This window comes from Coregonus lavaretus (genome assembly GCF_964263955.1).
Source record: "Coregonus lavaretus genome assembly, contig: HAP1_SCAFFOLD_4235, whole genome shotgun sequence".
Taxonomy (NCBI): domain Eukaryota; kingdom Metazoa; phylum Chordata; class Actinopteri; order Salmoniformes; family Salmonidae; genus Coregonus; species Coregonus lavaretus.
The window spans coordinates 1-52,521 of NW_028166130.1; the positions used below are offsets into that span (position 1 = coordinate 1).

The following is a 52,521-nucleotide window of genomic DNA, read 5'->3' on the forward strand; positions in this document are numbered from 1 at the left end:
TATGTATCTCTCTCTCTCTCTGTATCTCTCTCTGTATCTCTCTGTATCTTTCTCTGTATCTCTCTTTCTGTCTCTCTCTCTCTCTCTCTCTCTCATCTCTCTCTCTCTCTCTCTCTCTCTCTCTCTCTCTCTCTCTCTCTTGCTCTTTGTATCTCTCTCTCTCTATATATACACTACCGGTCAAATGTTTTAGAACACCTAGAGTTTTTCTTTATTTTTACTATTTTCTACATTGTAGAATAATAGTGAAGACATCAACACTATGAAATAACATGTAGTATCATGTTAATCATGTAGTAAACAAAGAAGTGTTAAACAAATCAAAATATATTTTATATTTGAGATTCTTTAAATAGCCACCCTTTGCCTTGATGACAGCTTTGCACACTCTTGGTATTCTCTCAACCAGCTTCATGAGGTAGTCACCTGAAATGCACTTCAATTAACAGGTGTGCCTGCTTAAAAGTTAATTTGTGGAATTTCTTTCCTTCAAAGTGTGTTTGAGCCAATCAGTTGTGTTGTGACAAGGTATACAAAAGATAGCCCTATTTGGTAAAAGACCAAGTCCATATTATGGCAAGAACCGCTCAAATAAGCAAAGAGAAATGACAGTCCATCATTACTTCAAGACATGAAGGTCAGTCAATACGGACAATTTCAAGAACTTTGAAAGTTTCTTCAAGTGCAGTCGCAAAAACCATCAAGCGCTATGATGAAACTGGCTCTCATGAGGACCGCCACAGGAATGGAAGACCCAGAGTTACCTCTGCTGCAGAGGATAAGTTCATTAGAGTTACCAGCCTCAGAAATTGCAGCCCAAATAAATGCTTCACAGAGTTCAAGTAACAGACACATCTCAATATCAACTTTTTAGAGGAGACTGTGTGAATCAAGCCTTCATGGTCGAATTGCTGCAAAGAAACCACTACTAAAGGACACCAATAAGAAGAAGAGACCTGCTTGGGCCAAGAAACACAAGCAATGGACATTAGACCAGTGGAAATGTGTCCTTTGGTCTGGAGTCCAAACTGGAGATTTTTGGTTCCAACCACCGTGTCTTTGTGAGACGCGGTGTGGTGAACGGATGATCTCCGCATGTGTATTTCCCACCGTAAAGCATGGAGGAGGAAGTGTTATGGTGAGGGGGTGCTTTGCTGGTGACACTGTCTGCGATCTATTTAGAATTCAAAGCACACTTAACCAGCATGACTTCCACAGCATTCTGCAGCGATACGTCATCCCATCTGGTTTGGGCTTAGTGGGACTATAAGTTGTTTTTCAACAGGACAATGACCCAACACACCTCCAGGCTGTGTAAGGGCTATTTGACCAAGAAAGAGAGTGATGGAGTGCTGCATCAGATGACCTGGCCTCCAAAATCCCCCGACCTCAACCAAATTGAGATGGTTTGGGATGAGTTGGACTCAAATATAAATGTATTTTGATTTGTTTAACACTTTTTTTGGTTACTACATGATTCCATGTGTGTTATTTCATAGTTTTGATGTCTTCACTATTATTCTACAATGTAGAAAATAGTAAAAATAAAGAAAAACCCTTGAATGAGTAGGTGTTCTAAAACGTTTGTGTGTACATATCTCTCTCTCTCTCTCTCTGTATCTCTCTCTTCAATGTGAACGGCTGATCCTACAGGGTATTGATATGAAATCCCTAAACTATGAGAGTAAGCCGTTTGAAATGTGGTAAGTAGAGTCTACAGTTTTACACACACACTTTATCCCATTCTCCTCAAAGTAAACATTTACTCATATAAATGTTGCTCAGCCCGCCTAAGGAACTGACTCCCTAACTCATAAAAAGTGACTTACGTGGAGTTAAAATTCAACCTGGCCATTCTATTGGTCATTACAAGTTACACAGCAGGAAGTACAAGACCATTTGTTGTTTACAGCCCAGAAGAGACAGGAGAGGACAGGGAACACTAGTTATTAGGATCTATGTTCTGTTGCCGGGTGATCATATGGACCAATCCCTATCCAGCGGCACCGTCTTTGCATTGACATGATAGGGCAGAGCTGGGCAGGGCAGGGTAGGGTTGGTAGGGCAGGGCAGAGCTGGGCAGGGCAGGGTAGGGTTGGTAGGGCAGGGCAGGGCAGGGTAGGGTAGGGTTGGTAGAGCAGGGCAGGGTAGGGCAGGGTAGGGTTGGTAGGGTAGGGTAGGGTAGGGTAGGGTAGGGCAGGGCAGGGCAGGGCAGGGCAGGGCAGGGTAGGGTTGGTAGGGTAGGGTAGGGTAGGGTAGGGTAGGGTAGGGTAGGGTAGGGTAGGGCAGGGCAGGGCAGGGTAGGGTTGGTAGGGCAGGGCAGAGCTGGGCAGGGCAGGGCAGGGTAGGGTTGGTAGGGCAGGGCAGGGCAGGGCAGGGCAGGGTAGGGTAGGGTTGGTAGAGCAGGGCAGGGTAGGGCAGGGTAGGGTTGGTAGGGTAGGGTAGGGTAGGTAGGGTTGGTAGGGCAGGGTAGAGTAGGGTAGGGCAGGGCAGAGCTGGGCAGGGCAGGGCAGGGTAGGGTTGGTAGGGCAGGGCAGGGCAGGGCAGGGTAGGGTAGGGTTGGTAGAGCAGGGCAGGGTAGGGCAGGGTAGGGTTGGTAGGGTAGGGTAGGGTAGGTAGGGTTGGTAGGGCAGGGTAGAGTAGGGTAGGGCAGGGTAGGGCTGGTCAGCAGGGTAGGACAGGGTAGGGCAGGGTAGGACAGGGTAGGGTTGAGTAGAGTAGGGTTGGTAGGGAAGGGCAGGGTAGGGCTGGTCGGGCAGGGTAGGACAGGGTAGGGCAGGGTAGGGTTGGTAGATAGGGCAGGGCAGGGCTGGGTAGGGTTGGTAGGGTAGGGCAGGGTAGGGTAGGGTAGGGTTGGTAGGGTAGGGTAGGGCAGGGTAGGGTTGGTAGGGTAGGGTAGGGCAGGGTAGGGCTGGTCGGGCAGGGTAGGACAGGGTAGGGCAGGGTAGGGTAGGGTTGGTAGGGCAGGGTAGGGTAGGGTTGGGTAGGGTAGGGTTGATAGGGTAGGGAAGGGTGGGGCAGGGCAGGGTAGGGTTGGTAGGGTAGGACAGGGTAGGGTTGGTAGGGTAGGACAGGGTAGGGTTGGTAGGGCAGGGTAGGGCAGGGCAGGGTGGGGCAGGGCAGGGTAGGGTTGGTAGGGTAGGACAGGGTAGTGTTGGTAGGGCAGGGTAGGGTTGGGTAGGGTAGGTTGGTAGGGTAGGTCAGGGTAGAAATGGGTAGGGTAGGGCAGGGCAGGGCAGGGCAGGGCAGGGCAGGGCAGGGTTGGGTAGGGTAGGGCAGGGTTGGGTAGGGTTGGTAGGGTTGGGTAGGGTTGGTAGGGTAGGGTTGGGTAGGGTTGGTAGGGTAGGGTTGGGTAGGGTTGGTAGGGTAGGGCAGGGTTGGGTAGGGTTGATAGGGCAGGGTAGGGTTGGGGTAGGGTTGATAGGGCAGGTCAGGGTAGGGTTGGTAGGGTAGGGTTGGGTAGGGTTGGTAGGGTAGGTAGGGTAGGGTTGGTAGGGTAGGTAGGGTTGGGTAGGGTTGGTAGGGTAGGGCAGGGTTGGGTAGGGTTGATAGGGCAGGTCAGGGTAGGGTTGGTAGGGTTGGTAGGGCAGGGAAGGGGAGGCTAGGGCATGGTAGGGTAGATCAGGGTAGGACAGGGTAGATCAGGGTAGGACAGGGTAGGGCAGGGTAGGTTAGAGAAGGGTAGAGTAGAGTAGGGTGGTCAGTGCTCTCAGTTGCAAGACTCAGTGGAAGGAAACAGCAGAGAAATATATGAATGACTGAAGAGACAAACAGAGAATGGAGACAATTAGACGATAGAGAACAACCAATCAGAGGTTGTTTCTCTCCTCCCCCACCCCTCCCTGACTCCCCCTCAGCCAATCAGAGCAGCCTCCTCTCCTCCCCATACGGCTCCCTGCCTCACCCATGCTAGTTGTTACCATGTCAGTGTGCTGCCTCTAGCCTAGCAGTAATCTGTTTCATTGGGTCAGTGTGTCTCTCGCTCGACGACGCCTGACTGGCTGCCTGGGCCAACGTGGTTGCTAGGGAGCTCGGCCAATCAGAACGAGGTGGGAGCTGGTTGGTGGTTTCTAGGCAGGATTCAAGTGCTGAGGATATTTTGGCGGGAGAGCGAGGCATAGAGCGGAGGGTGGGAGGAGGGGTGGCTTCGGGGTGAAGTGGAGCATGTGATTGTGTGTGTGTGTGTGTGTGTGTGTGTGTGTGTGTGTGTGTGTGTGTGTGTGTGTGTGCGCACACATTTATGTGTGCGTGTGCATGTATGCCCATGTGCAGGTGTGTGTGTGTGCCCTACTGCCCCAGTGCACGTGTGTGTGTATGCCTGTGTGTGTGTGTGTGTGTGTGTGTGTGTGTGTGTGTGTGTGTGTGTGTGTGTGTGTGTGTGTGTGTGTGTGTGTGTGCGTGCGTGCGTGCGTGCGTGTGTGTATGTGTGTGTGTGTGTTGCAACCTGCCTCTCAGCTTTCTGATGCAACTTCTGAATTGTGGCTACTAGGGGGACTTTGTTATGTTTTTTTTCTTTCTGTCCTCGGCAGGAAACGAGAACCAATTGCTGCGCTGTTGCCATCGGAGGCGGGGAGGTTTGTTTTGCTTCCACTCTCATCCTGGGTACCTCCCCATCCTCAGTTACCGTAGAAACAGAGCAACTCAGACTCTATTTCCATCCTTTCTCGTTCTCTCATTTTCTTTCTTCAATGATTTTATCCACACTTTTATTTTTCTAATCCAGCAGCACTTCACACCAACCACATCTCAGCAGCCAATAGCAGCAGGAGTTCAGGAACTAAATGACAACACACAAAGCTGCAGAAGATAGCTATATATAAGAAGCCTATAGCTGATTTTTACTGGTTAGTGAGCGAGGGGTTTGAGTGCAGATTCAGAGTAGAGATGTAGGGTTAGTGTTAGTGAATGAGGGATTTGACTGCAGATTCAGTTTAGAGATGTATGGCTGATTGAATGCTTTACATTGTGGAGCTGCAGATGCATTCCACTCAGTCAGATCTCAGAGTATTTGAAGATTACCAGATAACAAGATTAACTCCTGGCTACCTCATACTTACCCAAAACCCAGTCCCTCGAAAGTACCCCTTCCCCCTCTATCACCACCGCCCTGACATCATCAATCCACCCAGACATACCCCGAACCCCCTTCACGCCCCCTTCCCCCAAACATCCACCCCCTCCCCACCGACCCCCCCTTCACACCCCTGTCCCCCCAACATCCCCCACCACACCGACCCCCCCTTCACGCCCCCTTCCCCCCAACATCCACCCCCTCCCCACCGACCCACCTTCACGCCCCCTTCCCCCCAACATCCACCCCCACCACACCGACCCCCCTCCCACCTATCTCATACTTAACTAAATACACCAATCCCCCCCCCCCCCCCCCCAAAAAAAAAAAACCCATCCCACCTCTCCCTTAACCCCGTCCCCACACTGCCCACTCTCCAAGCCCCTCCCTCGCCAGCATCGCCCAACCCTCACCCACTTCAGTGAAGTTCAGGTTAGGGTTAGGAATGAGGGTTAGGTTAAGGTTGAAGTTAGGCATCGTTTCAGTGAAGTTAAGGTTCGGGTTAGTTAGTGTTAGTGATAGTTAGGGTTAGTGATAGTTAGGGTTCGTTATAGTTAGGGTTAGTGATAGTTAGGGTTAGTGATAGTTAGGGTTAGTGTACCACAGGTAGAATATAATATACACTGCTACTACATTGTGATCCCATGTGGTCCCCATAGCAATGGAACAACATTGACGTTATTACACCATAACCTCTCACACCTGAGGGGGTAAAGACACCTGTAAATTGGATTAAGTGAGATAACTTTCCCTCTATGGCACAAACACACACAAACACACACACACACACAGAGACACACACAGACACAGACAAACACACACGTTAACAGGCTGTCAGTCTGTTTATTTACATTCCAGTCTCACACACACACACACACACACACACACACACACACACACACACACACACACATACACACACACACACACACACACACACACACACACACACACACACACACACACACACACACACACACACACACACACACACACACACACATAGAGAGACATACACATAGTAATGCTGCTGCAGCTTGAGGTCATTTTATTAAGGGATTATCTAGATTCCTTCACAGCTGGAGACCCATAGAGACCACGCTGTGTGGAGGCCTGGAGTCCAGCTGGAGACCCATAGAGACCACGCTGTGTGGAGGCCTGGAGTCCAGCTGGAGACCCATAGAGACCACGCTGTGTGAAGGCCAGGAGTCCAGCTGGAGACCCATAGAGACCACGCTGTGTGAAGGCCAGGAGTCCAGCTGGAGACCCATAGAGACCACGCTGTGTGAAGACCAGGAGTCCAGCTGGAGACCCATAGAGACCACGCTGTGTGAAGGCCAGGAGTCCAGCTGGAGACCCATAGAGACCACGCTGTGTGAAGACCAGGAGTCCAGCTGGAGACCCATAGAGACCACGCTGTGTGGAGACCTGGAGTCCAGCTGGAGACCCATAGAGACCACGCTGTGTGAAGACCAGGAGTCCAGCTGGAGACCCATAGAGACCACGCTGTGTGAAGGCCATTAGTCCAGCTGGAGACCCATAGAGACCACGCTGTGTGGAGACCAGGAGTCCAGCTGGAGACCCATAGAGACCACGCTGTGTGAAGACCAGGAGTCCAGCTGGAGACCCATAGAGACTTGGCTCATTGCACTCTAGCGACTCCTTGTGGCGGGCCGAGCGCCTGCAGGCTGACTTCGGTCGTCAGTAGAACTGTGTTTCTTCCAGCTGGCTTCCGGATTAAGCGGGCGGATGTTAGAAGCGCGGTTTGGTGGGTCGTGTTTCGGAGGACACATGACTCGACCTTCGCCTCTCCCGAGCCCGTTGGGGAGTTGCAGCGATGAGACAAGATCGTAATTGGATTGCAATTGGATATTACGAAATTGGGGAGAAAAAGGGGGTAAATTACAAAGAAAATAAAAAATAGCTTATTTACATACACTACCAGTCAAAAGTTTGGACACACCTACTCATTCAAGGGTTTTTCTTTATTTTTACTATTTTTTACATTGAATAATAATAGTGAAGACATCAAAACTATGAAATAACACATATGGAATCATGTAGTAACCAAAAAGTGTTAAACAAATCAACATTTATTATATATTTGAGATTCTTCAAATAGCCATCCTTTGCCTTGATGACAGCTTAATGCGTTTGAGCCAATCAGTTGTGTTGTGACAAGGTAGGGGTGGTATACAGAAGATAGCCCTATTTGGTAAAAGACCAAGTCCATAATATGGCAAGAACAGCTCAAATAAGCAAAGAGAAATGACAGTCCATCATTACTTTAAGACATGAAGGTCAGTCAATCTGGAAAATTTCAATTACTTTGAAAGTTTCTTCAAGTGCAGTTGCAAAAAACATCAAACATTATGATGAAACTGGCTCTCATGAAGACCACCACAGGAATGGAAGACCCAGAGTTACCTCTGCTGCAGAGAATAAGTTCATTAGTGTTACCAGCCTCAGAAATTGCAGCCCAAATAAATGCTTCACAGAGTTCAAATAACAGACACATCTCAACATCAACTGTTCAGAGGAGACTGTGTGAATCAGGCCTTCATGGTCGAATTGCTGCAAAGAAACCACTATTAAAGGACACCAATAATAAGAAGAGACTTGCTTGGGCCAAGAAACACGAGCAATGGACATTAGACCGGTGGAAATTTGTCCTTTGGTCTGGAGTCCAAATTTGAGATTTTTGGTTCCAACCGCCGTGTCTTTGTGAGACGCGGTGTGGGTGAACGGATGATATCTGCATGTGTATTTCACACCGTAAAGCATGGAGGAGGAGGTGTTATGGTGTGGGGGTGCTTTGCTGGTGACACTGTCTGTGATTTATTTAGAATTCAAGGCACACTTAACCAGCATGGCTTCCACAGCATTCTGCAGCGATACGCCATCCCATCTGGTTTGGGCTTACATTTTACATTTTAGTCATTTAGCAGACGCAAAAAAAAACTTGAATGATTAGGTGTCTCCAAACCTTTGACTGGTACTGTAAGTATTCAGACCCATTGCTATGTTTCCATTGATCATACTTGAGATTTGAGTTGATTGGAGTCTACCTGTGGTAAATTCAATTGATTGCACATGATTTGGAAAGGCTCACACCTGTCTATATAAGGTCCCACAGTTGACAGTGCATGTCAGAGCAAAAACCAAGCAATGAGGTCGAAGGAATTGTCCTTAGAGCTCCGAGACAGGATTGTGTCTAGGCACAGATCTGGGGAAGGGTACCAAACAAATTATTCAGCATTGAAGGTCCCCAAGAACACTATGGCCTCCATCATTCTAAAATGGAAGAAGTTATGAACCACCAATATTCTTCCTAGAGCTCGCCGCCCGGCCAAACTGAGCAACCGGGGGAGAAGGGCCTTGGTCAGGGAGGTGACCAAGAACCAGATGGTCACTCTGACAGAGCTCCAGAGTTCCTCTGTGGAGATGGGAGAACCTTCCAGAAGGACAACCATCTCTGCAGCACTCCACCAATCAGGCCTTTATGGTACAGTGGCCAGATGGAAGCCACTCCTCAGTAAAAGGCACATGACAGCCCGCTTGGAGTTTGCCAAAAGGCACCTAAAGGACTCTCAGACCATGACAAACAAGATTATCCGGTCTGATGAAACCAAGATTGAACTCTTTGGCCTGAATTCCAAGCGTCACATCTGGAGGAAACCTGGCACCATCCCTACGGTGAAGCATGGTGGTGGCAGCATCATGCTGTGGGGATGTTTTTCAGCGGCAGGGACTGGGAGACTAGTCAGGATCGAGGGAAAGATTAACAAAACAATGTACAAAGATATCCTTGATGAAAACCTACTCCAGAGCGCTCAGGACCTCAGACTGGCGCAAAGTTTCACCTACCAACAGGACAACGACCCTAAGCACACAGCCAAGACAACGCAGGAGTGGCTTCGGGACAAGTCTCTGAATGTCCTTGAGTGGCCCAGCCAGAGCCCGGACTTGAACCCGATCTAACATCTCTGGAGAGACCTGAAAATAGCTGAGCAGCGACGCTCCCCATCCAACCTGACAGAGCTTGAGAAGATCTGCAGAGAAGAATGGGATAAACTCCCCAAATGCAGGTGTGCCAAGCTTGTAGCGTCATACCCAAGAACACTCAAGGCTATAATCGCTGCCAAAGGTACTTCAACAAAGTACTGAGTAAAGGGTCTGAATACTTATGTAAATGTAATATTTCAGGGTTTTTGCTTTGTCATTATCGGGTATCGTGTGTAGATTGACGAGAGGGAAAAAACAATTTAATCCATTTTAGAATAAGGCTGTAACATAACAAAATGTGGAAAAAGTCAAGGGGTCTGAATACTTTTTGAATGCACTGTATATACAAGGGGTACCAGTACTGAGTTGATGTGCAGGGGTACGAGATAGTTGAGGTAGATATGTACATATAACTAGGAATAAAGGGACAGATAATAAACAGTAGCAGCAGCGTATGTGATGAGTCAAAAAGGTGAGTTCAAAAAGGGTCAATGCAGATAGTAGCTATTCAATCCCTCTTTGAATGTCAAATAAAAACGTATTTACAAAGTAAACAAACATTTCAACAGGTTACATTTAATGTAGACTTTGAATGAAATACAAGCCTGATTAACATAAGAGATCACTTCATTTGTCAATTGCACACAAGGTCCAACCGAAATTTGACTTCCGCTTTTAACCCAACCCCCCCCGAAAGACACACATACACATCCATTATAACAGTTAAACAGTGTATCTAGACTGCTAAGATATCTATATTTGCTAGACTTTTGCGAAAATGTTACGGTTGTGCAGGTGGTGGAAGGAAGGAAGGAAGGAAGGAAGGAAGGAAGGAAGGAAGGAAGGAAGGAAGGAAGGAAGGAAGGAAGGGAGGAAGGAAAGAAGGAAGGAAGGAAATAAGGAAGGAAGGAAGGAAGGAAGGAAGGAAGGAAGGAAGGAAGGAAGGAAGGAAGGAAGGAAGGAAGGAAGGAAGGAAGGAAGGAAGGAAGGAAGGAAGGAAGGAAGGAACTACTGGTCTTTGACCCAATCCAATACAGCCTATTGACTGACTATGGCATGGGGGTGGGGTTGGCTGAGGGGAGAAAGAGCAGAGCAAAAACAACCACCTAACCTGCTCTCCCAAATTAGGGTGGGGTCTTGGAGGATGGGAAAGGGGTGGGGGAGGGGTGCTAGCTAAATAACAGGAGTCAAACAAGGATGAGGGGCTAGGGAGGGTTGTTTGCTTGCCTTGTTGTCTCCCACATAGTGCCTGTTGTGAACCATGTTCCAGAATTTTACGAAAAGTTCAGAAAATCACTCTTCACACATCAGCAGATGTGGGGGGGGGGGGGGGGGGGGGTTAGGGTTAGGGTGGGGGGGGGGGGGGGGGGGGGGGGGGGGGGGGGAATTGACCGAGTGGTGAGGGATTTGACTGAGGGGTGAGGGGTTTGATTGAGGGGTGAGGGGTTTGACTGAGGGGGGAGGGGTTTGATTGAGGGGTGAGGGGTTTGACTGAGGGGGGAGGGGTTTGATTGAGGGGTGAGGGGTTTGACTGAGGGGGGAGGGGTTTGATTGAGGGGTGAGGGGTTTGATTGAGGGGTGAGGGGTTTGACTGAGGGGTGAGGGGTTTGACTGAGGGGTGAGGGGTTTGATTGAGGGGTGAGGGGTTTGACTACTACTGTGGAACAGGGATACCCTTCCAATTAATGATTTAATTGTGCAGTTGACTACTTACACCGTTTCCCATCTGTTGAGCCTGTATCTGTCTGTTGAGCCTGTATCTGTCTCACAATGACACATTTTCACTTGTGTCCACCCACACTGCAGATCAGTCAGCGATACAATGGTAGAATTAGACTTGTCCCATTTGGAATGATGCCATGACATCTACACTACGATGCACACACACAGACACACACAGACACACACAGACACACACAGACACACACTGCGACCCTCCACCCTGCAGCTATCCAGGGTCACCAGGCAGGGTTGTTGTTTGTGTCACTGTCATTGCAGATCCATCAGAAACGGGGACACACAGTGAACAGGGCTCAGGGCAGGGACTGTAAAATGGTACAGGGCTCTGCCACTGTGTTTTTGCCACAGCAGCGGATCTCAAAATATACTGTTTATATCTGGCAGGATAACCCCACAGGCAGGGCAGCATCTGATGGCGAATGACTCATGTTGTTGGTACCAGGAGAAGATACTGTGTTTAGGTCTCTGTTTGGTTTGGTACTGTAGTGTGAGGCTGGTGCACACACACACGTAAGCATTTCACTTGAAACACACACAAAACACATGTTGGTATATAGGCTGCTACATTATCACATGTTGGTATATAGGCTGCTACATTATCACATGTTGGTATATAGGCTGCTACATTATCACATGTTGGTATATAGGCTGCTACATTATCACATGTTGGTATATAGGCTGCTACATTATCACATGTTGGTATATAGTCTGCTACATTATCACATGTTGGTATATTGGCTGCTACATTATCACATGTTGGTATATAGTCTGCTACATTATCACGTTGGTATATAGGCTGCTACATTATCACGTTGGTATATAGGCTGCTACATTATCACATGTTGGTATATTGGCTGCTACATTATCACGTTGGTATATAGGCTGCTACATTATCACGTTGGTATATAGGCTGCTACATTATCACATGTTGGTATATTGGCTGCTACATTATCACGTTGGTATATAGGCTGCTACATTATCACATGTTGGTATATTGGCTGCTACATTATCACATGTTGGTATATAGTCTGCTACATTATCACATGTTGGTATATAGGCTGCTACATTATCACGTTGGTATATAGGCTGCTACATTATCACATGTTGGTATATAGTCTGCTACATTATCACATGTTGGTATATAGTCTGCTACATTATCACATGTTGGTATATAGGCTGCTACATTATCACGTTGGTATATAGGCTGCTACATTATCACATGTTGGTATATTGGCTGCTACATTATCACGTTGGTATATAGGCTGCTACATTATCACATGTTGGTATATTGGCTGCTACATTATCACATGTTGGTATATAGTCTGCTACATTATCACATGTTGGTATATAGGCTGCTACATTATCACATGTTGGTATATTGGCTGCTACATTATCACATGTTGGTATATAGGCTGCTACATTATCACATGTTGGTATATAGGCTGCTACATTATCACATGTTGGTATATAGGCTGCTACATTATCACGTTGGTATATAGGCTGCTACATTATCACATGTTGGTATATTGGCTGCTACATTATCACATGTTGGTATATAGGCTGCTACATTATCACATGTTGGTATATTGGCTGCTACATTATCACATGTTGGTATATAGGCTGCTACATTATCACATGTTGGTATATAGGCTGCCACATTATCACATGTTGGTATATAGGCTGCTACATTATCACGTTGGTATATAGGCTGCTACATTATCACATGTTGGTATATAGGCTGCTACATTATTAATTCTGTACACCTCCTGTATCTAATGTGTGCATAACATCACATCACATCATTGGGTTTTGCCAAGTAGAGGTTAGATCAGCTGAGGGACAACAGTCACATGTCTAATACAGAAACTATGGGGGAGATGTATTTTTTCCCTCCTACACATGTAAAGATAGGCGAAGCAGGAGGCGGGACCATAACATAGCATCTGATTGGCCGGTTATGCGTCACCAGTTCAACTCCATAAGAGGATGAATGATCTCTTAAAGGGGACATGCAGTATACAATATGGATTCACCAAAACAAACCTCGAAAATGAATATCTTTGACAGGTTGACTGGTGAATGACTCATAGTGGATCAACAACAGGGTTACTAGTGAATGACTCATAGTGGATCAACAACAGGGTTACTAGTGAATGACTCATAGTGGATCAACAACAGGGTTACTAGTTAATGACTCATAGTGGATCAACAACAGGGTTACTAGTGAATGACTCATAGTGGATCAACAACAGAGTTACTAGTGAATGACTCATAGTGGATCAACAACAGGGTTACTAGTGAATGACTCATAGTGGATCAACAACAGGGTTACCAGTGAATGACTCATAGTGGATCAACAACATAAAAGTTTGTATAATAATACAACTATAGTTATTGTACCAACACACATTTTGTATAGTTTAAAAATAACAATGATAGCTATAGTTTACCATATTTTGATGTAACACGAAATTGTTATTCTGGTGGCATACAGGGCTTAGTGCAATTAAATCAATGCCTTCAAGGGATAATTTTGCAACAGTAATATCAAATGAAATAAATCACGAAATAGCATTTTTTATAGGCATGGGTTTTGCACGATGGCAAGGCAGAACAAACAAATGGTGTACTGTCACTTTAAGAGAATGTATAAACATGTACGTCATGAATATCTGGTAAGGGGTGGGGCCAGATCCTTGTCTGGGCGGACCAATTTGTCACTGGCGCTTGAGAGAGAAAAAAAAAAACTCATCCAGAAACAGCAAACATTCATTTTAGAGTCTGTAATGCAAACGGTTGAAGGATACACAGCTCTGTTCAATTCTGGAGAATCAGTAACACCAAGTTGACAAGATACCACCCATCACAACGGAAGTAACTTACTTAACTGGCGGTGAGTCCTGCTTGTGATTCAGTTTGTATGGTAATTAATAGAGAAATGAAATGGTGTAGATTTTGGCTGAAGTTGTCAGTGTGCAGCCGGGTCGCCCAGTTTGTAAACAAATGCGGTGAACATGCCCTGGCATCGCGCTGTTGTGATGGAGTGTCTGTCAACCACTTTCCGTTTCCAGTTTCCAGTTTGGCTAAAGTGGGCGCAAACAAGGACGAACTTTAAACTTAGTGCATTAATTAATGTATTTTTGAATCCATGAACATTAGCCTATTTAGTGGGGAATTAATTGCGCCGAGTGACTTTAAAGAGCATGGAAGTGTGTATCGGTTGTTTTGGGGGCAGTCAGCCTCGAAGTTAGAGCGTTGGGCCAGTAACTGCTGGTTCGAATCCCCGAGCCGACAAGGTGAAAAAAATCTGTCGCTGTGCCCTTGAGCAAGGCACTTAACCCCAACTGCTCCAGGGACGCTGGACAATGGTGACCCTGGCCGTGACCCCACTCCCTGCGGGTGTCTCAGTCAGGGGCTTGGGATATGCAAGAAACGCATTTCCATCACACACTTCTACAAGTGTGTAACAGGACAAATATTATTGTATTATTATTTATATTCTTGCTTTGTTTCCTCACACACAACTGTGGTTTAGAAAATCAGCTTTTCGTTGACAGGTTGTGCTGTTGTTCACATTCAGGATTGATTTAGATATGTCTTTGAATGGACAGGCTATTTTAATGTACCGATGGCTGCACCTCCCCAAATTGAACCTGCCAAAAAGAGAGTTGAGCCTTCCACTAGCACGACACCTTTTCATAATGTTCTTCAAACATGGTTCTTGTTAGGGATAGGCCTACGTTTTCATATAGGCTACTTCATAAACGTTTTTTTTTTAAATAGCCTACTGCTAGCATTTTGGTGTAATTTCATCCATTTTTTACAGTGAGATTGGGTCGAGTCCGTGCTCAGCTATGTGGGCAGCCAGCGCCACACACCGGCAGCAGGTGGAATGATTTCGCCGCACTGGACTAGTCTGCTTGGCACGCGCTTCTGTTTTTATTGCAGCAGTTGCAACGCTCGGATTGCGTTATCTATGTGATTTCATCAAGAAAAAAAGTATATTCAATGAAGGACACTTTCCTCCACAATTAACCATTGCTCTGCGCTTTCAAGAGTCCTCTGGCACTGTCATTCACTGTTTTCGCTCCGACACTCAAAAGAGAAATCAGTAGGTAATTTACATGCTTATCACAAATCAGTGTCATTTTATGACAGATTTTCCGTTTGCGCCACACAGTAGCATAAACGACTTGTCTTGTTTACGTAGAGAGTTATGCTCCGCTCTCGAGCTGCCTGCCTGCCACGCGCACCTCAACAGATAAATGTGGTCTAATTGCGTTCCTCGAGACCCACCCTGCGCCGCGTGCTCCCGAAGTCACCCCGATTTTTTTAGGATGAATTAGAATTTAAGAAACCCATTTAGAAAACCAATTTAGGTTCCATTGTATTTAACATTCAATTAGTAGACATTATAGCCGACTTTATATAAAGCTAGTTTTATGGTAATTATATTTAGACTTGGGCTATGCCAATGATGACTCCTACTGAATTCTCCGGTAGCCTGTCACAGGAGCAGGTGCCCGGGTATAGAGCTCACCTTGTGCCCTTACCTTCTGGCAATAGAGAGAGATAGCTAGACGTGCAACAGAGAGGTGGAAGACAGACAGAGAGAGAGAGAGAGAGAGAGAGAGAGAGAGAGAGAGAGAGGTGGAAGACAGACAGAGAGAGAGAGAGGTGGAAGAGAGCCTAGTGCACAGATGGAGCCTCAGAGGGAGGGATCTCTCCGCTGTCTCCGCTGCAGCCTCAGCCCCCTGTGACCACGCGGCAGAGTTTGGCAGGCCTGCCGAGTGCCCCAGGCAGGTTGTGTGTCAGCCTTCTACTCACTGCCAGCGTGATTTCAAGACACTCTTTACTTACTAGTAGCTGTTATATCATGTAGGCTATGGTGTTTAATACTTACTAGTAACTGTTATATCATGTAGGCTATGGTGTTTACTACTTACTAGTAACTGTTATATCATGTAGGCTATGGTGTTTAATACTTACTAGTAGCTGTTATCATGTAGACTATGGTGTTTAATACTTACTAGTAACTGTTATATCATGTAGGCTATGGTGTTTAATACTTACTAGTAGCTGTTATATCATGTAGACTATGGTGTTTAATACTTACTAGTAACTGTTATATCATGTAGGCTATGGTGTTTAATACTTACTAGTAGCTGTTGTATCATGTAGGCTATGGTCGTGGTATCTGAATTACACTTACTGTAGCATACAATAGGAAAGTGGGTAGTAGTGTTACAACATTGCGGTAACTTTGCGCCTCCATCCTGCCAAAGAAAACGATGCAGGTGATTACGGTACATTATGACCTCATTCAACATTATTTTCCCTGTCACCTCGCTGTGCTCGACACAATAACCACAGATCCAGTTTCAGCTCTGGGATTTGCAAGTCAATCCCTCTCTCGTTTGTCACACCCAACAACAGGAAAAGAGACGTACTGTTGTTTTTTTTTAAAGCTTCAATATGTCACTTTTTGGGTGACCCGAACTAAATCACATAGAAATGTAAGTTAGATCTGTCATTGTCGTTGAAAGCAAGTCTAAGAAGCGGTAGATCTGTTCTACGTGCGCTATTTTTACACTTCCCGTTCTTAAATTTAGTTTCTGTGTCTTTTACTTTCAGTTTTGTACACCAGCTTCAAACAGCTGAAAATACAATATTTTGGGTTATGGAAAATATTTTTCACAGCGGTTTAGATGGTACAATGATTCTCTACACTATACCTTCTTATTTTGTCACATAAACTGAAGTTAGTTCATGTGCATCTTGAAGTAAACATGGCAGCTCATAACCTGACATGATGCCCATGTACAGAGAGAGACAGACTGTGTGTGTGTGTGTGTGTGTGTGTGTGTGTGTGTGCAGTGAAAGTTGTTTGTTTTACTTCCCGCTCCATGAAACTAGCTAGTAGCTTATGTGAGGTAGGCACGTGGAGTTTCAGCAGGGACTGTGGTTTCACCCTGGGAAGGGAGCGTTAGTTAACATGCTGCTTTATACCTGTCAGAGGACAGCGGTTGAGAGAGAGAGAGAGAGAGAGAGAGAGAGAGGGAGGGAAAGAGGGAGGGAGAAAGAGCGAGGAAGAGAGAGAGGGAGGGGAAGAGGGAGGGAGGGAGGGAGGGAGGGAGGGAGGGGGCATGGGAAGAGGGAGAGAGGGGGTCTCTGAGAGCTTTAGCTAAAGTGTGCAGGCAGGGGAATATAGTCCTCTGAGTTGTCTGTGCTCTCGGTGTGTGTGTTCTGTGCTGCACTCGGTGTATGTGTGTGTGTCCTCGATGTGTTTGTCCGTGCTGTGCTCTGGTTGACACAGTGAGGCAAATGAAGGTGGTTCTGGTGAGAAGAGACTCCAGGGCCAGATCTGTTAGCCCTCTGTTATTGATGCTGCCTCCTGACACTGATGACGAAGAGCATTTGGGGGCAGCAACATAAATACTCCTGTCTCTCTCCTCTCTCCTGTAGGGAGACGACCTCTGAGGCTCCTAATGGATGATGAAGAGGAGGACATGTCTCTTCAGCGTCGTCCTGTCTCCCAGTGCTGGGGCACCCCCTTCAGGGACATCAAGTTCCACGACAGAGACAGCAGGGACAGAGGAGACACCCAGGACAGGTCTACCCAGACGTCGACTGGACCCAACGCCATTGTCCCACGGTCAGAGGGACACAACATCATGGCACCACAAGGCCACAACAACAACAACACCCTTCCCTGTGGGGTGCAAGACAATCACCAGGCCAGAATACTGTTCCATGGTAAGAAAGGGCAAAGAGGAACCCATTTTAAAATACTATTGGATGTGTGTTTGAATCAGCTTTCCAATTTGTGGACTGTTCCATTGGTTCCATTTGACCAGACAAACTAAATCCGACACAGCTGAACTATATGAAAGGGTTAGCCATGTGTAGCTATTTGACTCAGGGCTGACCAGATCACAGCTACAGTACTAGTGGGGTGTGACTTAGGGGTTTTCCACTAGACCGAGGCACGGACTGTTTCGCAATTCAAAATGGAGATATTGCGCGACATCCAGGTACATTTTTACATTTTACATTTTAGTCATTTAGCAGACGCTCTTATCCAGAGCGACTTACAGGAGCAATTAGGGTTAAGTGCCTTGCTCAAGGGCACATCGACAGATTTTTCACCTAGTTGGCTCGGGGATTAGAACCAGCAACCTTTCGGTTACTGGCACAACGCTCTTAACCACTAAGCTACCTGCCGCCCCAGGTACTCTACCTCACTGTCACGGCAGTGTCGCTAATCATCTCACCACCTTTTACATATTTCATACACACGCTGTCCCACAGGAGAAAACACAGACACACTGTCCCACAGGAGAAAACACAGACACGCTGTCCCACAGGAGAAAACACAGACACGCTGTCCTATAGGAGAAAACACAGACACGCTGTCCTACAGGAGAAAACACAGACACGCTGTCCTATAGGAGAAAACACAGACACGCTGTCCTACAGGAGAAAACACAGACACGCTGTCCTATAGGAGAAAACACAGACACGCTGTCCTACAGGAGAAAACACAGACACGCTGTCCTACAGGAGAAAGCACAGACACGCTGTCCTATAGGAGAAAACACAGACACGCTGTCCTACAGGAGAAAGCACAGACACGCTGTCCTATAGGAGAAAACACAGACATTCTAATTCCAATTCTCTTCCATGCTTTTCTATGGGGGAAATTTGGAAATGGAATCTGGGTAGCACTTTATAATAAGTCTACGTAATAAAGCATTTAAAATGGATTAGTATATACTTTATTCATCATTTATTAATCATTAATCCATTTATAATATGTTTAATATAGGTCATTGTAAACCATTTACTAATCATTTGTTAAGTCTTTTTGCTTGGCCTCATCTAAAGTGTGGCCTATTTATACTTTATAAATAATGTATAAATGTTTTGAGTGACCAGTGTAATTTCTCACCAAAAGATGGACATGCCATTGGTGGACATTCCAGCAGCACCTGATGATCCTTAAGGTCTCAGAATGGCCCCTAGAACATATCAATGGTTAGACAATAAGCCCGCAACAGAAGATGTTAATGGAAATATATCTTATGAGTGGAGTAATGATTAATAAATTATGAAATAAACTATTTACTAATCCATTATAAATGCTTTATGGGGAGTTAGTATAAAGTGCTGCCCAAATTCCAATTCCAAATGTATTTGTAACTAGAATGTCAGTTGACTTCCTGAATTGAAAAGTAATTGACCCCTCTCCATTACTTGAATACATTGTAGCTTGTAGAGTTCCTAGTTGTTTCTTGCACAGATTTTTATTTTTCGTCTGTCTGTCTGTCCCTCCCACCTATCTGTAGACAGAGGAACAGACAGACAGACAGATGTCTGTAGGGTTATGTGAAGATATTTGTTTTCCTAACTGCATGGCATGTAGTGCGTGGCAGTGGCTTAAATAAACACTCTGCCGTGCCACAGCCCAGCACAGCTAGGGTCATCAAAGGTTATTGTTGAGTTCACTTAGGGTGAGTCCCAAATGGTCCCCTTTTTTATAGTGAAATACTGTTTACCAGGGCCCCTTCTGGTGCAATTTGCGACGCACATATTCTGCTCTACCGGCTACCGACGACACGCTCATATACAGTGGGGGAAAAAAGTATTTAGTCAGCCACCAATTGTGCAAGTTCTCCCACTTAAAAAGATGAGAGAGGCCTGTAATATTCATCATAGGTACATGTCAAATATGACAGACAAATTGAGAGAAAAATATCCTGAAAATCACATTGTAGGATTTGTAATGAATTTATTTGCAAATTATGGTGGAAAATAAGTATTTGGTCACCTACAAACAAGCAAGATTTCTGGCTCTCACAGACCTGTAACAACTTCTTTAAGAGGCTCCTCTGTCCTCCACTCGTTACCTGTATTAACGGCACCTGTTTGAACTTGTTATCAGTATAAAAGACACCTGTCCACAACCTCAAACAGTCACACTCCAAACTCCACTATGGCCAAGACCAAAGAGCTGTCAAAGGACACCAGAAACAAAATTGTAGACCTGCACCAGGCTGGGAAGACTGAATCTGCAATAGGTAAGCAGCTTGGTTTGAAGAAATCAAATGTGGGAGCAATTATTAGGAAATGGAAGACATACAAGACCACTGATAATCTCCCTCGTTCTGGGGCTCCACGCAAGATCTCACCCGTGGGGTCAAAATGATCACAAGAACGGTGAGCAAAAATCCCAGAACCACACGGGGGGACCTAGTGAATGACCTGCAAAGAGCTGGGACCAAAGTAACAAAGCCTACCATCAGTAACACACTACGCCGCCAGGGACTCAAATCCTGCAGTGCCAGACGTGTCCCCCTGCTTAAGCCAGTACATGTCCAGGCCCGTCTGAAGTTTGCTAGAGTGCATTTGGATGATCCAGAAGAGGATTGGGAGAATGTCATATGGTTAGATGAAACCAAAATATAACTTTTTGGTAAAAACTCAACTCGTCGTGTTTGGAGGACAAAGAATGCTGAGTTGCATCCAAAGAACACCATACCTACTGTGAAGCATGGGGGTGGAAACATCATGCTTTGGGGCTGTTTTTCTGCAAAGGGACCAGGACGACTGATCCATGTAAAGGAAAGAATGAATGGGGCCATGTATTGTGAGATTTTGAGTGAAAACCTCCTTCCATCAGCAAGGGCATTGAAGATGAAACGTGGCTGGGTCTTTCAGCATGACAATGACCCCAAACACACCGCCCGGGCAACGAAGGAGTAGCTTCGTAAGAAGCATTTCAAGGTCCTGGAGTGGCCTAGCCAGTCTCCAGATCTCAACCCCATAGAAAATCTTTGGAGGGAGTTGAAAGTCTGTGTTGCCCAGTGACAGCCCCAAAACATCACTGCTCTAGAGGAGATCTGCATGGAGGAATGGGCCAAAATACCAGCAACAGTGTGTGAAAACCTTGTGAAGACTTACAGAAAACGTTTGACCTGTGTCATTGCCAACAAAGGGTATATAACAAAGTATTGAGAAACTTTTGTTATTGACCAAATACTTATTTTCCACCATAATTTGCAAATAAATTCATTAAAAATCCTACAATGTGATTTTCTGGATTTTTTTTCTCATTTTGTCTGTCATAGTTGACGTGTACCTATGATGAAAATGACAGGCCTCTCTCATCTTTTTAAGTGGGAGAACTTGCACAATTGGTGGCTGACTAAATACTTTTTTTCCTCACTGTAGAGGGAGTTGCTAGTTTATTTTACAGGATCATTTGACCGTAAGAAACCCATTTGATTTGAAAGCCATATCTGATAGAACCAGTTTAGTGTTACTGACAACGATACAGGTACAGCAGCGGCACGCTAAAGTAAACACTGTTGAGTCAGCTTGCCCGGCCGGTCTTGGTGACAGACAAAAGGAGTGCTGTGTCTCTGTGTCTGAGACATAAAACACAACCACCAGTAAATCTAGAAAGTTTAGCTGCTTGTGTCATTAGACCAGAGTGTTAAAAAAAAAAAAAAAAAAAATATTCCGCTTCACAGGATCAGGTAAAGGGAAGGAGGTCGCTCAACCCCCCCCCCCCCTCTCTCTTAAAATTGTTTTTTAAAACTGCAAAAGAGCATGGATTTCTGCACTTGGGTCAAGCAAAAATCTCATGTATTGATGGTGAATCAGAGGCTAAATCTATTTACATTTACATTTACATCATTTAGCAGACGCTCTTATCCAGAGCGACTTACAGGAGCATTTAGGGTTAAGTGCCTTGCTTAAGGGCACATCGACAGATTTTTCACCTAGTCGGCTCGGGGATTAGAACCAGCGACCTTTCGGTTACTGGCACAACGCTCTTACCCACTAAGCTACCTGCCGCCCTAATCTATGACACTGAACAAAATCCATTTTCTTCCCACAGGCAACGATGGATTCCACTTGCACTTCCCAGCTTGGTTCAAGCCCCTGGACGACCGGGGAGAGAGGCAGAACGGGGAGGGAAGGAGGGAGGAGGAGGAGGAGGAGGAGGAGGAGGGGAGGAGGAGGAGAATGGAGGAGAGACCAGAGGAAGAGCGGGCGGAGGATAGCGCGGAGGCGAGGATCGGACGTAAGCTCCGGGAGATCGGAGACCAGTTCCACCAGGACCATGTTCAACTGGTAAGGGTCAAAGGTTAACTAACTGTTAAGGGGTCAAAGATTAACTAACTGTGTGTGTCTGTGTTCAACTGGTAAGGGGTCAAAGGTTAACCAACTGGTAAGGGGTCAAAGGTTAACTAACTGGAAAGGGGTCAAAGGTTAACTACAGTGGGGGAAAAAAGTATTTAGTCAGCCACCAATTGTGCATGTTCTCCCACTTAAAAAGATGAGAGAGGCCTGTAATTTTCATCATAGGTACACGTAAACTATGACAGACAAATTGAGAATTTTTTTTCCAGAAAATCACATTGTAGGATTTTTTATGAATTTATTTGCAAATTATGGTGGAAAATAAGTATTTGGTCACCTACAAACAAGCAAGATTTCTGGCTCTCACAGACCTGTAACTTCTTCTTTAAGAGGCTCCTCTGTCCTCCACTCGTTACCTGTATTAATGGCACCTGTTTGAACTTGTTATCAGTATAAAAGACACCTGTCCACAACCTCAAACAGTCACACTCCAAACTCCACTATGGCCAAGACCAAAGAGCTGTCAAAGGACACCAGAAACAAAATTGTAGACCTGCACCAGGCTGGGAAGACTGAATCTGCAATAGGTAAGCAGCTTGGTTTGAAGAAATCAACTGTGGGAGCAATTATTAGGAAATGGAAGACATACAAGACCACTGATAATCTCCCTCGATCTGGGGCTCCACGCAAGATCTCACGCCGTGGGGTCACAATGATCACAAGAACGGTGAGCAAAAATCCCAGAACCACACGGGGGGACCTAGTGAATGACCTGCAGAGAGCTGGGACCAAAGTAACAAAGCCTACCATCAGTAACACACTACGCCGCCAGGGACTCAAATCCTGCAGTGCCAGACGTGTCCCCCTGCTTAAGCCAGTACATGTCCAGGCCCGTCTGAAGTTTGCTAGAGTGCATTTGGATGATCCAGAAGAGGATTGGGAGAATGTCATATGGTCAGATGAAACCAAAATATAACTTTTTGGTAAAAACTCAACTCGTCGTGTTTGGAGGACAAAGAATGCTGAGTTGCATCCAAAGAACACCATACCTACTGTGAAGCATGGGGGTGGAAACATGCTTTGGGGCTGTTTTTCTGCAAAGGGACCAGGACGACTGATCCGTGTAAAGGAAAGAATGAATGGGGCCATGTATCGTGAGATTTTGAGTGAAAACCTCCTTCCATCAGCAAGGGCATTGAAGATGAAACGTGGCTGGGTCTTTCAGCATGACAATGATCCCAAACACACCGCCCGGGCAACGAAGGAGTGGCTTCGTAAGAAGCATTTCAAGGTCCTGGAGTGGCCTAGCCAGTCTCCAGATCTCAACCCCATAGAAAATATTTGGAGGGAGTTGAATGTCCGTGTTGCCCAGCGACAGACCCAAAACATCACTGCTCTAGAGGAGATCTGCATGGAGGAATGGGCCAAAATACCAGCAACAGTGTGTGAAAACTGTTTGACCTGTGTCATTGCCAACAAAGGGTATATAACAAAGTATTGAGAAACTTTTGTTATTGACCAAATACTTATTTTCCACCATAATTTGCAAATAAATTCATAAAAAAATCCTACAATGTGATTTTCTGGATTTTTTTTCCTAATTTTGTCTGTCATAGTTGACGTGTACCTATGATGAAAATTACAGGCCTCTCTCATCCTTTTAAGTGGGAGAACTTGCACAATTGGTGGCTGACTAAATACTTTTTTCCCCCACTGTAACTGTATGGTGTGTGTGTGTGTGTGGCTACGAGCTAGGGCCACCCACTGCCAGACTCCTGTGTCTTGTGGCTCTTCACTGTGAAAAGAAAAGGACCCAACATTTTGCCAGCTGGGGTAGTTACAAATATGCCTGCTAAAAATAGAGCTCTGTCACTGATTCAACCACATTCTGGGATAGAACCATTCAAAATAACAATTTTCCCCCAACCCAACCACAAATTACCAACCAGATATGCTAGAGGGTGGTGCCAGGTCACCCGAGTCCATAAAGTATTATTTACAGTGAAAAGGAGGTTGGTTCTTAGTTTAAAACTGCACTTCTAAAATATAATCCTACCATATTGTCTGCTAAATGACTCAAACGTAAATGTAAATCTACTGACTTTCTAGTCAAGTATTTTAGCATCTCAATCTGGCTGTCGAGGTATGGACTGGGTCGTTCAGAAAGCACCTGGAGCCAGCTCCCCGTAGAGAAGCGATAGAATATCTACTCTTCTGTCTCCGACCCTGTCTCCTCCTCGGGCTTTTGTCTCACTCCTTTCCGGTCACTTAAAAGCAAAAGGATGGAAGAATAATAGAGAGAAGTTGAGTCGTCGTTGTTGAGTTGTGTTATACATATCAGTTAGCATAGATGTGGTGAAGTTGAGTCGTCGTTGTTGAGTTATGTTATACATATCAGTTAGCATAGATGTGGTGAAGTTGAGTCGTCGTTGTTGAGTTGTGTTATACATATCAGTTAGCATAGATGTGGTGAAGTTGAGTCGTCGTTGTTGAGTTGTGTTATACATATCAGTTAGCATAGATGTGGTGAAGTTGAGTCGTCGTTGTTGAGTTGTGTTATACATATCAGTTAGCATAGATGTGGTGAAGTTGAGTCGTCGTTGTTGAGTTGTGTTATACATATCAGTTAGCATAGATGTGGTGAAGTTGAGTCGTCGTTGTTGAGTTGTGTTATACATATCAGTTAGCATAGATGTGGTGAAGTTGAGTCGTCGTTGTTGAGTTGTGTTATACATATCAGTTAGCATAGATGTGGTGAAGTTGAGTCGTCGTTGTTGAGTTGTGTTATACATCTCAGTTAGCATAGATGTGGTGAAGTTGAGTCGTCGTTGTTGAGTTGTGTTATCCATATCAGTTAGCATAGATGTGGTGAAGTTGAGTCGTCGTTGTTGAGTTGTGTTATACATATCAGTTAGCATAGATGTGGTGAAGTTGAGTCGTCGTTGTTGAGTTGTGTTATACATATCAGTTAGCATAGATGTGGTGAAGTTGAGTCGTCGTCGTTGAGTTGTGTTATACATATCAGTTATATACAGTGGGGAAAAAAAGTATTTAGTCAGCCACCAATTGTGCAAGTTCTCCCACTTAAAAAGATGAGAGAGGCCTGTAATTTTCATCATAGGTACACGTCAACTATGACAGACAAAATGAGAAAAAAAAATCCAGAAAATCACATTGTAGGATTTTTAATGAATTTATTTGCAAATTATGGTGGAAAATAAGTATTTGGTCAATAACAAAAGTTTCTCAATACTTTGTTATATACCCTTTGTTGGCAATGACACAGGTCAAACGTTTTCTGTAAGTCTTCACAAGGTTTTCACACACTGTTGCTGGTATTTTGGCCCATTCCTCCATGCAGATCTCCTCTAGAGCAGTGATGTTTTGGGGCTGTCGCTGGGCAACACAGACTTTCAACTCCCTCCAAAGATTTTCTATGGGGTTGAGATCAGGAGACTGGCTAGGCCACTCCAGGACCTTGAAATGCTTCTTACGAAGCCACTCCTTCATTGCCCGGGCGGTGTGTTTGGGATCATTGTCATGCTGAAAGACCCAGCCACGTTTCATCTTCAATGCCCTTGCTGATGGAAGGAGGTTTTCACTCAAAATCTCACGATACATGGCCCCATTCATTCGTTCCTTTACACCACATATGTCAGAGTCAAGGCCCGCGGGCCACATCCGGCCCGCGAGAAGGTTTTTTACGGCCCCTGGGATGATCTTGATTTATTATTAGAACCGGCCCGCAGACCGCAGCAAGCCGGCAGCCCGCAGATCTTTTACACGCACCAATACTACATTTCCCACAATGCAACGGTGACGCACCGAGCAGTAGGCTGCTTCATTTCAATATTTATTGGCACAGCAGTCGTCAGCATCACAGTAAAATTAACTTTCAGATACCCATCAAAAATGGCAAAACGGAAGGTGGACACTGAGAACCGGGGGTTTCAAACAAGGTGGGAGTCGGAGTATATGTTCACGGAGGTAGCTGGAAAACCTGTGTGTCTTCTGTGTGGAGAAAGTGTGGCGGTACTGAAAGAGTATAATCTGAGACGACATTATGAAACGAAACACGCGGACAAAAACAAGAATATGGACATGGAACAAATGCCCCAGCTGCGCATCCAGGCTGCTCAAACGTTGTCTATGTTTGGCAGCACATACCTGTGTGAACAACTGTTTTCTTTGATGAACCTGAACAAAACATCACACAGAAGTCGACTTACTGCTGAACACCTCCACTCAATTCTGAGGATTTCCTCAGCTCAGAGCCTTACCCCGAACATTGATGAACTTGTGGAAAAGATGGGACACCACCAAGTATCACCCTCAACCTCAAACAAGTGAACATTACTGTGCAATCACATATTTAGAGTTTTTACTCAGTTCAAGTTTAAAAGTTCAAGTTTAATATTTGTTTTCACTGCATGTTACTTCTCCTTAAACAAAGTGTTGTTTTTGATTAATAGATTTTTGCACTTTATTTTATTGTATTTCAATCCAATTATATTTTAAAAATATTTCAGTTGAGTGGATGATAGAAAATTGCTATTATTGTTTTTTTCTTTGAAGTAAATTTAGCCCACTTTTGCTAAAATAGAAAATATAGGCTACTGATGGTGCCTTGAATACCGGTTTCTTTCATTTAATGTTCATGTTATGGGGATTTTTATATAAAGGAAATTTGTCTTTTGTGTCTGTTGAAAATTAAAGATTACTGACAGAGCCATAAGAAAATATTGCTTTATTTATCTGATCATATTGGAATATATTTGTTAGGTTTTCAGTAGGTTCAATTAGGTTCACTAGACTATATGCGTCATTTAAAAAATTTTCAATGAACATTCGAACAGTCCGGCCCTCGGCTTGTAGCTAAATTTTTTATTTGGCCCTCCGTCCATTTGACTTTGACACCCCTGCTTTACACGGATCAGTCGTCCTGGTCCCTTTGCAGAAAAACAGCCCCAAAGCATGATGTTTCCACCCCCATGCTTCACAGTAGGTATGGTGTTCTTTGGATGCAACTCAGCATTCTTTGTCCTCCAAACACGACGAGTTGATTTTTTACCAAAAAGTTATATTTTGGTTTCATCTGACCATATGACATTCTCCCAATCCTCTTCTGGATCATCCAAATGCACTCTAGCAAACTTCAGACAGGCCTGGACATTTACTGGCTTAAGCAGGCGGACACGTCTTGCACTGCAGGATTTGAGTCCCTGGCGGCGTAGTGTGTTACTGATGGTAGGCTTTGTTACTTTGGTCCCAGCTCTCTGCAGGTCATTCACTAGGTCCCCCCGTGTGGTTCTGGGATTTTTGCTCACCGTTCTTGTGATCATTTTGACCCTACGGGGTGAGATCTTGCGTGGAGCCCCAGATCGAGGGAGATTATCAGTGGTCTTGTATGTCTTCCATTTCCTAATAATTGCTCCCACAGTTGATTTCTTCAAACCAAGCTGCTTACCTATTGCAGATTCAGTCTTCCCAGCCTGGTGCAGGTCTACAATTTTGTTTCTGGTGTCCTTTGTCAGCTCTTTGGTCTTGGCCATAGTGGAGTTTGGAGTGTGACTGTTTGAGGTTGTGGACAGGTGTCTTTTATACTGATAACAAGTTCAAACAGATGCCATTAATACAGGTAACGAGTGGAGGACAGAGGAGCCTCTTAAAGAAGAAGTTACAGGTCTGTGAGAGCCAGAAATCTTGCTTGTTTGTAGGTGACCAAATACTTATTTTCCACCATAATTTGCAAATAAATTCATAAAAAATCCTACAATGTGATTTTCTGGATTTCTTTTTCTCAATTTGTCTTTCATAGTTTACGTGTACCTATGATGAAAATTACAGGCCTCTCTCATCTTTTTAAGTGGGAGAACTTGCACAAATAGTGGCTGACTAAATACTTTTTTGCCCCACTGTATAAATAGAACATCATCATGTTTTGGTCACGGAGAAAAAAAGCACATGGCTAACTAGTTGGCTACAGCAGGTTCTACCGTTTCACAATAGCCTCTAGTTATTACTTCTAAACAAAATACGTTTTCGGGTTGATTCTTGTTGTGTGGTTTACTGTTTGAACAGTCGCTGATATTACATCTGGTTATCAATGCAAAATAGGCTACTTTGATGAATAACCTATAGATCAGATCAAGGAACCAAGCGACAACACTGCCCCCACGGCTGCGGAAGGAATGATACGGCTCATCTCAATTTTCAGGTAGTACAAACGTACGTTGAATGCCGGAGTTTATAGTTTTACAAAATGACATTGCAACACTGCGCTACGCTCCGAATCTTGCGTCTCCGTAGAGCTTGTAGTAAGCTTAAGTGTTAGTCCATGAGATGGAGAGCGACAGACAGGCAGACAGGCAGACAGGCAGACAGACAGGCAGACAGACAGGCAGACAGACAGACAGACAGACAGACAGACAGACAGACAGACAGACAGACAGACAGACAGACAGACAGACAGACAGACAGACAGACAGACAGACAGACAGACAGACAGACAGTCAGATGGTAACACAGAGAGAGAGACAGTAACAGACAGACAGAGAGACAGACAGATGGTAACACAGAGAGAGAGACAGTAACAGAGAGACAGGCAGATGGTAACACAGAGAGCGAGACAGTAACAGAGAGACAGACAGATGGTAACACAGAGAGAGAGACAGTAACAGAGAGACAGGCAGATGGTAACACAGAGAGAGAGACAGTAACAGAGAGACAGACAGATGGTAACACAGAGAGCGAGATGAGGTCAGAGTGAGACGTGTGGGTTGGCTGGGCCAGCTGTTTATATGCCTGTCTAAAAATAGAACCGTGACTTACTCAACACAGACATAACCGGTAACGCAACGACTACCCACAATACTTCACTCACTCGCTCGCTCACCCCACTGACTGGCTCAATGTCTGTATGTGTGTGTGTGTGTGCGTGTATGACAGAGAGAGATACAGTAAGAGCTGTGTTTGTGTGTGTGTGTGTGTGTGTGTGTGTGTGTATGACAGAGAGAGATACAGTAAGAGCTGTGTGTGTGTGTGTGTGTGTGTGTGTGTGTGTGTGTGTGTGTGTGTGTGTGTGTGTGTGTGTGTGTGTGTGTGTGACAGTAAGAGCTATTGTGTTTTTATCTAATAGCGACAGGAGAGAGAAAGTTTGTTGTTTTTATCGTGAATGATCTGAGAATATTGTCAACAAAACCTGTCAAAGTAGTGTTCAAACAAAACAACATATGCTGCTCAAGTCTGTTTGTATTAGTTCTACCTACCTACCTACCTACCTACCTACCAGATCTACCTACCTATCAGATCTACCTATCAGATCTACCTACCAGATCTACCTACCTATCAGATCTACCTATCAGATCTACCTATCTATCTATCAGATCTAGCTATCAGATCTACCTACCTACCAGATCTACCTACCTATCAGATCTACCTATCAGATCTACCTACCAGATCTATCTATCTCAGATGTATCTGTCAGATGTATCTATCTATCTCCCACGGGGGACCAGTATATACAAAAAAAAAAATTATGCACTCATTAACTGTAAGTCGCTCTGGATAAGAGCATCTGCTAAATGACTAAAATGTAAATGTATCTGTCAGATGAAGCACTTTAGGATTGTTCCTGTCAGTCCAAAATCCCTGTCATACAACATGTCCAATGTCTGCTCTGGGATCCATCCCTTTTCTTGGATTCTGGACACTTTTTAAGTCATATTAAAAGACAGAAATCAAAAGACTCAGCTAAATATATACTGAACAAAAATATAAATGCAACATGTAAAGTGTTGGGCCCATGTGTCATGAGCTGAAATAAAAGATCCCAGAAATGTTCCATACTCACAAAGTTTATTTATTTCAATTGACTGATTTCCTTACATGTACTGCAACTCAGAAAAAATCGTTGAAATTGTTGCATGTTGCGTTTTATATTTTCTTTCAGTTGCGATGTTAAAAAGTCAATGATATCAAAAGGTCATTGGAATGAAGGGCCTAAAGAAAATTAGAACAAAATATGTTGTACCTTGATGCCAGGGTAGTTAGATGCCAGGGTAGTTAGATGCCAGGGTAGTTAGATGCCAGGTTAGTTAAATGCCACGGTAGTTAGATGCCACGGTAGTTAGATGCCAGGGTGGTTAGATGCCAGGGTGGTTAGATGCCGAGGTAGTTAGATGCCACGGTAGTTAGATGCCACGGTAGTTAGATGCCGAGGTAGTTAGATGCCAGGGTAGTTAGATGCCGAGGTAGTTAGATGCCGAGGTAGTTAGATGCCACGGTAGTTAGATGCCACGGTAGTTAGATGCCAGGGTGGTTAGATGCCGAGGTAGTTAGATGCCACGGTAGTTAGATGCCACGGTAGTTAGATGCCACGGTAGTTAGATGCCAGGGTGGTTAGATGCCGAGGTAGTTAGATGCCAGGGTAGTTAGATGCCAGGGTAGTTAGATGCCAGGGTAGTTAGATGCCACAGTGGTTAGATGCCAGGGTAGTTAGATGCCGGGGTAGTTAGATGCCAGGGTGGTTAGATGCCGGGGTGGTTAGATGCCGAGGTAGTTAGATGCCAGGGTAGTTAGATGCCAGGGTGGTTAGATGCCAGGGTAGTTAGATGCCAGGGTGGTTAGATGCCACGGTAGTTAGATGCCAGGGTAGTTAGATGCCAGGGTAGTTAGATGCCAGGGTAGTTAGATGCCAGGGTAGTTAGATGCCAGGGTAGTTAGATGCCAGGGTAGTTAGATGCCAGGGTAGTTAGATGCCAGGGTGGTTAGATGCCAGGGTAGTTAGATGCCAGGGTGGTTAGATGCCAGGGTAGTTAGATGCCAGGGTGGTTAGATGCCAGGGTGGTTAGATGCCAGGGTAGTTAGATGCCAGGGTAGTTAGATGCCAGGGTGGTTAGATGCCAGGGTGGTTAGATGCCAGGGTGGTTAGATGCCAGGGTAGTTAGATGCCAGGGTGGTTAGATGCCAGGGTGGTTAGATGCCAGGGTAGTTAGATGCCAGGGTGGTTAGATGCCGAGGTAGTTAGATGCCAGGGTGGTTAGATGCCAGGGTGGTTAGATGCCACGGTAGTTAGATACCGAGGTAGTTAGATGCCGAGGTAGTTAGATGCCAGGGTAGTTAGATGCCAGGGTGGTTAGATGCCACGGTAGTTAGATGCCGGGGTAGTTAGATGCAGGGGTAGTTAGATGCCGGGGTAGTTAGATGCAAGGGTAGCTTAAGAAAAACGTTAAAAGTCAGTCTTTTCCACTACCCACAGTGAAGTGCACAGAGAGAATCCCGAAACAGACCATGCCAGGGTAGGACTGCTGTTTGAAGTAATATTCTTTAAATGGTCCCTGCAGCATAACATTAAGACAATTAAGCTCAATTAGGGGGGTGTTTAGTGGCGCTGGTTTAACTCGGTTCAGTCTGCTCTGCTCTGCTAGGGCTGCATCAAATAGTCTGGGAGAGGGAGAGACTGCCTTGCTCTGGCTGGGAGAGACCTGCCTACTGCTCTGTAGAGAGAGGGAGAGAGGGGGAGGCAGAGAGAGAGAGAGAGGGAGAAATAGGGAATCTAGAGATACAGTTAAAGAGAGGGTTGGGGATAAAGAGAACGAGAGAGATTGAAACTGGCAGATGCTTACCCAACCTGTTGCAATACCCAGACCAGCTCTTCAGTCAGAAAGCTTACGAGAGGAGAGGAGAGGAGAGGAGAGGAGAGGAGAGGAGAGGAGAGGAGAGGAGAGAGCAGCTGCTATACACCCCAAATAGAAAGTGACAGATCTAGGAGGAGGAGGAGGGCATCAGAGGGTTTCTTGTCTGGAGCAGCAGTGCCTTGCCTTGTTATGATCATTAGTCAGTTAACGTGTATATTACTGATACTGCCTGGGGGGGGGGGGGGGGGGTCTTTCTCTGTCTCAGCCTCAGAGAGGTTGTTTATTTACATTTACGTCATTTAGCAGACGCTCTTATCCAGAGCGACTTACAAATTGGTGCATTCAACTTATGATAGCAAGTGGGACTCTGCATGACTCTTCCTAACCTGGAGGAGTGGCTGTATTGTCTTGCTCTTAGCCAGCACACATGCCCTATTTGGTAAAAGACCAAGTCCATATTATGGCAAGAACAGCTCAAATAAGCAAAGAGAAACAACAGTCCATCATTACTTTAAGACATGTTTGGTCAGTCAATCCGGAAAATTTCAAGTGCAGTCGCAAAAACCATCAAGCGCTATGATGAAACTGGCTCTCATGAGGACCGCCACAGGAATGGATGGCCCAGAGTTACCGGCCTCAGAAATTGCAGCCCAAATAAATGCTTCACAGAGTTCAAGTAACAGACACATCTCAACATCAACTGTTCAGAGGAGACTGTGTGAATCAGGCCTTCATGGTCGAATTGGTGCAAAGAAACCACTACTAAAGGACACCAATAATAAGAAGAGACTTGCTTGGACCAAGAAACACGAGCAATGGACATTAGACCGGTGGAAATGTGTCCTTTGGTCTGCAGTCCAAATTTGAGATTTTTGGTTCCAACCGCCGTGTCTTTGTGAGACGCGGTGTGGCTGAACGGATGATCTCTGCATGTGTGGTTCCCACCGTAAAGCATGGAGGAGGAAGTGTTATGTTGTGGGGGTGCATTGCTGGTGACACTGTCTGTGATTTATTTAGAATTCAAGGCACACTTAACCAGCATGGCTACCACAGCATTCTCCAGCGATATGCCATCCCATCTGGGTTGGGCTTAGTGGGACTATCATTTGTTTTTCAACAGGACAATGACCCAACACACCTCCAGGCTGTGTAAGGGCTATTTGACCAAGTAGCAGAGCGATGGAGTGCAGCATCAGATGACCTCCACAATCCCCCGACCTCAACCAAATTGAGATGGTTTGGGATGAGTCGGACCGCAGAGTGAAGGAAAAGCAGCCAATAAGTGCTCAGCATATGTGGGAACTCCTTCAAGACTGTTGGAAAAGCATTCCAGGTGAAGCTGGTTGAGAGAATGCCAAGAGTGTGCAAAGCTGTCATCAAGGCAAAGGGTGGCTATTTGAAGAATCTCAAATATAAAATATATTTTGATTTGTTTAACACTTTTTTTGATTCAAAATGTGTTATTTCATAGTTTTGATGTCTTCACTATTATTCTACAATGTAGAAAATAGTAAAAATAAAGAAAAACCCTTGAATGAGTAGGTGTTCTGTAAAAAATGTAAAAAAAAATGTGTTTGAGAACTCTTGACCGGTAGCTAGCTCATAGTTGTGAAGTAAAACGTTTTGCTTTGTGTATATCTAGTTTCGTCTGTTGTTGCCGTTGACCCGGCTGGAAGAAGGTTCAGTGAATGGGGAGGTGAAGCCTGACGTAATACAGTAAGGGGGAGTGCGAGTGCTTCTCAAATGTATTGTTTTATTCATTCTCCACACTCTCGTCCTCCACAAGAACGTACTCAAGAGAACGTGGTCGGAGTATGCACTTGGAGCATGAGAATATGGAGCACGGTAGTATGCATATTGAGAAACACCCAGAGTGTAACTTATTGTTTCCAGTAATTTGTTGCTGATGGTAACTACAGTAGCAGTGACAGTGATGATGGTTATGGCGGTGGACGAGTTACTGCAAGGCACTTTGGGCTATTTGTTGCTGTAAAAATGGCTATTGAACACATTTCTACTGATTTGATTGATTAATACTAATCTCCCTCCCTCTCTCTTCTCTTCCTCACAGTTCCTGCGGCATCAGAGGGATGTCCTACCAGTCTGGATGCGTCTGACCATGGCCCTCTACGGCTTCCTGTTTAACAGAGAGGCCCCCGCCGTACCCCACCTGAGAGGACAGGAGAGATGAGGGGGGGGGGGGGTAGGGTTACCCCCTAAAACCCTCCACCCACCTCGGGTGTCTCCTCTCGCCTCCTCCCGTCCCCGAAAACAAGGGACCAGACTTGTAGATGGCACTGTATGATGGAACACGGGTTTGGATTCCTTTTTTTTTTAATCAGACGAAGAAGAAGAGAAGGATAGTCACTGCTGGACGGAGAATCACGTTCCTTCTCTCTGTCTCTCTCTCTCTTCTCCTCTTTCTTTATGATGAAGAAGAAGCCATGCTGTTTGAAGATATAAATATTTTATAAAATATATAAAACTATTTAGTACAGTAGATAGCATCTTTTTGGTTTGGTTTGAAAACACACCAAAAGGAAATGGTCTTGTGAAGGTATTGTGGACATGGAAGGTCGCGATGTTCTTGTGAAAGTCTTGTGGACTTGGAAGGTCTTAAGAAATTCTACTCACCCACCCACAATGATGTTAACAACAAGCACATTTCAGAATTGTATTTTCTGAAGAAAACAAACTCCATGTAACTAAATATTTTCACTGTTCCACACCGATCTATATATGAAAATGGTTGTCATAAAGATTCTGTGGTGGTGTTTTCAAGACAAGCGCGGTCTTAATACATGTCTTGCAGATCTCCGGGGGTAGATTGAGAGATATTGTCTTATCCTGTGTCTTTTGATGATGCCATCCCACCAGCAGTTTGTCTGAAGTGGTTTTAAGATTTAAGATTCAGTCTGAATGAGATGAATGCCAGATCCATTTTTATCAACAGGATAAATGTATACTTGAATGTATGTGTACTTAAAGATCCTAAGACTTAGGTCTGCAATGCATTCAATCAAGCAACCTGACTTTGATTTGAAGTTCAGTGTGAGTAGGCATCTAGTGTCGTGAAACCAAAATCAAATCGCAAGCACAAATTTCTCTGTCGGAGTTGAGGACTTACTCCTGTGGAAAAGCTTTTTGATAAACCCATCTTTATTTATCTGGCTGGATTGACAATCACAACCAACAGACCGACCAACAGACCGACCAACAGACCCGGTGATTTGATACATCAAGTTCTGTCTGTTGTTGCACTATGGGTCTGCTGTGAAAAAGGCAAATAAAAGTTGTTGTACAATCAACGATTGGAGCAATAGACTAACCAGTGGAGAGGCACTAAACCTTAGGGATCTATTGCAGTTACAATCAACTTGGCATTCATGGAAGAACAGCTCTCTAACAAGGCAATCAATCAATCAATCGTTCAAATGAAGTTCATCTTCACATTTGACTATGTCAAATGTGAAGATTAAATATATTAAATAGATTAAATAGATTTCACCTTTTACTCTCTCTCTCATCACTATCTTAGTGTGAATCACTTTGGCTTCAACTCCCATACACAGATACAATTGCAATGTATTCAAACATGAGTAAATCCACAATAGATTTACTGATATCTCAGCAGCAACAGTTATAGTGAGTCTGGGCTCCCGAGTGGCGCAGCGGTCTAAGGCACTGCATCTCAGTGCTCGAGGCGTCACTACAGACCCCCCTGGGTTCGATTCCAGGCTGTATCACAATCCGGCCGTGATTGGGAGTCCCATAGGTGCGGCGCACAATTGGTCCAGCGTCGTCTGGGTTTGGCCGGTGTAGGCCGTCATTGTAAATAAGAATTTGTTCTTAACTGACTTGCCTAGTTAAATAAAGGTTAAAATATAAATAAACATTGTTAACTACACCATTTCTCCACCTATGGCCTAGAACCTGTGTAGGGTATGTGACGGCGTTTCGATAATGCAGCATTTTCTAAATTAAAACGAACGACCACTGCTTTTCAAACTTGAGTTTTATTTCACAGAGTTCTTATTACAAGTTCTTTATTTGAGTACATTTAAAAGTGGTTTTAACTTTTTAAAAGGTGATGTTATTAACAGAAAACAGGATTTTTAATCTAATGTAAAAAAAAAAAAAAGAAGATACAAAATAATTACGATATGAATATATTTGATGAAGACACTGATGGGTTTCTCGTTTGTTTAGTTTTTTTTAAATATATATTCTTCGGGGAGTAGTTGTTCAGTCAAATGCCCATCATACTGAGTGTTTTCATTCTACTTTTTAACATGATGAAAATATTCAAATTGCTCAAAAGAACAAGCTTTGCATGTGTTGCACTGCTAAATATAGAACCGCATGACATCATCTGATCAACAGGCTTCTTTCTGTTCATATATGGGCGGTATCCCAAATGCCACCCTATTCCCTATATAGTGCACTACTTTTGATCAGCTTAGGTCAGAAGCAGTGCACTATTTAGTGGATAAGGATGCCATTTGGGACTCAATCATGTTCTTTGATGGTTATCAGTGACATCATAGACAGATGGTTAGAAATGTCAGATTTGACCACAGACACTGTTCTGTTTTTGACAGCAAGTTGACAAGATAGATAGACACAGACCAGAGAAAGTTGAGAAAGGGAGAGAAGTCTCTTTGAAAGCATGTAGTGCCGAATTAGTTGAGCCTAAAGTTTGTATTCTGAAAACCACTGAATGCTGAGCCAGTCGAAGTAGCCATATCTCTCTCTCTCTCAGCCGTCTCTCTCCTCTCTCTCATCTCTCTCTCTCTCTCTCTCTCTCTCTCTCAGCCGTCTCTCTCTCTCTCTCTCTCTCTCTCTCTCTCTCTCTCTCTCTCTCTCTCTCTCTCTCTCTCTCTCAGCCGTCTCTCTCTCTCTCTCTCTCTCTCTCTCTCTCTCTCTCTCTCTCTCTCTCTCTCTCTCTCTCTCTCTCTCTCTCTCTCTCTCTTTCTGTTCAACTCCTCACTCAATCACCAACTACTCCCTGGACTTTCTAGAATTGATTTTTTTTTTTTTTTACATTTCTTTTTAGAAGTAATTTATTCTAATTTATTTGGTGTATATTCACTCAGTGCTACTGTATAGCTATCCGGATGTGGACAGTTTCTACTCCTAGTTGATGGAACAGTCAGTCAGGAACAGTACTGTGTCTACGTCCAAAATGGCACCCTATTCCCTATATAGTGCACTACTTTAGACCAGAGAATGGCACCCTATTCCCTATATAGTGCACTACTTTAGACCAGAGAATGGCACCCTATTCCCTATATAGTGCACTACTTTAGACCAGAGAATGGCACCCTATTCCCTATATAGTGCACTACTTTAGACCAGAGAATGGCACCCTATTCCCTATATAGTGCACTACTTTAGACCAGAGAATGGCACCCTATTCCCTATATAGTGCACTACTTTAGACCAGAGAATGGCACCCTATTCCCTATATAGTGCACTACTTTAGACCAGAGAATGGCACCCTATTCCCTATATAGTGCACTACTTTAGACCAGAGAATGGCACCCTATTCCCTATATAGTGCACTACTTTAGACCAGAGAATGGCACCCTATTCCCTATATAGTGCACTACTTTAGACCAGAGAATGGCACCCTATTCCCTATATAGTGCACTACTTTAGACCAGAGAATGGCACCCTATTCCCTATATAGTGCACTACTTTAGACCAGGGCACATGTAGAAATAGGGTGCTATTTGGGCCTGTGGGTTGAGAGGACAGACGGACTAATGTGTCTCCTCTTACTAAGCTGTGTATGGGTCTTCAGGAATCACACCAACGAACAGACAATCAAATGTACTAAATGTGCCTTGTGAGCATTAGACCAGCCACACCAACCATCATCCATCACAACCATCTGGCCATGGTTATCTAAAGATGGCGGCCACAGCTCTCCTAGTTCAGTCTGAGCATGGTTATCTAAAGATGGCCTGGGTCCATAGGGAATAGGGTACCATTTGGGACAGAACCATATCCACCCTCTAGGGCACATGCCTAATCTATGACCTTTAACCCTGACCCCTCTCAACCCTGACCCCCTCTCAACACACACAGTCCCAGCTCATCACCCCAAAACTCAAATATCCAAACGACTGTTGACAATCAACATGCACTGGAAAGTAATGTTGTTGCTTTTTAATTCGTTTTTTTTTATTTTTTATTTTTTATGCACCTCTCTTTATACTCCTGTATGAACCCATATCCTCCTCTCTAGATTAATATGTCTTTAAGATCTGTTGGATACTGTGTTGGCCTAGCTCGACAAGACTATTCATATATCTTTAAGATCTGTTGGATACTGGGTTGGCCTAGCTCGACAAGACTATTCATATGTCTTTTTAAGATCTGTTGGATACTGTGTTGGCCTAGCTCGACAAGACTATTCATATGTCTTTTTAAGATCTGTTGGATACTGTGTTGGCCTAGCTCGACAAGACTATTCATATGTCTTTAAGATCTGTTGGATACTGTGTTGGCCTAGCTCGACAAGACTATTCATATATCTTTAAGATCTGTTGGATACTGTGTTGGCCTAGCTCGACAAGACTATTCATATATCTTTAAGATCTGTTGGATACTGTGTTGGCCTAGCTCGACAAGACTAGCTTCTCTGTGCTTTATCTTCATTCTAGGGATTGTGTCCCAAATGGCACCCTATTCCTTATATAGTGCACTACTTTTGACCAGGACCCATATGGCTCCCATAGGGTTCTGGTCAAAAGTAAATGCACTAGATAGGGAATAAGGTGCCATTTGGGACACAGCCTAGTAGGGATGTAGGCTGAGGGTACAAGGAGGAGTGAGTCACCACGGTGTCCAGTATTATTTGTAAGGAGGAGGGGGTTGTGTGGTCATCTTATGGGTTGGTGTTGACGTCAAACCCATAGCAACCAACCATTGTCTCAACCCCCCCTTCGAGGTTAAAACTTATATTATATGTTCAACCTTCAGTATCTTGAATATCAAGTCATATTTTTTCATTTGGTTTTTTATTAAATTTCCCAAGAAAGAGTGAATCTTAACTGTTAAGTGCTGTGCTAATTTGTGTTTTTATATCAACAAACAAAACAATTCGCTGCAGCTAATTAACTTCAAACTTTATAAGCAAAAAAAAGCTTTTGTATACTTTTGTAAAAAAACAAAAACAAATGTAACAATGAAGTCTGAAAACATGATTTTTTAAGATCGCTTTTTACATGTTGTGACATGCTTTCTGGTTTTTACCAATTAAGTCCGCTGGGTCTTTCTCAGTTCAAGGGCTGTTTAGATATTTGATCATTCTGTATATGGAGTAAAAATGCATGTCCCAGCATTCCTGAAATCTGTATCTTAAGGGGTTTGAATGTAAATTAATTGAGAGGAAAAAACACAATGTCTCTTTTTTAAAATACTATATGAACTGAAATAGTGAAACCGTCCATCTAACTCCTGCTCTGTTGAATTGGGACTCTCTTTAGCATTGCCTTCATATCACACATCATTCTAGAACACATCATTCTAGAACACATCATTCTAGAACACATCATTCTAGAACACATCATTCTAGAACACATCATTCTAGAACACATCATTCTAGAACACATCATTCTAGAACACATCATTCTAGAACACATCATTCTAGAACACATCATTCTAGAACACATCATTCGAGCTCTCAGAACCGTCTTCAAATCACACATCACATCATTCTAGAACACAGAGCTCTCAGAACCGTCTCAAGGATTCCACGTCGGTCGGGCGGTGTGTTCTATGAAGTAAGGCCCAGTCTAAATGTAGCAGAAGTGTCCGTCCAAAATGGCACCCTATACCGTATGTAGTGCACTACTTTAAAAAAATATGGAATAGGGTGCCATTTGGGATGCAGCCTGTGTTATGAGACGCTTCTGGGAGCCCTGCACGGTTTTCTAATGGCGTGAAACATAAGGGGGGAGAGAGAGGGAACGAGGGAGGCGAGGGAGATATTTGTTTGTCTAGTGCAATATGCTGTACATAAAGAGCTTGGCTCTTCAAAATCTACAAATCTTACATTTTTTTCTCTGATGAAATGTCCTTTTCTTGTTCAATGGGGTACATTGCTGTCTTTTTCATTAAAAATTTCTGAACGTTTAAAAATGGCTTGTTTTCCCTTTGTTTCTGTTTCTTCTTACTACGAGTGGTATGTAAAGCTTTGTTCATGTACACTAGGCAGAGACACATGATAATGAAGACGTTCTTCTAAGAACACATCACACACTATACCCTACTGACTAGGATCTGGTTTCAATGACGGACTCTTGAGAACTTCGATAAGGCAAAAAAAAAATATCCTGGGGTGGGTTCTCTTCAGACAGACAACTCTCCCAACAAATCACGAGGCAGACATGCCAGAACGTCGCGATTCGAAACCAAAGTTTTCAAGCGAAACCTTTGCAGTGTTTTTAGTGAAGGTAGTTGATGCAAACTAGCCATTTGTGAAATGCACTCATTAAAAATAACCTCTGCGAGCTCCATCTTGCTAGCTACTATTTTGTATTTTTATTCATTCGGATAAAGGAAGTGACGTAGGCAGTGACGTAGGAAGTGACGTAGGCAGTGACGTAGGAAGTGACGTAGGCAGTGACGTAGGAAGTGACGTAGGCAGTGACGTAGGAAGTGACGTAGGCAGTGACGTAGGAAGTGACGTAGGCAGTGACGTAGGAAGTGACGTAGGCAGTGACGTAGGAAGTGACGTAGGCAGTGACGTAGGAAGTGACGTAGGCAGTGACGTAGGAAGTGACGTAGGCAGTGACGTAGGAAGTGACGTAGGCAGTGACGTAGGCAGTGACGTAGGCAGTGACGTAGGCAGTGACGTAGGCAGTGACGTAGGAAGTGACGTAGGAAGTGACGTAGGCAGTGACGTAGTTCCGCTATGCCAAACTGACCTTCTGTTACGTACAGACGTGTTAAGACAGAACATTTGGAAATTGTGGGAGGCAACCCGGATGTCTGCGGAGACCACTACACACATCACGCAGCCTGGGCCCTGGTCAAAAGGTCGTTCACTATATAGGGAATAGGGTGCCATTTGGGATGCACAACACAGTCCATTTCTGGAGCACAAAAGCCAAGAATAAATAACGCATCTTTAAAAAAAAACATTACTACGTTTACATTTACGTCATTTAGCAGACGCTCTTATCCAGAGCGACTTACAGGAGCAATTAGGGTTAAGTGCCTTGCTCAAGGGCACATCGACAGTTTTTTTCACCTAGTCGGCTCAGGGATTAGAACCAGCGACCTTTCGGTTACTGTCACAACACTCTTAACCACTAAGCTACCTGCCACCCCCCTACTACAGCACTCATAGGGGATTCAACCATGTTTTACATTCAGCATCACTCCAAGGGAAATATAGTATTATGTCTAACAAAGATATTTACATATATTTCAGAATGTTGTGTATCCATGGAAATAATCAGAATTAATGTAAACATTACAGTTTTGAAAACATAGCTTGTCCAAAAAAAGTGGGCTCTTGGCACAACTTACCCTGGGTATGGGGTTAGTTCAGCTTAGGGAAAGGGGAAGGTAAACCGCTTTGAGGTAAGTGGGTGATGGTGTCCTGCGACACTGGGTGATGGTGTCCTGTGACACTGGGTGATGGTGTCCTGTGACACTGGGTGATGGTGTCCTGTGACACTGGGTGATGGTGTCCTGTGACACTGGGTGATGGTGTCCTGTGACACTGGGTGATGGTGTCCTGTGACACTGGGTGATGGTGTCCTGCGACAGTGGGTGATGGTGTCCTGTGACACTGGGTGATGGTGTCCTGTGACACTGGGTGATGGTGTCCTGCGACAGTGGGTGATGGTGACCTGTGACAGTGGGTGATGGTGTCCTGTGACACTGGGTGATGGTGTCCTGTGACACTGGGTGATGGTGTCCTGCGACAGTGGGTGATGGTGACCTGTGACAGTGGGTGATGGTGACCTGTGACGCTGGGTGATGGTGTCCTGCGACAGTGGGTGATGGTGTCCTGCGACAGTGGGTGATGGTGACCTGCGACAGTGGGTGATGGTGTCCTGCGACAGTGGGTGATGGTGACCTGTGACAGTGGGTGATGGTGACCTGTGACAGTGGGTGATGGTGTCCTGCGACAGTGGGTGATGGTGTCCTGCGACAGTGGGTGATGGTGACCTGTGACAGTGGGTGATGGTGCTGGTAGGTCAAAGTGTAATTCATGGAATGGGGGTGTGGTATATTGTATATCTTTAATGTATGCCTACATTCAGATATGGATCTCTCTGTTGAATACAACTACCCTTTCATTTCTTGACTACATGTCTGGGACAGGGATGTTGTTTCGATGTGCCAATTCGTAGGGAAGTTCTCTGCATTTGAGGCTACTAAGCCCATGAAACTGGTCCGCGAGATTCTCGATATGTTTGCAAGCTCAGACTCAAAGCTTCTCTTTCTCACAGGTACATGTCCATTTTCTTCAGCGTCATTCAGTCAATTTTTTTTAAATCCCTTGCTTCCTTGTTATTGCTTGTGCAACCAACTGAGAATCAGATTTCCAAGAAGTACACAAGTTGAAATTCAGTTCAGAACAAGATGAGATACAAGGCTTGACAGCCCTGTAGAGATAGTTAGTGTTGTGGCAGAGCGAGCATACAGTAACAGGTTTAACGCGAGTGAACATCCCAGGACAGTAATATTCTTCAAACAATGGAGGTATTTCATCAGCTTGTTGGACAATGAGAGATTTCAGCGCTTTCCTTCTCTCCCTTTGGCTCTAAGGGAGAGGTAAAACCTAAGAGGGGCTCTGCTATAGCCTGGTGCCAAACTGGTTTGTGCTGTTTTGCCAGCTCATGGCAATGACCATAGGAGTTGGCAAGACAGCACAAAATGGATCAGGGATCAGGCTAGAGTTGGCAAGACAGCACAAACAGATCAGGTACCAGGCTAGAGTTGGCAAGACAGCACAAAGAGATCAGGTACCAGGCTAGAGTTGGCAAGACAGCACAAATAGATCAGGTACCAGGCTAGAGTTGGCAAGACAGCACAAATAGATCAGGTACCAGGCTAGAGTTGGCAAGACAGCACAAAATAGATCAGGTACCAGGCTAGAGTTGGCAAGACAGCACAAATAGATCAGGTACCAGGCTAGAGTTGGCAAGACAGCACAAATAGATCAGGTACCAGGCTAGAGTTGGCAAGACAGCACAAATAGATCAGGTACCAGGCTAGAGTTGGCAAGACAGCACAAATAGATCAGGTACCAGGCTAGAGTTGGCAAGACAGCACAAAATAGATCAGGTACCAGGCTAGATGTGCTCCTATTTCGTCTCCCTGAGGGATTACAGTAATATCTTATACGGAGTGGCTCCATTTCCGTGTTTCCTGGAACCAGACTTACCGTGGCTATTGATACGGAGATTTCTGCGCATGTGTGGTGTTTTTCTTAGCTTTGAGAAAGAGGTTTCCGGAACGACGTGGTGGAAAATACACAGACAGACGGACGGACGGACGGACGGACACACACACACACACACACACACACACACACACACACACACACACACACACACACACACACACACACACACACACACACACACACACACACACACACACACACACACACACACACACACACACAGACGTACACAGACGTACACACACACACACACACACAGACGTACACATACACACAGACACACAGCCAGACATTCTCTCTCGGAGGCTCCTGCTCCTGTTCTGAACACATTGGTGGTGTGTTGCGGTGCGTAAAGGAGGTTAGGGGTCATACATACAAGTGAAGGTGTAGACAGACAGACTCAGGAGAGTAGAGTATACTGCTAGTACTGTGGTGGTTTACAGACCGAAACACACAGAGAGAGCTGGCCTCAACTCAACAGACCTGTTATTCTCTCAGCTTTTCAATAACAGATGTGTGTTGCCTTGGAGATTGTGTTAGAGATTGTCGTCTGAGTGATTGACTTGCACGAGCATCAGAACAAATCACTGGTAGACTGACGGCAGAGTCCAGGTCTCTATTTGCATAAAACCCAGTGTCCAGGGACAATGTAAAAAGACTCTAACTATAGGAGGTATTGTATTGTGGAGTTACTTTCAGTGTTATGTTATCGACGCTTCTTGCTAAGCAGCCACTGAGGTTGGTCGGTGTAAAGAAGACCCAGGGTAGGCAGGCAGGGAGTTGCTGGGAAATGTATAGGAGCCCAGAGAAAGAGGAGAGGGGATATCGTCTACGCCTGTGTCCCAAATGGCACCCCATTCCCTGTGTAGTGCACTACTTTAGACCAGGGCCCATAAAGCTCCTGTTAAAAGTATTGCACTATGTAGGGGAAAAGGGTGCTATATTTGGGACGCAGGCTGAGTGTCTCCCTCAGAGAGCAGATCAGGCAGGCAGGAGGATCAGGCTCCCTCAAAGAGCAGAGCAGAGCAGACAGGAGGATCAGGCTCCCTCAGAGAGCAGAGCAGAGCAGGCAGGAGGATCAGGCTCCCTCAGAGAGCAGAGCAGAGCAGGCAGGAGGATCAGGCTCCCTCAGAGAGCAGAGCAGAGCAGAGCAGGCAGGAGGATCAGGCTCCCTCAGAGAGCAGAGCAGAGCAGGCAGGAGGATCAGGCTCCCTCAGAGAGCAGAGCAGGCAGGCAGGAGGATCAGGCTCCCTCAGAGAGCAGAGCAGAGCAGGCAGGAGGATCAGGCTCCCTCAGAGAGCCGAGCAGGCAGGCAGGAGATTCAGGCTCCCTCAGAGAGCAGAGCAGAGCAGGCAGGAGGATCAGGCTCCCTCAGAGAGCAGAGCAGAGCAGGCAGGAGGATCAGGCTCCCTCAGAGAGCAGAGCAGAGCAGGCAGGAGATTCAGGCTCCCTCAGAGAGCAGAGCAGGCAGGCAGGAGGATCAGGCTCCCTCAGAGAGCAGAGCAGAGCAGGCAGGAGGATCAGGCTCCCTCAGAGAGCCGAGCAGGCAGGCAGGAGATTCAGGCTCCCTCAGAGAGCAGAGCAGAGCAGGCAGGAGGATCAGGCTCCTTCAGAGAGCAGAGCAGAGCAGGCAGGAGGATCAGGCTCCCTCAGAGAGCAGAGCAGAGCAGGCAGGAGGATCAGGCTCCCTCAGAGAGCAGAGCAGGCAGGCAGGAGGATCAGGCTCCCTCAGAGAGCAGAGCAGGCAGGCAGTAGGATCAGGCTCCCTCAGAGAGCAGAGCAGGCAGGCAGAAGGATCAGGCTCCCTCAGAGAGCAGAGCAGGCAGGCAGGAGGATCAGGCTCCCTCAGAGAGCAGAGCAGGCAGGCAGGAGGATCAGGCTCCCTCAGAGAGCAGAGCAGAGCAGGCAGGAGGATCAGGCTCCCTCAGAGAGCAGAACAGGCAGGCAGGAGGATCAGGCTCCCTCAGAGAGCAGAGCAGAGCAGGCAGGAGGATCAGGCTCCCTCAGAGAGCAGAGCAGGCAGGAGGATCAGGCTCCCTCAGAGAGCAGAGCAGAGCAGGCAGGAGGATCAGGCTCCCTCAGAGAGCAGAGCAGAGCAGGTAGGAAGATCAGGCTCCCTCAGAGAGCAGAGCAGAGCAGGCAGGAGGATCAGTGGAGGGAGTGGGGGGTTAGGGTAGCCTCGTCGCGAACCAGGCTTCCCTAACATGGGAAGCCTGGGGAAGTTTAGCATGCTGGTTTTACAGCGTTTCTCTGTTATTTCGAGATGAGCGAAAGCTGCAGTAAGATGGGAGGAATGGTCTACAATGCTGGCCATATCAATATTTTTTATTTAGACGTTTCTGAAGTGATACTTGGCTGTAGCAGGTAGCTTAGTGGTTAAGAGCGTTGTGCCAGTAACCGAAAGGTCGCTGGTTCTAATCCCCGAGCCGACTAGGTGAAAAAATCTGTCGATGTGCCCTTGAGCAAGGCACTTAACCCTAATTGCTCTGAATAAGAGCATCTGCTAAATGACTACAATGTAACTGTAAAGGCTAGCATGAGGGACAAGAAGTAGCTAGTCACAATAAGGTTCGTTTTGAGAAGAAGTTAGCTAAACCATATAAGCTCAACATGAAATAACGTGTGAGTTTAGATATTCTCTGCTTTAGATGACAGATCCCTATAAGGCCAGTAATGCCAAGATACTGTAGGCCTCTGCTGCATTGGTGATGCATGCTATATGATAAGCTGTGAAATGGATTCACAAAGCTGATATACAGAGAGAGAGAGAGAATGAGTGAGTGACAATCAAATAAAACAGATTGGAGATCTTACAACCAGACAAACAGGAAATGTTCATTTGAGAATATATCACAGAAACACAGACACGTTAGTGACAGAAGCCCTTCCCCTCTTTATGGCAGGTTTGTGATATATACGATTAATCAAAATTGACACTAGTTCGTTTTGAATAATAGTTTAACAATTAAAGTTTTTGTACGCAACATTTGCAGCATAGGTAGGCCTACACATTTAACCAATGGCAAACAGGACATACACTTAGTCTCTTGGGACATTCATTGGGACCTCCCTCTATCATCTGCTAACAGGGTTTCACAGCTTTCCATATTTGAGAACAGAAAATGTCACACAAGAAGCAGGCTTCGTTATACTCAAATTAGACAGCACTGAATATTATGTTGCTATTATCTCTCTGTTCTCAAAGTTTTCCCCTCTGGGGATTGGAACTGGATAATCTGTTCATAACGTCCTCCCACAACCTACACTCTCCCTTTACTGACAGCTGCAGCCGCAATTTCAGCCTCTTCCATGGCGTCAGCATGCCTCAGTTCGGCTGGCAACTAGCCGAAGAAAAAACGAGTGCGCTCGCACACTCCCTTAAAAGATCTTCGCTTGAAAAACTAGGAAAAAAAGCTGCAATAGTACTGTTTGTCCATTTTTGAGACAGATGAGTATCACCTCTCTGAGGGGTTGTTAATGGCAGAGTTGTATCTCATCTAGAAAGGAACACCCATGTGATTTGGAGTTCAACTGCTGTGCCAATAAAGATACAGGTAGTTGAAATACTTCAGATGTGTTGACAGGAATCTAGTTATCACCTTGGTTCACCGATCCATTGACTGAATGACATTATGCTACGAGGCTGGTGAGAATGGTGGCATTTCAATGATCACTTTAAAAAACCTTTCCTTTTTTTTAACCGCTTTTGTTTCTTTTTTCTTTCACTTGTTGGTCGGCCCGAGACAGAAAATTATGAATGAACGATCGAGATCGAGTTACAAATCGCAGAAGACAAAAGAAACACATTTTCCAGTTTGAATCAAAACAAACGTAAAGAGGGGTTCCATCCTCTGTGGAAGTGGATTTCCTTCCCTGGAGAATAGTGTGTAAAATAGGACCCTATTCCCTAGTGTGTAAAATAGGACCCTGTTCCCTAGTGTGTAAAATAGGACCCTATTCCCTAGTGTGTAAAATATGACCCTATTCCCTAGTGTGTAAAATAGGACCCTATTCCCTAGTGTGTAAAATAGGACCCTATTCCCTAGTGTGTAGAATAGGACCCTATTCCCTAGTGTGTAAAATAGGACCCTATTCCCTAGTGTGTAAAATAGGACCCTATTCCCTAGTGTGTAGAATAGGACCCTATTCCCTAGTGTGTAAAATAGGACCCTATTCCCTAGTGTGTAAAATAGGAACCTATTCCCTAGTGTGTAAAATAGGACCCTATTCCCTAGTGTGTAAAATAGGACCCTATTCCCTAGTGTGTAAAATAGAACCCTATTCCCTAGTGTGTAAAATAGGACCCTATTCCCTAGTGTGTAAAATAGGATCCTATTCCCTAGTGTGTAAAATAGGACCCTATTCCCTAGTGTGTAAAATAGGACCCCATTCCCTAGTGTGTAAAATAGGACCCTATTCCCTAGTGTGTAAAATAGGACCCCATTCCCTAGTGTGTAAAATAGGACCCCATTCCCTAGTGTGTAAAATAGGATCCTATTCCCTAGTGTGTAAAATAGGACCCTATTCCCTAGTGTGTAAAATAGGACCCTATTCCCTAGTGTGTAAAATAGAACCCCATTCCCTAGTGTGTAAAATAGGACCCCATTCCCTAGTGTGTAAAATAGGACCCTATTCCCTAATGTGTAAAATAGGAACCTATTCCATAGTGTGTAAAATAGGACCCTATTCCCTAATGTGTAAAATAGGACCCTATTCCCTAGTGTGTAAAATATGACTCTATTCCCTAGTGTGTAAAATAGGACCCTATTCCCTAGTGTGTAAAATAGAACCCCATTCCCTAGTGTGTAAAATAGGACCCCATTCCCTAGTGTGTAAAATAGGACCCTATTCCCTAATGTGTAAAATAGGAACCTATTCCCTAGTGTGTAAAATAGGACCCTATTCCCTAGTGTGTAAAATAGGACCCTATTCCCTAGTGTGTAAAATAGGACCCTTGTCATGAACCCTGCGTCCTGAGTCTGTTCCTGCCTTTGTTGCTGTTTTTCTGCTCGGTATCTCCTGTTTCCTGAAGGTTCCTGAACGCACCCTGTCCGGTTGCCGGGCGACGTTGCTAATCTCTCGATTACCCGCACCTGCTTCTCATCAGCTTCGGCACACCTGGTCCTGATCATCACCCCTTCATAAGCTCTGACCTGACATCCATTCCCTGCCGGATCGTTAGCCATTAACAGTATGTTTTGTCAGCGTATCAGCCTCTGAGTACTAGCGTTAGTTTTGTTGTTTTGCACCTTGTTGACCTGCCTTGTACTTACCTCCGTTTTTTCTGTCTACAGTCATTCTCCCGGAACCTTCAACCAACCCCTGCCGTGCCATCATTTAATCTGCCACTTCACCTCCATCTACTCATCTCCGCCACCCGCTCCATCTCCTGGATTATTCTGCACCTGTTGAATCTGTAAATAAACACTCACCTTCGTTCAACTCTCCTTGTCCTGGTCTGCTTCTGGGTTCTATCTTAGAGAACCGTGACAACCCTATTCCCTAGTGTGTAAAATAGGACCCTATTCCCTAGTGTGTAAAAGAGGACCCTATTCCCTAGTGTGTAAAAGAGGACCCTATTCCATAGTGTGTAAAAGAGGACCCTATTCCCTAGTGTGTAAAATAGGACCCCATTCCCTAGTGTGTAAAATAGGATCCTATTCCCTAGTGTGTAAAATAGGACCCTCTTCCCTAGTGTGTAAAATAGGACCCCATTCCCTAGTGTGTAAAATAGGACCCCATTCCCTAGTGTGTAAAATAGGACCCCATTCCCTACATATTGTACTATTTTCTAGCAAGGCCCACAGGGTGGATGTTTCCCAGCAGAGCTGGTACGTTCTCCACTGTGTTGTGTTTCTTCCTTTCCCGATGGAAGGTTGGCTTACAGTACACAGACAGAGGGTGTTTCCCAAATGGCACCCTATTCCCTATTGGCCATGGTCAAACATAGTGCACTATATAGGGATTAAAGTTGCCATTTGGTACTCACAAATATAGTCTGAGGGACGGAAGGGTCACAGACAGAGAGGCCTGTCTATTTACTGGTGAAACAGCCTGTCTGAGGGACGGAAGGGTCCGGAATATCCCTGGGATATTGATCAGGAGAACTTCTGCTGGTGGTAGTAGTCTTGTATCAGTTTACATAGTGATGTAATTACATAATTACACTGAAACACACAGGCTCGGTCTGTCAGAGTGTACAGCACTGACTGTGACCTTTGACAGTACAGTTTGCCGTGTACAACAATGAGAGTTATTTTCATTTCATTTGTTGACATCACCTGACCCGCCAACGTGTTAGCGATGTGAGGAAAAAATATCAGGCGCTGTGAAAAGAAGGACCGGAAAATCGTCAAAGACTCCAACCACCCACGGCATAGACTATTTTATTTCCTGCCGCACAGCAAGAGGTACCGGTGCATCAAGTCTGACACCAACAGGCTCCTGAACAGCTTCTATCCCCAAGCCATAACACTGATAAATAGCTAACTAAATAGCTACACGGACCGAGTTCACCTTGTATCTTCATTGACCTTTCATTTCAATCTTTGCACTGTCTCTTATGCACACTCACAGGGCCCTACACACTTACACACACTGTCACTCCAACACTCACACAAACCCTCACTCCAGCATTTGATCACTCACACACAATATGCACATGCATTTATACTGACTCTACACACCCACTCACATACAAGCTGTTGCTACTCTGTTTATCATACACTGCTCAAAAAAATAAAGGGAACACTTAAACAACACAATGTAACTCCAAGTCAATCACACTTCTGTGAAATCAAACTGTCCACTTAGGAAGCAACACTGATTGACAATACATTTCACATGCTGTTGTGCAAATGGAATAGACAACAGGTGGAAATTATAGGCAATTAGCAAGACACCCCCAATAAAGAAGTGGTTCTGCAGGTGGTGACCACAGACCACTTCTCAGTTCCTATGCTTCCTGGCTGATGTTTTGGTCACTTTTGAATGCTGGCGGTGCTTTCACTCTAGTGGTAGCATGAGACGGAGTCTACAACCCACACAAGTGGCTCAGGTAGTGCAGCTTATCCAGGATGGCACATCAATGCGAGCTGTGGCAAGAAGGTTTGCTGTGTCTGTCAGCGTAGTGTCCAGAGCATGGAGGCGCTACCAGGAGACAGGCCAGTACATCAGGAGACGTGGAGGAGGCCGTAGGAGGGCAACAACCCAGCAGCAGGACTGCTACCTCCGACTTTGTGCAAAGAGGAGCAGGAGGAGCACTGCCAGAGCCCTGCAAAATGACCTCCAGCAGGCCACAAATGTGCATGTGTCTGCTCAAACGGTCAGAAACAGACTCCATGAGGGTGGTATGAGGGCCCAACGTCCACAGGTGGGGGTTGTGCTTACAGCCCAACACCGTGCAGGACGTTTGGCATTTGCCAGAGAACACCAAGATTGGCAAATTCGCCACTGGCGCCCTGTGCTCTTCACAGATGAAAGCAGGTTCACACTGAGCACATGTGACAGACGTGACAGAGTCTGGAGACACCGTGGAGAACGTTCTGCTGCCTGCAACATCATCCAGCATGACCGGTTTGGCGGTGGGTCAGTCATGGTGTGGGGTGGCATTTCTTTTGGGGGCCGCACAGCCCTCCATGTGCTCGCCAGAGGTAGCCTGACTGCCATTAGGTACAGAGATGAGATCCTCAGACCCCTTGTGAGACCATATGCTGGTGCGGTTGGCCCTGGGTTCCTCCTAATGCAAGACAATGCTAGACCTCATGTGGCTGGAGTGTGTCAGCAGTTCCTGCAAGAGGAAGGCATTGATGCTATGGACTGGCCCGCCCGTTCCCCAGACCTGGATCCAATTGAGCACATCTGGGACATCATGTCTCGCTCCATCCACCAACGCCACGTTGCACCACAGACTGTCCAGGAGTCTGCGGATGCTTTAGTCCAGGTCTAGGAGGAGATCCCTCAGGAGACCATCCGCCACCTCATCAGGAGCATGCCCAGGTGTTGTAGGGAGGTCATACAGGCACGTGGAGGCCACACACACTACTGAGCCTCATTTTGACTTGTTTTAAGGACATTACATCAAAGTTGGATCAGCCTGTAGTGTGGTTTTCCATATTAATTTTGAGGGTGACTCCAAATCCAGACCTCCATGATTTTGTTGTCAGCACATTCAACTATGTAAAGAAAAAAGTATTTAATAAGATTATTTCATTCATTCAGAGCTAGGATGTGTTGTTTAAGTGTTCCCTTTATTTTTTTGAGCAGTGTATATCCTGTTGACATCTTACCCCTATACATACAGTTGAAGTCGGAAGTTTACATACAAATCAAATCAAATCAAATTGTATTTGTCACATACACGTGTTTTAGCAGATGTTATTGCGGGTGTAGCGAAATGCTTGTGCTTGTAGCTCCGACAGTGCAGTAATATCTAACAATTTCACAACATATTCCCAATACACACAAATCTAGTAAGGAATGGAATTTAAGAATATATACATATATGGACAAGCAATGACAGAGCGGCATGGACTAAGATACGGTAGAATATTATAGAATAGAATGCAGTATATACATATGAGATGAGTAGTGTAAGATATGTAAACATTATTAAAGTGACTAGTGTTCCATTTCTTAAAGTGGCCAGTGATTTCAATAGGCAGCAGCAGCCTCTAATGTGCTAGTGATGGCTATTTAACAGTCTGATGGCCTTGAGATAGAAGCTGTTTTTCATTCTCTCGGTCCCAGCTTTGATGCACCTGTACTGACCTCGCCTTCTGGATGATAGCGGGGTGAACAGGCCGTGGCTCGGGTGGTTGATGTCCTTAAAGATCTTTTTGGCCTTCCTGTGACATCGGGTGCTGTATGTGTCTTGGAGGACGGGTAGTTTGCCCCCGGTAATGCGTTCGGCAGACCGCACCACCCTCTGGAAAGCCCAGCGGTTGTGGGCGGTGCAGTTGCCGTACCAGGCGGTGATACATCCAGACAGGATGCTCTCAATTGTGCATCTGTAAAAATGTGAGGGTTTTAGGTGCTAAGCCGAATTTCTTCAGCCTCCTGAGGTTGAAGAGGCTCTGTTGCGCCTTCTTCACCACACTGTCTGCGTGGGTGGACCATTTCAGTTTGTCAGTGATGTGTACGCCAAGGAACTTGGCGTACACATTCGAGTCTCCTGAGTGGCGCAGTGGTATAAGGCACTGCATCGCAGTGCTAACTGTGCTACTAGAGATCCTGGTTCGAATCCAGGCTCTGTCGCAGCCGGCCGCGACCGGGAGACTCATGGGCGGCGCACAATTGGCCCAGCGTCGTCCAGGGTAGGGGGAGGGAATGGCCGGTAGGGATGTAGCTCAGTTGATAGAGCATGGCGTTTGCAACGCCAGGGTTGTGGGTTCGATTCCCACGGGGGGGGCAGTATAAAAAAAAATATGTATTCACTAACTGTAAGTCGCTCTGGATAAGAGCGTCTGCTAAATGACTAA

At 45.2% G+C, this 52,521-nt stretch overlaps 1 protein-coding gene across 1 annotated transcript; it reads left to right on the forward strand.

Annotated features, from left to right (window-relative positions):
• The first annotated feature begins 13,595 nt into the window (after positions 1 to 13,595).
• Positions 13,596 to 33,803, forward strand: LOC311115035 (bcl-2-modifying factor-like). The gene is made up of 5 exons (XM_084190250.1): positions 13,596 to 13,709; positions 17,282 to 17,572; positions 21,723 to 21,802; positions 21,848 to 21,958; positions 33,677 to 33,803. Exons 2-5 carry the CDS (start codon positions 17,305 to 17,307, stop codon positions 33,794 to 33,796), a joined length of 579 nt encoding a protein of 192 aa, XP_084046376.1. The 5' UTR covers positions 13,596 to 13,709; positions 17,282 to 17,304; the 3' UTR covers positions 33,797 to 33,803.
• Positions 33,804 to 52,521: the final 18,718 nt, after the last annotated feature.

Excerpts from the sequence above, each read along its gene's own strand:
- LOC311115035 (XM_084190250.1), top strand. The coding sequence starts at position 17,305 with ATGGATGATGAAGAGGAGGACATGTCTCTTCAGCGTCGTCCTGTCTCC. Across the intron at positions 17,573-21,722 it reads GGCCAGAATACTGTTCCATG|GCAACGATGGATTCCACTTG; the intron begins GTAAGAAAGGGC and ends TTCTTCCCACAG. Across the intron at positions 21,803-21,847 it reads AGAGGCAGAACGGGGAGGGA|AGAATGGAGGAGAGACCAGA; the intron begins AGGAGGGAGGAG and ends GGGAGGAGGAGG.